At 42.5% G+C, this 72,089-nt stretch overlaps 1 protein-coding gene across 1 annotated transcript; it reads right to left on the bottom strand.

The window, feature by feature from the left end:
* Positions 1-43,883: 43,883 nt before the first annotated feature.
* DIRAS2 (DIRAS family GTPase 2) lies at positions 43,884-68,195 on the bottom strand. Its single transcript, XM_063100874.1, has 2 exons — positions 68,123-68,195; positions 43,884-45,456 (listed from the first exon to the last, which is right to left on the bottom strand). Exon 2 carries the CDS (start codon positions 45,420-45,422, stop codon positions 44,823-44,825), a length of 600 nt encoding a protein of 199 aa, XP_062956944.1. The 5' UTR covers positions 45,423-45,456; positions 68,123-68,195; the 3' UTR covers positions 43,884-44,822.
* Between the last annotated feature and the right edge of the window lie 3,894 nt (positions 68,196-72,089).

Raw genomic sequence — 72,089 nt, 5'->3', positions numbered from 1 at the left:
CCAGGGCTAGGGTCTTGCTTGTCAGATGTGGAAATTCTCTGAAGTCAGGCCTCACACACAGTTTTTCCTTTTATCTCCCACACTTTTCACCACTCCTGGGATTCCCCCAACCACTTGTTTTGCCTCTGAAAACATGTCCAACCTCTAGGTCCTGGAAATCTCCAGACTGGCTACCTGCCCTGCCTGGGCCCCACTTTGTTCTGTTCACACAGCAGGTTCCCAACCAAGCCTTTTTCCCCTTCAACATTGGGTTCTCAATATTTGTTGAATGACTGAAATACAAGCTCTGTGTTGGGCACTGAGGCATTCTGCCCTCCAGGGGGAAGAGACAGAGTCTAGAGAGAACTCTGTGTGGGGTCAGGCCTAGGGAAGTCTGGGCTGAAGGAAGCAAGGGTGGGGTCTGCCGGGGTGAGTCCGGGCTCACCAGCCTTTGTGTCTGTTCCCCTGTGGTAGTGAGCACTTGGTAGATGCTAATGCAGGCGGCCCTCTCTTCTTTCTGATCAGTGAGGCTGCCTACGGTCTATGAGGGATGTGTTAATTATGAGCTATCGTGTAAAAAATATATCTTCCATACTTTCATCATTTTCCCACAAGTGTTGAAAACTGGACCTAGTGTGAGAGAGCTTGTCATGAGGCCAGAGCAGACTTGGGTCCGTCTGTCTCCTAGTTCCCTGCAGGTGCACTCCAGGACGGCCCCTGTGTCACAGATTTACACTTAATGTCTGTGAAGGTCTCAGCACTGTTGTTTCTTATGCAGAATCATATGTGTTTCTTTTTTGAGCAAAATAGGCTTTTTATCATTCTTGTCTATGAAACTGGCTGAGAAGAGATTTAATAACTTTTAAAAAATCACTAAAGTTGAAAAGGGAATAATGTAGGAACAGGAAAAGGTGAGGCTACGGAAAGATAAGCTGGTGTTAGAAAGGGAAAGGAGTCGTTCAACTTAGTACTGAAACTGTCCTGACGAACTCAGTTGTACACATGTAACTTATAACCAGTGAGCCAACGAAAAAGCCAGTGTGAGAGAGTTGGCTAGAATTTTGTGCAAAAGAAAATAGATTCCTGACTTTTATCATATCAAAACTGTATCTTAAAGATTTAAATAGGAAAATGAAACTATATAAAAGGACCAAATATTTTAAAGTCTTAGGATACTGTAGCCTTCCCGAGCATGAAGCCATGCAGGCAACCCTGACGAACAGACCTGGAGAAACGGATGCACACGCGCAGACACACAAGAAAAGGCAGACTCAGGCCAAGGGCAAACGATGTGGAGCATGCAAATTGACAAGTGTTACTATTCTTAGAATGCAAAAAACCCCACCATAGAGCACGAAGAAAAAGCCAGCAAATAACTGAAGAAATGGGCAAAGATAATAAACAAGAAATTCAAAGAAGAACCCTGCTAGTGGCTAATGAACATCATGGAACATTGCTTGGTGTCACTCGTAATCACAGAAAACTTAAAGTCGTACCCTATTTTGTCCATCGGGTTGGTAAAACTTCAAAAGCTGGGTGATAGCCAGTGTTGGCAAGATGTTGGGGATGGAAGGACATTCTTATACCCTGTGTGTGTCAAAGAATGAAGTGCAACCTCACTGGACAGTAATTTGTCAACATCCATCACAGTTCTGTATCCACACACATGTTGACTAAATGATTCAACTCCTGGGAATTTATCCTACAGAAATATTTGCTCAGCAGTGCAAGAACAAGTGTACAAAGATGTTTGTTTTGTTACACTGAAAACTTTTAAATATATTACTATAAATAACTAAATAAGCATAATACATTGTAGTCTCATTATCTGCAATAGTTCTGTTCTATAAATAGTTATGTTCTATAAAGTTGCCATGGGCACTGAATTAGTGAATACTAAGCCAATTCAGAAACATCCAGAATAATGTTTGACCAAATGTCTGGACACTGTGGCCCAGCCAAGTTGACACATAAGATTAACCATCACACCAGGGAACTAGGATTGGATGAAAGGAGAACCTTCATTTTTTAACGTACATACCTCCATACACTCTAATTAAAACAAGATCAAGGAAACAACCACAGACCCCCTGTGCTGGGGCAGGGCTGCAGAGCAGCGTGCTTACCAGACTCCACTGCAAGCACTGTGTGATCGCTTGTCCAAAGCTGAGCTCGGAATGTGCCATCTACCCAGTCTCCAGCTCCTTTCTCACCCCGTCCCCAGCAGTCAATCCCGTGGATTGCTCTTCTGAGGGCTTCTTGCTGCTGTCCCCTCCTTTCCACCCACTGTGCTACTCCAGATCCTTGCCTAGTTCGAGTCCAGCCTAGAATCCTCTCCTCTTTGCCTAAGGAGTAACCAGTGTAAAATGCAACTCTTAACCTCGCTTAAAACCCATTTAGAGATGAAGCCCACACTCTGTCTGTTGGTTGTGGCCTCTGACAACGTATTTGCCCCATAGTCACACTGGCTCACACTGACACATCTCTAATAATAGACACTTGTGGTTCCATGAATTATCATTGTGTTTTCACATCTCTGAATGATGTATCAGGTAGATCCTTCTTTCTGGAACACCTCACCTGAATCTCATGTTACGTCTGGCTGCATTTCAGCTAGCCTTTAAGACTCAGGTATCAGCCTTCAGAACAGCAACCCCCCATCCCACCTCCACGCGTTCTTCCCTCTGTACTTGTGCTTGACCTGACAAAGTCCATCAACCCGGCAAAGCAGCCGTGTCTTCCCCACCTCCTCACTGTATCTCCAGAGGGACAGACAGAGTACAGGAATCTTGGACGCAGGCCTTTAGCACATGCTGAATAGCCAGCAAATACTGAACTAACATTCCCTTCTACTACTACTTCTGGCGTGAAAAAAAAAGGAGTATTTTTTTACAATAAAAAAAAATTAACATTACTAACATAAAAATCAGTTTAAGAAACGTAATTGTAGTCATATTAATTAAAGGAGATGGGAGAGACAAGGAATCCTTTTATTGTTTTACTGTTGTAATGAAAGTGATTTATGTTCAACAGCATGCGTTCTGCTGCGTATGTAGGGGTCCAGGTCTTCAAGGACACTTCATCAGTGGTACAGGAAGGAAATGTACTGTTAAATCTACATAGATGAAAAACACAGCTGGAGCTAACCAGGCTCTTGAACAAACATGGACAGCAGATGAAAAGGATGTTCCTGGCGAGTCCTCTTGCCACATTGGTTCATTGCGTGGTGAAGCTGACTTGTGACATAAAGATGGTTCGTCATCCTTGAGCTGGAGGCGTTCTCACTCATCCTCTTTCTAAAAGGATGGAAAACTCCCATGAATTCGTGAGGAGAATGAGAAAAAACAGCTATATTTACTAAAAGCCTGCTATGTGCCAGGGACAGTTCTGGATTCAGAGAGATTAATTAATTTTTCCAAGGTGACGAGAGCATTATTTGGCAAAGATGGGACCATTTGCTTAATGATGGTGGTAGCCAGACTACGTTAGGCACAGTTCAATAAAGGCTGCTTTTAGAATCTCTAAATACCTTTCTTTCCCACTGTTGATTTACACTAAAGTGTAAACCATGTTTTCCAAATAAGCAGTGACAGATGGAAGCAAGTATTTTTTCACAGTAGGGATCATTGTCAGTTTAATCTTCCTAAATCTTTACAATAATTATGTCACATTCTTTTCTCAGCTACCTCCAAGGTCTTCCCATTTTCAAATGGAAAAAAGCCTACATTCTGTAAAACTTCTCTAATCAAATTTTCCAGCTTTCACTGTATAGCACAAATTCTCTGCTTCAGTCTGCCTAATCTTTGTGTCATCTGAACCTTAATGAAGTCAATTGATTTTACTTCTTTTTCCTGACAGGGATTTAGAGCAAAGTTCCAACACAAATTCTACTACGATTTCCAAACATATGGTTTCTATAGAGATCTCATTTTTATTTTTCAAACTTCCAGTGACACAAATAAATTTATGACCTGGAATAATAATTACTGAGAAATCATCTAGGTGTATGGCTAGGCTAATTGATGGAAGCTAATTTTATGGTTAGGGCTAGGGCCCACAGACCCTTCAAACCTGTTGCACAGACTGGGTCACAGACCCCTCACATGCCAGGCTGGGTCACCAGACCCCTCACATGCCTGGCTGGGTCACCAGACCCCTCATATACAGGCCCATGAGCTAGGTAATTGGGAAAGATCCCAGGAGCTGTTGACAGAGGACAACTCAGAGCTCAGTTCTCAGCTTCCTCAGCTTCCTCAGCTTCCTCAGCAGCAGCAGCAGCAGCTTACAGCAGCCTCCAGCAGCAGCGGTAGCCTCTCGGAGCATCCAGGGGCCCTGGCAGCAACAGCCTCCAGCAACAACCTCCAGCAGCAGTTGCAGCCTCCCCATGGCCCCCCTGGGAGCATCCCTGGAGTGGGGAGCACTGTGGATCAGAGCCACTCGTCCTTTATACTTAACACGATAACCCAGGACACCTGGGTGCAAGTCAGACAACCCAAGAACACCTGGGTGCACATGTGCAATTACATTAGACAATAATCAAGGAACACCTGGGCACACGTGCGTATTTACATCAAATGCTCGGCAAGACTCCGAACCCCCAAGGGACCCTGACCGTTTATCTTCACTTCTCCTACACTAGGCATTTAAAGTACCTGTTGGAAGTCACACGTCCTTTTTGATGATATTGAGCATCTTTTTCTTTTTTTTGTTGAGACCACAACTTTATTTATACACACACACACACACACACACACACACATACATATACTCACATATACATACATATATACCGTAGGGTAGACACTGGACGTAGCCTGATTCCCCCTCCCTTGCACACCAGAGTTCCCCTCCCTCCACCCTGAGGGGGCTGCCCCTGGCCAAGGCAGTTACCCAAGGGAAGGATGTCCCCTTTGGATAAATGGGATGCTGGAAGAAGCAGACACGAAGCACGTGAAGGTGACTTACACTGATCTGTTGACTGCGTAACTGCTGTGTGTGCCCCATGATGGGGTGGACTTCTTACTGAGCAGCTGCCATCGGTGTCTCTCGTAAGTCTAATAAACCAGTGTCTCTGCCTGCTGGATCTTCGGGTGGTTTGTTTGGAACAGGTGAACACCACGTGAGTGCCCTGTCGGATCTGGGGATCCTGTGTTACATATACACACACACAGACCTACATACGTACGTATATTAAACACATACACATGCATGTATCTATAAATAAAAAAGGTACTTGCAAAAAGTTCATGGAAAAACAGAATTAAAAGATCATGAGAGTCTTTCCATGAAGCTTTTGAAGACCCCTTGTATTTGAAACTACTGTACACCCATCTGGCAATAAAACTATATGAAACAGAAATAAACTCTAAAAATTGTCACATAATTCACTTTCCTGGGTAGAATGCAGTCCTGGATAGATTCATGACATCTTTTTGGCTCTGGCAAAGGGTTATCAAATATTGTAGAGAATATTTGATCTTTTAAAGTAATATAGAGTCATTTTATCACTTAACATGAATAATACCACCATGAGTATAATTTTGTTATAGTTTTCTCGAGAGACTTTCAGTTTTATTTCATTTTACCCGGGCACTGACTGATATTTCACAGAGGAGTCATAAAGAACTGGCAGTCTCCTCCCTGATGCACTCAGTGCTGCAAGTCTCCCACTTTAAGATTTTAGCTGTTTACTGTCAGTGAAAAACCTGTCTGTCCCCAGCTAACTTTGGATTCAGGAATAGCCTGGATCAAAATCAGAAGACAGAGATCAGGGCAGCAAGGTTGAAACAGCAGGCTCTTAACCACTTGGACTGCTCTGGGGATGTTAGAGGAGATGACGTGAGTTTGAACATGCGACACTGCATTCCAGTTATAGAAATGCCGGCTGCGGGGAGGTGGGGGGTGGGGGACCCTGCACGGGGAGCGTGAGTGCGGGGGCAGCTGTCGGAGTGGCTCAGAGAACTGCACCTGCCCAGGGGAGACAGGCAGGAGCTGGGAGTGTGGGCTCAGGGCACGGAGGACAGCACTGTGGAGATCATTCAGCCCGGCCTTAGGCAGTTGGCCCTCTCCACCTCGTGCTGGGCTGGGCCACAGACCCTTCAAACCTGTTCTGTGCAGACTGGGTCACAGACCCCTCATATGCAGGTCATGAGCTATGTAATTAGAAAGATCCTGAAAGCTGTTAGCAAGGTTGATGTGCTTTATTCAGACACAAGCTCAGCCCCCAGCCTCCATAGCAGCAGCCCCAGCAGCCCCCTGGTGATGACCTGGGGGCATTTCAGGGGCACTGTGGATCAGAGCCATATGTCCTTAAGTCAGACAACCAGGCAACACCTAGGTGTGAGTCAGATAGCCAAGGAACACCTGAGCGCATGTGTGCAGTTAACATATTTACAACACACTAAGTCATGCTCAGCAAGATTCTGAACAGCTGAGGGAGACTGACCATTTGTTTTCATTTTCCTTACTCCTAGTCAGGGCAGGATGCAGCTGTGGGTGTCGCCAGGGCAGGGTTCTCCAACAGACCTGTGTAGGGAAAGTGAAAGAAAATGGTCAGGCACCCTCAGATGTTCAGAATCTTGCCAAGCATTTGATGTAAATATGCATGTGCACCCAGGTGTTCCTTGGTTATTGTCAAATGTAATGGTGCATGTGCGCCCAGGTGTCCTGGGTTATGGACTTAAATATAAAGGACGAGTGGCTCTGCTCCACAGTGTCACGGGGAGGTCACTGCTGCTGGAGGCTGCTACTGTTACTGAGGAAGCTGAGGACTGAGCTCGTGCCATCTGCCAATGGTTCCCAGGATCTTTCACAATTACCTAGTGTGGACCTGCGTGTGAGGGGTCTGTGACCCAGCCTGGCACGTGAGGGATCTGGTGACCCAGTCTGTACAATGGGTTTGAAGGGTCTGAACCCTAGCCCTGACAATACAAATGGAAACTTGGTATAACTAAAATAATGAAATGTTTTGGCTTTTGTTATGAATTGCTTTAACAATACAATTGGCATAGCTATACAGTTAGCGTAGTCACTTAGCAATACAACTGGCTATGTCAGCATGATTCTGACAATGGCCCTAACCCTACACCCTGTCCTCCACTTCACTGCAGGATGGTGCTGCATGCCCATGGCCCCTCACTGGTGTTGGGCTGGGGATCTATATGGCCCTGTGATGTCCAGCACGTCTTGTCACCAGGTCATCCTCAGTGCAGAGGAGACAAACTCTGGGTGATGAATGAAGGGTTGAAAATATACTTAGCATAGAGAGTATTTTAGTGAAACTAAAAGAAATCACTGAATGGAGAATCGGGATGGGCAGCTATTAAGGTGAGATGTGAGGCCTCACCAAGAGTCCTGAATGTTGAAAATAGCACTGATAAATGCTGAGTGTGAGGCTGAGCTGCTGGAGCTCAGGAACAAGAGTGAGGGGAGGCAGGCAGAATCCCTCCTGGAGGATGTGTGATCTTAGTTGTCCACCAAGCCCAGAGGATCCTTCCTGCCTATTTCCTGCTGATGCTGTAACAAATTACCATAAACTTAGTGGTTAAAACCACACACGTTTATCATTGTACAGTTTTGTGGGGTACACATTTGTAGGGAAAGTGAAGATAAATGGTCAGGATCCCTCAAGGGGTTCAGAATCTGGCCAAGCATTTGATATAAATATGCACGTGTGCCCTTGTGTTTCTTGGCTATTGTCTGTGTATGCGCGTGTGCGCCTAGGTGTCCTGGGTTATCAGACTTAAGTATAAAGGACGAGTGGCTCTGATCCACAGGGCCCGATGCCCCCAGGGGGGGTCACAGGGAGGCCACTACTGCTGCTGGAGGCTGTTGCTTCCAGGGCCCCAGGGATGCCCCGAGAGGCTGCCACCACCGCTGCTGCAGGCTACTGGTGCTGTAATCTGCTGCTGCTACTGCCGAGGACTGAGCTTGTGTCATCTGCCAATGGATCCCAGGATCTTTCCCAATTACCTAGTGTGGACCTGCATGTGAGGGGTCTGGTGACCCAGCCTGACATGCGAGGGGTCTGTGGCCCAGTCTGTACAACGGATTTGAAGGGTCTGTGAGCCCTAGCCCGGGCACTACAATTGGCTGTGTCAGCAGGATTCTGACAATAACCCCAGCCAGACAATTAGCGTAGCTATTGCTGTAACTGGACAACATCGGACCAAGGTCTCACGGGGCTAGAGTCAAGGTGTCAGCAGGTGTGTACGCCTTCTGAGGGCTCCCAGGAGGGCCTGTTTGCTGCTGCTCGAGGCTCTGGCATGCCTGGTCATCTCCCTGGCCATTCGGGCACAGTCACATCTCCCTCTGACCACAGCCGGGAGATGCTCTTCTTTTCTAAGGATCCTAGTGGTTAGGTTGGGCCCACCTGGATACTGCAGGATCATCTCCCAGTCTCCAGCTCCTTAGTTTAATCACACCTGAGAAGTCCTCTCCCATGTCAGCCACATATTCACAGGTGCCGAGATCAGGATGTGGATATCTTCGGGGGCCATCTGCCTGCCACACTTCCCTTGTGAGTAAGAATTCAAACTGTTAGGACTGTGGTTTCAGTAAGAATCTAAAAGAATCTGCATCCAAAATCTCTTCCTGAAATGGCTTTGCTTTCTTACAGGGTCAAAAGGGACTGGGAGAGAGAACCTCTGCGTGTGCCCGGAAAGGAAAGCAGGGCTGCGTCTGTGCTGACCTCCTCCCTGCGCAGGGCGTGTCAGTGCTTCCCAACTTCCAAGTTAGCTCAGGCTCAGCTCATGGTGCGGCCTTCACAGTGTCTACCTGTCTCTTGCTTGAGGACAAGATGACATGTGCACTTGACAATGGTGATGTGACCTGCAGGGTGTCAGTTGTCACAGAGGGCCCCGCCTTCACAAGGGACACGTGGACCCCCCTTCCTCTGGCTGCCTCAGCTCCGAGGTGTGGCTGGCAGAAAATCACCAGCAAACAGGACTGTAGCCTGAGAGGCTGTGCGCCATCGCAGCGTGTTCCTCCATACGCAGCGGAGCGCAGGCTTCAGGAAAGCACTCTGTGTCATGTGATCTGTCTCAGCCGAATGCCTGAATGTCAGCTTCGCTCTGGACAGCTGGCACCATGGCAACGGCTGTTGATTGATCTTCCCGTTCATTCCAGCCAGAGTGCTGGGAGGTTTTATGTATGTATCTACATTTTTGTGTGGCATGCTTTACACAGGTTTTGCAGACATTTCCTTGGTCCTCTCAACCTGCCGAGAGAGGCATAACAAGTGTAAGTGTCTTCTCTGTTTTACAGGTAAGAGGCAGGCTGGTGGAGGTGAAGTGTCACTCCAGGTTGCAACGCAAGCCATGACGAAGCCGGGCATCACACTCACATCCTGAGGTGTCGGGCCCCAGGCAGCCCCTGCGGCAGGCAAAACAGTGATCCCCAGGGACACCCATGTCCTAATCCCATCTTTTCTCTCAGCAGAGAAATGTTAGCAATTAGTGATTTCCTGATTAAAATTCCCCTTCTCCCATTTACAGCAACATTTACCAAAAAAATTTTCTGCATTCACTGTATTCACTCTTTATTGTTTCATTTTAAGAAAGAAAATATATGCACACATTATCAGTGGGTGTGTTAACTGGTACAACTACTTTGGAAATTACTATATTAAGCAAACCCCATAGCCCAGCAATTCCATTTTTAAACATTTAAGAAAAATGTGGTCATGTGTGTAGGGAAAGTGAAGGAAAATGGTCAGGGCCCTTCAGATGTTCAGAATCTTGCCAAGCATTTGATGTGAATGTGCACGTGTGCCCAGTTGTGTTCCTTGGTTATCGTCTGATGTAATTGTGCGTGTGCACCCAGGTGTCCTGGGTTATGGATTTAAGTATAAAGGACTAGTGGCTCTGATCCACCGTGCCCCCAGCTCCCAGGATGCCCCCGGGGGGCCCACGAGGAGGCCAGTGCTGCTGCTGGAGGCTGTTGCTGCTAGGGCCCCCGGGACCCTCCGGGAGGCTACCCCTGCTGCTGGAGGCTGCTATAAGGTGCTGCTGCTGAGGACTGAGCTCACGTCACCTGCCAATGGCTCCAGGAATCTTTCCCAATTACCTAGCATGGACCTTCGTGTGAGGGGTCTGGTGACCCAGTCTGTACAATGGGTTTGAAGGGTCTGAGCCCTAGCCCTGACAATACAAATGGAAACTTGGTATAACTAAAACAATGAAACATTTTGGCTTTAGTTATGAATTGGGGTAACCCTACCATTGGCATAGTCGCGTAGCTTTACAATGTGTATACCAAAAGACATATACAACGACCTTCACCGTACCCAAAATCTGGAAGCAGCACAAATGTCTATCAGTAACAAAATGAATAAATAGGTTGTGACTAGCTGGAATGCTATTCGGCACTGGAAACTATTAAAATACTGCGTTGAGGAACAGCATGGATATATCTTACCAAGACAGTGATAGAAACCTGATGCAAAAGAACATGTATCCTGTGATTCTGTTTCCACTTACAAGTTGTTCAAAATCAGGCAAATCAAATAGCTGGCATTAGAGAGCACGTGGAAGGGGAAGTTATAATCAGGAGGGCTGTGATGAGATCTTCTGGACTCTCAGAATGTTCTATCTCTTGATCTGGCTGTAAACCAATTGTGTTAACTTTGTGGTAATTCATTGAGCAATAAACTTAATGAATTGTACCTGTTTTATATAGGCGTGTTCTACTTCCATGTTTCTTAAATTTAAAAAAGTAAACAAATAAAATGCAGTAAAGATGCTGTTGTATCCTTGTCAGTTCCTCCCAGACCGATTTCCCTCTACACAGGTGAGCACTGACATGGGGTTGTTACGTGTCCTCTCAATCTATTGTGATGATTATGTGTCCGTATACATATGCTCTTATTATAAAATAACACGAGTGATACTGTTCTGTAACTTGCTTTTTTATGTTATGGTTTTTAAGCTTGATTTGCATAATTTATGCATTTGTATAATTTATTCCTTTTAACTGTTTTATACGATCCCATCAGAGAATACAGCACATTTTACATATTCCTTCCAGTATTGATCGGCATCAGTACTGTTCCGCACTTGGCCCTGTTATCAAAGCTGTCTTACAGTGAACAGACGCTCCCGTCCCTCCCCCAGTGTTCACAGGAAAGAGGTCAGCTGCAGCAGCCATGTGGGACAAGGCAAGAGGGCCAGGCTTGCAGATGTGATGACAACTGAAGAGCTGGAAGTGGTCAGTGCTGTGCCCCATGAACACGTATAATCAATAAAAATAAAAGAGGGGCAATGGAGAGAGTAGCCTGGATTACCCAGGTGGGCCCGATGTACTCACAGGGTCCTTAACAAGAGGGACGCAAGAGGGATCTGAGTGATCAGTGGAAAATGTCATCACAGAAGTAAAAAACTGAAGTGATGACAGGGAAGGGGCCCCAAGCCAAAGCTCATGTGGCCTCTGGAATCCGAAAAAGTCGGGGGAACATGCCCTCCCCTCAGAGCTGCAGAAGGAATCAGACCTGCCAACTCCAGCCTAGTGACAGTAAGTTTGGACTTCTGATTTTCAGAACAGTGCAAGAATAAATCTGTGTTGTTTTAAGGTACTAAATTTGTGGCAATTTCTTAGCAGCAATAGAAATTAACACACACGGGGAGAGAAGAATCCAGGTGATCCACACACCAGTAACTAGAATTTTGCTTCAGAATCGTGAGGTCAGGGGCCGAGCCCGTGGCGCACTTGGTAGAGTGCTGCACTGGCAGCGCAGCGACGCTCCCGCTGCGGGTTCGGATCCTATATAGGACTGACCGGTGCACTCACTGGCTGAGCGCCGGTCACGAAAAAAACGACAAAAAAAAAAAAAAAAAAAAAAAGAATCGTGAGGTCATATCACATTTAATTTTGTGAGTTTCTACCATAACTTAAAAGTAAATCGTCTCCCTGGCTAAAATTTAGAAAGCCTTTAAAACTTTGCCCTGGCTCCTCACACACACACTCTCTCTCTCTCACACACACACACACACACACACAATCATGCACACTCACATTCACAGACACTCACACACACACACACACTCACACACACTCACACAGACACACTCACACATACTCTCACACACACTCACACACACACACTCACACACACTCTCACACACACACACACTCACACAGTCACACACTCACACTCGCTCACACACACACACTCACACTCACACACACTCACACAGACACACACACACACACACTCACACACATGACACTAATGATCACGCCAGCCTCTGGGCTTCAGGGCACGTCTCCCGTTTTTCACGCTCTTCTGCAAGGTGCTGTGACTGCAGGGAGGGCCGTGTCGCCACTTCTCCGGGGCGTCCACTCTTCTGTTGTTGTGTTAGGGTAACTGGTATCCGTGTGCTGCCCATGCTATCTAAGTACGCGATTCCTTGATCCTCGGGGGAGGAGGAGGAGCTGTTATGAACCAGAGGAGGCCTTCCCCGGACAGAGCTGCCTGGGAGGGTAATTGGTGGCCAGTTTTCTCAGTTTGTTATCTGAGGTGACCTTGCTCTATTGTTTACATTACTACTTTAAAAGTAGTTCTCTAAACAGAATATCAACTTGCACTGAACCAGTGCTTTTTAAATTTCATTTATTTTTAGGAAAACAATTTGAAAATGTTTCTTACAATAACCTGTTACTAACCTTTTTGAAAATTTAGCCATTGGCAGCTTTGTAGGTAGAAACTGGAACAAGATGTATACATGGAGAACACTCCACCTCCTAGGAAACAGACTCTCCAAAAAATACCAGTCCTGAATCGGATCTGGCCTCCGTGCTCAAGTACCTCCTCACAGGAAGAACACAAGACAGAGGAACACGTTAAAGGGCACCCAGGACCATCAGCAAAGAATCCGGCTTCTTCCACAAATAAATTTCAGACAATAAAAGAAGAAAAATCTGGAGGAGGAACCCACAATAGGCATTATTTGGATCCCACTTCAAAGAAACACACTGTAAAAGAATAACATTTATGAGACAATCCACACTTTGAACACTGGATATAGATGGATGGAGGGACGGACGGATGCAGACAGAAGGTAGACAGACAGACGATAGAGAAACAGACAATTAGGGTGCCACCCCCCCAACCCTCACCCCTGTTAGACCATAAGTAAAATAGAAAGCAGAGCTTGTCGAGCATTGATGTGCCTATGAACCAGCTGGAGATCCTGTTAAAAATCAGATTCTGAGGCAGTAGGTCTAAGTCCGGTGCCCCAGAGGCACCCACTGTCAACATTTCCTGTTTTCAATTATTTGTTTGATGCTGACTCCTACAGTTCAATCAAATAAATGTACATTTTCCAGTATCTCTTGTTTAAACTTTGAAAAGTACTTAAAGACTATTATGAAGGACAAGACATTTGGCATACACATGGATCCAGACATTACTTTGAGAACCGGTAACTAAAGGAAAGAGCCATTTATCCTGCATTTCCTCTACAGGTAGAAACTCTCTCTCTGGCTAGCCAAAGAGCAGACGAGGCAGTTTCTCCTTCTATGTATATTCCAGGTAATGAGTGACGAAAGGAGACAGAATTAGAACGGTGCCATTTGGGAGCCCGTGATAATTAATGGACTTGACATTGAACATCAGGGCAGTCAACATGGCAAAAGGAGACAATCCGAGCGTACGTGCCACCCAGGGGAAAAATTCTTCGTCGACCGTAAAGTCATCTGCCAAGAACAATCTGAATCTGATCAAGGCTCCAGATCCAACCACAGTTTAGCAGGAGCAGATGGGACAAGGGACATGTTAAATCTAACACCACCTGAAAACAATGGCTGGACCCAGAACGTGGGAAACTGCTGAACAGAGAAGGAGATTCGTTCAACAAGCAAATGGGAAAGGGCAGAAGATGCCGACAGGAGGAAGGTTAAGAGACATTGAAGGAGCACATCAGCGAGAATGACAGGCGCACTTTATGTGGACCCTGACTCAAACACAATGAGAAAATGTAGATGACGATGACGTTTATGAGAGAATAGGAAATGTGAACACTAACTGGGTTTTAGTTATGTTAATGAAATATTGTTCCCTATTAAGTGTGATCGTATTGTTGTTACTATGTCTTTCTACGATTCTCTCTGTTTAGAGGCCTGTTCTAAAACATTTACAGCTGAAATGACATAATATCTGGAATTTGCCCTGAAATAATACAGGGTGGGGGAAATGGGTGTCAATACAGATGAATAAGATTGGCCGTGAATTGATAACGGTTGAAGTGGGAGGTGGGTATACACAAGCTTTCTTTTTTATATGCTTAAAATTTTCTAAAATAAGATTTTTAAACATTTTGAAGAAAGTATGTCTAAATGTTAACAATTTTTTAATCTGGGTGGTAAGTAATAGCATATATCAAAATACTTTATTTTTCTGATTGGAGTATACACAATTACAAGCAATAAAATAATAAAACATCTAAGAAATAATAAAATCTAACAAACGAAATTTAGCTTTCTTACTACTTCCTCCTTTCTCTTCTTCCCAGATACTTCCTAATTTTTGTATATTAATATTCTTATTTTTAGTTTTTCTTGTGAATGGATGTATGAATTTAGAATTTTAATTAATCTAATCCTGGAGTGGAATGCACAATATGACCAAAAAACTAAGTAAATCACAAATGCATGAAGAAACCTCACTGACAGAGATGAAGGACAAAGTGTCTATGGCCAGACAACCCTGAACCCACCCAATGTCATCTGATCTCAGAAGCTGAGCAGGGTTGGGCCTGGTTAGTACTTGGATGGGAGATGAAGGAAAAAGGTGTTGACCTAATTAACACTGGAAATAAACAGAGTCTGTAAGACTGAAGACAAAAGAAACTGTATGCAACACTGTAATCTGGTTGATAAGGTTGGTTCCCACCATATAAACAATGTTGATACTGCTGCACTTGTGCACTTCAATTGGACATTTATGTAAATAGATGGAAGAAGGTGGGATCCAGGTTGCTCACTGTTTAGAGTTGGGAGTTACAGATAAGAGAAGAAGGCTGAAATGATGTTCCACTGATAATGGTTTAGATTTGTGGACATCCGTGGGAACTCATGTTCTGCCTAATATAGATATAGATGGTGACCAATAGAAGTATTTACAGTGTATGTGCATAGGCTGGTTAGTCCACACACATATGTGTTTCCTTGCTCTGTCAGGCCTAGAAGCAATAAACCCCAGTATCAATGAACACCCTCCTGCCAAGGTCTTGGTTTCTAATACCATTCCCAATAAAAGGAACCAGGGATCCTTGGAGAAATGGCCGATTCTAGGATGTGGGTAGGAAATATAAAATACGAGCCTGGAGCATCTTATAGTGTCGAAAAGTGAGGAAGTGCTCAAAAGCAAACAAAATGAGGGGAGCGTGTCATAGAGACACCAGAGTCAACTGAAAGAGCTCAGGGACCCAAGCTGGAGCAATCTGAGCAAAAAGAATGTGATGTTGGCCTGTAACCCAAAGTATAAAATAAATGTTTATGAGTCCATCCTAATATAATTAAATGATGGAATAATAAATAAATGGAGAATAGACAAATCTCCCTTGCAGAAGAATTTCAAGTAATTTCCACAGATAAGCCACCCTCAAGGAGATGAAGCATTACTCTGCTCCTAAGTACGGGCTGCACACAGTAACTTCCTTCCAAAGAGCACGGTACTGAAAGTGGGAAAAGGACTCACTTTGCAGTGGAGAAACCTGACAGTCCTCAGCCACGTGATCAAGGTCAACGTCAGTAGTGGTGAGTCACGATGATTATATGTACCCTTGATATGATGTTTATTACAACTTTTATGTAAAATTAAATATACGTGTATATAGATGTGTGTTTATGTATCACATATAGCAATGTGAGAGGACTTCAAAAAGTTCATGGAAAATGGAATTAACAGATAAAAATAAAAATATAAACTTTATTTCTCAACAAAAGCTCCATCCAGTTTAAAACATGTTTGTAAGTGATGACACCAGCCATTTAATTCATCCCTAAAGAACTGACTATCCTGGGAATTTAACCATGTTGATGCAGTCTTTTCTACGTTATTAACTGAAGAGAAATGGGTGCCTTTAAAGATTTTTTAAGATTAGAAAACAAAAAGTCAGAAGGGGCCGAATAAGGACTATAAGATGGATACCTAATGATTTCCCATCAAAACTCTCACAACATTGCTCTTGTTAGATGAGAGAAATGAGCAGGTGCACTGTCATGGTGGAGAAGGACTCTCTGGTGAAGCTTTCTCAGCTTAAGGCTTTGGCTACCTCTCTCCAAACACTCTCTCAATAAGCAGATGTTATCGTTCTTTGGCCCTTTAGAAACTCAATAGGCAAAACGCTTGATCTCAGAAACTGTTGCCATGATCTTTGCTCTCGACTGCTCTGCTTTTACTCTGACTGGACCACTTTTACCTCTTGGTGGCCATGGCTTTGATGGAGCTTTGTCTTCAGGGCTGTTCTGGCAAAGCCATGTTTCACCTCCTATTACAATTATTTGAAAAAATGCTTCAGGATCTTGACGCCACTTGCTTGAAATTTCCATTGAAAGCTCTGCTCCTGTCTGCGGGTAAACTGGGCGCAACAGTTTTGGCACCCATCAGTCAGATGGAAAGTTTGTTCAACTTTAATTTTTCAGTCAGAATTGTGTAAGCTGAACCATCTGAAATGTCTGTGGTGTTGGCTACTGTTGCTGTTAATCATTGGTCCTCTTCAATTAGGGCATGAAAAAGATTAATTGTTTTCCTTGCAAATCGACATGGATGGTCTCCTGCTGCAGACTTAATCCTCAACATTGTCTCATCCCTTCTTAGAATTACTCATTTATAAATTGCTGGTTTCTTTGGGGCATTGTCCCCATAAACGTTTTGTAAAGCATCAGTCATTTCATCATTCTTTCACCCGAACTTCACCATAAATTTAATGTTTGTTCTTGCTTCAATTTTAGCAAAATTCATGTTGCTCTCATAAGGGCTCTTTTCAAATTGATGTCATGTCCTTCTTGGTGCTTCAAACTAGATCCTGTTCAAACATGTTATAATAAGTCAGCACGAGTTTATTGTCACACACAAAAAATTTTAAATCCATGAACAGTCATTTTTATAATATGCATTTTCCATGAACTTTTTGAAGACCTCTTATATTTACTGATTCACTAGTTTTATAACACATTAAATCATTTCCTTCTGGCATATTTGGCTTTTTTCCCTCTCTCTTTCCTGCCATCCTAATTTTTGGTGGCTTTATTATTTACTGTTTTTAAGTTTTCCAACATATACATTCCATTTTTAAACTATACTTATTTCTTTAAAGATTTGTCTATAGATTGGTCATAAAAATGAAAAACCAAAACATCACAATATTATAACCTTGGAAATATTTATGTATAACCACATAATATGGTTGAGGGATATGGAAGAAAACACAATCTTTTGTCTTTTTTAAAATTTAAATCAATCCTTCTTAAAAATTCTTCCTAGCTTTTTTTAATTTCTTTCTGCACTAACCTTCTATCTTATACTGTCAAATTGTTTCTATTCTCTTTCTCTTTTTAACTTTAATGCTGTCTCAACAACTTTTAATTCACATAAGATTCATGAGTAAACAGTTACTTTTTACGTATCAGAAAGTGTCTTTGTTTTGACTTAGCTTTGTGAATGGTTTGGCAAAGAACACTCCAGTGAAAATACTCTAAACTTTGAAAAATCATTGTGTTATGTCTTATTATTTAGAATCTACTTTTACTGAAATAGAAATCTTTGGTAATCCAAGTGACTCTTTGTCTGCCATTTTTTATGGCTACCCATGCGACCTTTATACTTTGAGTTATAAAATTGTACTAGGAATGTCAAGGTGAGGATTTTATATTTTTATTAATTTATCTTTTCCAGTACCCAATGAGTCATTTCAATGTAAGCATGTGAATCTTTTACTTTATTATATTTAACATTATTATTCTCACTTTTTCTTTGATGTTTTTCTAACTTTTATGTTTTTGGTTTTCTCCTTCCAGAAACTTTGTTATATGAACACTGGGATTCCTGGATGAGAGTATCTGTGTTGCTAAGCTTTTCTCTCTTGCTATTTCATTTATCCTTTTTCCTTAAGTACCTTTAGAGAGTTTCTCAACATCTTCCTAATCACTGATTCTATCTCTGGCTGTTTCCTTTTAATCATTCAGCCCTTTTACAAAGATTTTCAGTTTGGCAATATTTTAACTTCCAAAAATGCTTTGCTATTATCCTGTTGTATTTTTTTCATGGCAGAGTATTCTTATTTTAGTTTTTATACTTCATCTCTACCATTCTTGATTTCTCTATTGGCATTATTTGTTGACCAGCAGAATAGTAACTGGAATAGATGACTGAGTGATATAATTCATGGAACTTACATGATTTAGGTATCTTCTTAACTCATTTTTTTCTCATCCTACTTCTGCATGCTCTGTTCCATTTTTTAACCATGTTTTCATACAATAAAAGTTTGAGACAAATCCAATTTCAGTTTCTTCATAAAAAACATTTTATTTCCTTGTTTATTTGTTTATTTTTTTTCCAATCCATTAGAGATGTTCTAAGTACCTAGAATTTAGTAGATGTTCAGTTCTGGCTCTTTCTTTAAATTAGGGCTGTCCTTCAGTTAGTATTATTTTGGTTACAAGTGTTCAGTTCATTCCCTCTGAGGTTCATGTCATTTTGCAGACTGGCACCACTGGGGCACTGTCTCTTTCTCTCCTCCTGCTGTTTTATGTTGCTAAGAGGATGCACTCAGAAGCCCGATGGAAGCAGGGAGGCTTTTCTTTCTGTTTTTGGATTCACCTCTCTTTTCCTTGTTTAACGCCACTGTTTGTGCTCTCACCGGAGCCAATAAGAGTCAATAAATCCCTGACTAAGAGTTAAATTTGTGCACCACCGATATTTGTAAAATATGCAAACCTGCTCTTTCCCCTAATTTGGCCCCTGGAGAATATCTCAAGGGGCTGTGTTCTGTTGTGTTCTGAAACTCCTGAACAAGAGAGAGGAACAGGCATGTAGTCTATTTCTGGGAATGTCAAGTAAGATGAAAAGCGAGTAAAATGGCAGGAATATTTGTGAATGCTCCACTCTCACTAATGCATTTGAGGGCACGGCAGTGGTTGTCCACAGTTTCATGTTTCCCTAAGTAGACACGGGTCCTGCAAGGAACCTGTCCATTCTATATAGGCATTCTCTCTTTCACACAGTCGTGTCTGTTTTTCTCACACATTGATGTCCATGCACTTGGTGGTGATTTTCACTTCAGTTACAGATGAGTTATAAAGAAAGTGTCAATCCAGCACATCAATGTCACCAATGAAAACACAACCCCACAGGGAAGTCAGTGCTGCCTCAGGCTCACTTCCTGAATAAACAATGGCACCTTGTCACATTCTGGACACCAAAGAGCCTCTGTATATGGATCTCAATCCACCTGCTCATTAGATACTAAACACCAAGTTAAAACATAGAACCAAAAAAGAGAGTAAACCAGAGACAACACTCAATTAGAGAAAATTAAGAATACACCAATGAATATTAGGACTGTGTAGGAAAAGGGAGAGTGGAACAAGACGTAGGGATGCAGAAGGCCTGAGAGGAGCGCACAGCAGTGCAGGCAGTGAAGACACTAGGACACCTAAAGGTGCAAACCAGACCTGTGTGTGTGTGGGTAATAAACCCTGGATCTCAATGATGCACTACACTGACTTTAGAATTATACCAAACAATCAAACAAACATACTTTTTAAACTTAAAAAGTGTACATTTCAATGAAAAATGTAAAAAGTTGAAGTCACTATAGACCTTACCTTATTTCAGTTACTCCACTTTTTTTTTTTTTTTTTTTTTTTGGATTTTATTTTTCTTAACTTGAAATAGAAAACTTTGGTAAGTCTTCTGTCTCCATCACAATGCCACATGTGATGTGAGACAACCGGGCCTGGACGTGCATGTAAAGCACCCTCCTGTCTGTTCAGATGTGATGAGGATGTGGAAGTGACATGAGCCCTGCCCTTCCGTGCTTGATGGATAATTATGCTTTAATTAGAGCATAATTATTTGTATTCCCAGAAGGAACACAGACTCTGTAGGAACCAAATTGAATATTAAGTAATAAAGTTGTAATTAAATTGGTAGTGGGTGGCACTCCACTGTGAGCATTGGACATGATGCTTAGGTTTTTTACAATATTTGCTCTAGATCCCTCATGGGGTCCAGAGGATATTATGCAGTATACAGCTAATACCATGAACAGCGACTCATTTGAGCTTTTAAGAACATTCTCAAATTATGTAGCCTTTTGTGTGTACTTGGATTTTTTTGCAGGTAGGAGTTAGATGTTTCAAGGGAAAGGCTCATTTAGCAAGGCTAAACTGATTCAAGGAGTCAGTCAGGGATTCTTGAGTTCAAGACTCTGGGACAGAATGAAGTGTCCTTTTGTCCAGAACACAGCTGAGCCAAGTGCCCTGAACGATAGCAGTGCCAGACCCAGCAGGCCAAGCCTGCGACAGTTTTGAAGAGGAGTCAGTTTTCTTTAGGGCTTTTTTCTTTCCTCAGCTCTCCCTCTCTTTTTTTCTGCCTCTTTTTCGAGAGTCTTCCTCTTCAAAATTTAGAATCACAAATTGTCCACTGTAAGTCACTTAAAGCTTGGAGTAATTTAAATTACTTGTTCTGGGGATGTTTGTTGAAGGCCCCATTTGGAAAGCCAGTGGGTAGAGGGCCTTCCCTGCTGCCCCTGTAAGTGTACCGTGTGGATTTAACTGCATTGGCCTGGAACTGGACAACCGCACTGAAAGTTATCAGAATGACAGAGATAGATCACACATAGAGGTAGATTATTTTAAGGCTAATAATTGTATATTGCCACAATAAGGCTGTTAAGCACCAAGAGATACAGCCAGCCTTCCATACCCACTGGCTCTGCATGAGCGGATTCAACCAACAACGAATTGAAAATATTTGAGATGAAAACAAGAAAAAAAATACAACAAAAAAAATACAAATAAAAAACTACAGTATAACAACTATTTACATAGCATTTACATTGTCTTAGGTATTATAAGTAATCTAGAGATGATTTAAAGTATACAGCAGGACGTGCATATAGTATGCCATTTTATGTAAGGGACTTGAGAATCTGTGGATATTGGTATCTGCTGGGGTCCTAGAACCAATTCCCCACAGATACCAAGGACAACTGGACTTTTGTATTCGTGTTATTTTCCATACATTAAAAATATTTTCATACCCAAATAAGACTTTCCTTTTTAGACAGGAAAAAGAACTGTATTATTTGCAGAAAATACACAAGATAGATAAACACACAAGATAGACCGTCACTTTGTAGACTATGTGATCAGTGAAGAATTAGTCGCATTTAGTTACCTGTTACTGCGTAACCAAGTTTTCCAAAATTGAGTAAATTAAAACAACAACATGCATCATCTCACAATTTCTATGGGTCAGAAACCCAACCGTGACTCAGCTCTGGCCCAGGGTTCCTCACAAAGCTACAGTCAAGATATTGCGGAGCTGTGGGCATCTCAGGTTTTATTTCTAAACTCACTTACACAGTTATTGGCAGGATTCATTCCTTGAGGGCTTCTCACCTGCTGTTGGCTGGAAGCATCCCTCGGTTCCTTGCTCTGTGGGTTTCTCTTGAGGACAGTCATGCTCAGCAGCCGGGGTTCACCAGTGTGAGCGAGACAGGGGCTAGAGTCTTCTGTAGACTCTCAGAAGAGACATCCTATCACTTCTGCCACATCCTATTTATAAGAAGCAAATCACCAGGTCCAGTCCTCTCTCAAGGGGTGGGGACTACACAGGGTGTGGATACCGGGATGTGGGGGTCATTGGGAGCCACTTTCAGAACTGCCAACTATTGCTTAGCATAAAGAAAGACAGGCACATTATAAAGAAATAAAATTCCTAAACTGAGTAAACACTTCTTTGAGCTCACTTATGTCAATGTCCTCCTTACAGACCATCATTATCCTCAGATTTTTTTCAAATGCAGAAAAATTAACTTTTTCTTTCTTTTGTCTCCCTAAGGGATGGTAATGTTAAAGTGCTGTTTGAAAGAAGTCACACAGTAACAAAAAGCAATCATTGAGATAGATAGGACATCTTAGTATCATGGCACAAAATAAAACATGATTGATAAAAACACAACTTTTCCGAAATACAACTTACATCACGAAATGAAATACACCAGCTAACCAAAGACCTCCACGAAGTTAAAGAAAGGCAAATTAAGATTTTAATGGTTACTGTGTTTATCCTATCAGATTAGAGAAAAATAAAGATTGGGGATACTTATGCATTTTTTAATTTTAAAAGAATATATACCAAATTGTAGAGGACTGCAGAGTGGAAATGGAGGAAATTGGAGGTGATGTCACCTGTACTTTTATAATTCATAATGGTGAGCATATTATCACTTTTGTAACTTAAATGCATTTTTAATAAAAGTGCAATCAATGTGAGGAAATTCTACAAATGTAACCTATATACTTCCTTATTCATATATAGTTGTTTATGAATTCAACAAGCCTTTGCTGAGTACCAGTTACGTGCGATGGTACTAAGTATTGCCCAGGCAGCATTTGTACGGTGGCTATCCACCTTGGGTTTTTGCAAAGCCATGGAAACAGCCCCATGAAACAGCAAAGCAAGAGCATAGATGGGAAGGGACTGTGGAAGCCCTTGAGATCAACACCCATTTGGCCCAGCACCCACATATGCATGAGAGATGTACATGTGTACACCTCAGCAGGACAGTGGAACATCAGTAGTGTCCTGTCAGTCTCAGGTCTCAGATGTATATGAGGGCCCTGGACTGCCCCATACTGACCCATGATGCAAGGAGCTGCTTGCTAGTTCTGAAACCAACAACTTTTCTTCTGTTCTCCCTATGCAATTTGAGGTCAAAGATATTTTCTTGTCCTTGTGCTATACATTTCTAGGACAAAAACACTTTCCCATTTTTGTGCAAAACAATTCCGGGATCAGGCAAAAATAACATAGCTACTTGCTCCAGGAAATATTTGCTTGAAAGATAGAATGATGAACCAAATAGCTTACTATCAAGTCCAACATACCATCAATACTTTCTTCAGGACCCTTACCTCAGTATGCATGCCAACTCAAGTTATCAGTCATAACCTCTGCCCAAACCCAACTAGTTCTCCTTTTGAAATACTGCCTTTAAATCACCCGGCCAAGTCCCTAAAACCCTATAAACCTCATATCCTAACTTCCCCTTCAGAGACACTATGACTATCAAGGTGCTCTTCTCCCATACTGCGAAAAATCTAGTAAAATTAGCTTTGCTTGATGAACAAGAATTTTATCAGTGATCTTTTTCGAGGGACTGTGACATTTAGGCACTGTGAACCTATAATAGATTCCTACTATTAACATGACATTGAACTAACATGCGAGTACTCGCTTTGGTTTAATAGATTGATACGTGAAAAATTATCTTGAAATTGGTCATTAACATGATATTACAGCGACTACATGTTCTATATGCCCTAGGTTTTTCAAGGCCTTCTCAAGATAGGAAGGTCTTAGCCTCTAACTGAAGAAGACTTAGAAAAGATTGAGTCTTTCAAGTACACTGGCTCTAGACGGGCACTCAAAGACTAAGCCTGTCTCACTGTCCTCTACAGGCCATTCTGTACTGTGTTCTTTGTATCAGCTACAGAAGGAGTGATGGCAGGTAGGGGACTCAACACACTCCACCCAGCCTCCTCAGTTTTAACAGAATGCTCTTCTTGTAGAAGGCTCAACTGGGGAATTAATTTTTGTAGCAGCATCTTCAATAAGGGAAAACACAAAGCTATTTCTAGTAATCTTAGTCACGGTGTGAATGTTCATGCATGTGGCTCGGTTTATGTGTCTGCGTGCACAAATCCATGCACATGGGAAACAAGTGTGAATAATTTTAACTCACGGAAGTTTCTTCATGTTACCAAAGTGGAGAGGTGACAGTTTAATGACCACTGCAGTGATACAGCAAGAGTGACTGCAGCAAGACCATCTTGCTTTGACTAGTGTATGATTTTCTTTATTGAAACTAAATTTGTTGATCTTTCTCACATAATGCAACATGAGTGTATGAAGTTGGAAACCTTCTAGTAATGAAAAAGAATAATGTAAAACAGCCATGTTTCATTGATGCTACCTGCCAAGAAATTTGCAAATATTATCTTAGGTCTAAACCAATGCTTCTCAGAAGTTAATGTGCTTGAGAATCCCTGGGGATCTAGTTACAATACAAATTCTGATTTGGCATTTCTGGAGTGGGGACCCAGAGTTGTTTGTGGGGATAGAACTATTCTGTATCCTGATTGTTGTGGGAATTACAGGAATCTACATGTGTTCAAATTCATGGAACTGTGCTCCCCCCAAATAAGTCACTGTATGATAACTTTTTAAAAATACAGTGTAAAGTCACACACATATATTAAAAAAAAAAATCAGTGTCTCCTGATGTGAAGCCTTGAAAAGTTCATAGTATCACAATGTAATAAACATTCCAGAAATGTTTATCATGAATCTAGTGATGAGGAAGCAATCCAATTACTCTGAATCAAGAGACATTTCTGCAAAACAACTGGCCTAGATTCTGTAAAATTATCAATACCATGAAAGGGAAAAACCCAAAAAGACTGGGAACTGCTCAGATTTAGAAGACTGAATATGGAAACATGACAACAACATGCGATGTTGAATCTTTGATTGGGTCTTACGTTAGGAGAAAATTGATACTATTGGCACAAGTGGAGAAGTTTGAATATGAATTCTATGTTAGGTAAAAATATGGCATCGATGTTAATTACCTGAGTGTGAACAGTTTATTGTTTACACAGGAGAACAAGATTGTCCTTCATTTCATGCTGAAATATTTAGGGGCCATGTGATGATGTCTACAGCTCATATTCACGTGGGGCCGCAAAGGTGTGCTTATATAGCAGGATTTAAACACAGCAAAATGTTAATCCAGGGGAAGGCACGTTAGGGGGCCTCATGTTATTCTTGTAACTAATCCAAAAACTAAAAAGTTAGCGTATCAATTTCCTATGACTGTTGTAACAAATTATCACGATCTTAGTGGCTTAAAACAACACATCATCTTGCAGTTCTGGAGGTCAGAAGTTCAGAATGGGCTTTATAGGCTAAAATTAAGGTGTTGGTAGGGCTGTGTTTCTTCTGGAAGCTCTGGGGGAGAATCCTTCTCCTTGCCTTTTCCTGCTTCTAGAGGCTGCTTGCATTCTGTGGCTTGTGACCCCTTCCTCATCATGTCTCCTCTCTGTTTGTGGCTATCCCGTCTCCTTCTTCTAGGACCCTTGTGATTACACTGGGCCCACCTGCACAATCCAGGATAACCTCCTCATCTAAGATCCTTAACATAACCACATCAACAGAGTCCCTTTTACCATGTAAACCAACATAGTCACAGGTTCCAGAGATTAGGAAGTCTTGGGCGGGCTCTATTATTCAGCCAGTCATAGTTGGCAAATGAGTTTTCCAATTCTTGTGAAAATATTTAAAGGGAGACCTAAGAAAATATTTTGAACAGAATGAACATAAAAATAAGACCTATCAAAGTGTGTGCGACTAGTGAAAGCAGCACTTACAGGGAAACTTACAAAAATAATGCTTACATTAGAAAAGAAGAAAGGCATCAAATCAGTAATAAGCTTCCACCTTAAGAAGTAGAATAGGAAGAGCAAAATAAACCCAAAAAGCAGAAGGAAGTAGTCAATAAAGAAGAGCAGAAATCAATAAATTGAAAACCAAAAATAGGCAAAATTAATTAAACCTAAAGCTAACACTTTTGCAAATATAAAATTGGTAAATCTCTGGAAGTGCTAATGAGAGAAAGACAGTGAGAGACAGAAAAAGAGAGAAGATGAGCAAGACACAAATTACCCATATAAGAATGAAAGAGTGGCTATCACTACAGACACTACAGACACTAAAAGAATAATAAGGAAACACCATCGACAGCTCCACAGATATAAATTCAACTTAGTTGAAATGGAACAATTCCTTGAAAACCACCTACACTCACTAAAGAAAACAAAAAGTTTTGTATAGTGGTGATGTGCAAAGTAGACTGAGGAAGAAAAATGCTAGGTACAAAGAGGCTCCAGCAGTAAGAGCATAACCATGGCAGAAGGCCGAGCTACAATGAGCAGAGGATTACAGTGAAGACACAAATGTGCCTGGTGTACACACCAAGATGTCAGCCAACAAACACTCATGAACATGGATTCAAGGCATGGTCCTGAGACAGGAGAAAATTCTTATTCAGAATAGGATTGCTTTTTGTACCTTTTCCTGCTTTGTCGCAGCTTTTTTAATTGCCTATATCATGCACGAGGCATGGTAGAAGTCAAACACCAGCACCATTAAAAAGAATGGCTCTTATTTTAGTGAATTTTAAGATTCTGGAAAGTAACTTTTTTTAAAATGCTAAAATAGAGTAGGTCATTTGAGACCCAGTTCAGTATACAGAACAAATTTTAATTTCTTTCTGAGACAGGCAGTGCATATTGGTGAAATTTTGTTGTAAGACATGGGGAAAGCCTTGTTAAATTAAGTTCGGCCTAAAGGTTTCTTCAGACATACTGAACCGTAACCTAACCTGATGTGCAAACAAACTAACTTATTGTTATAACTTAACTTGTTGTATGCAAACAGGTTGTAACCTACTCTTATAACAAGTAGCTGCGTCTCAGGCAGTCACAGGCAGCCAACTGTTCTGTACCTCCTTCCGTTACACGTCAACGCCCTTTTTCTGTCTATAAATCTTAACTGACCATGTGACAAAGGCACAGACCCTCTGAATCTGTTCTGATTCGAGGGGCTACCTGATTTGCAAGTTGTTTTTATTTTTTTCTTTTCTTGCTCAAATTAACCTTTGTTAAATTTAATTTGCCTAAAGTTTTTCTTTTAACAGCATATAATTTGAAATTGTAAAATATATTAACTTCTTAAGATGACAAATCTATATTCATATATTCAAAATAATTTACATTTGAATTTGGAAAATGGCAAATTAATTTCTTTATATTCTTGCAGAAATATATTCATCTTTGTAGAAATAATACTTATATTTTCATTTTGCTTTCATATCTGGGATACATGGTGGTTCTTAGCTTATTTTGCTTGTATCTTAACATTCTTTAAAAGTTATTGAATTCATTCTATTTGTCTTTAGCCAGATTAACACCAAGAATAGTTCATGGAGGTACATTCTCTTCTGGTATCGAATGTGATGGCACCAGCATCCTCGGAAAATCCTTAATCTCTGAAACCTCCCTCCCTCCACACAGGCTGGAACTTGGGACTGAGCTGTGCTGTAGCTCTACCGGAGTGTCCTGGCTGCCCTCTTAGAGAACTAAGGTTTGAAACATCACATCATGTCCTAAACGATTTGTCATTATTTGAATCACAGTGTTCTTATTTTAACCTACACGGGGCACTATCAGGAACTGCTTTTATTCCATTCTGAACCTGCGTCTGTTGGAGGAGTCAGTGGGTCACCAATAGTTTTACTAATAGTGATTGATGGACATTTGAATACCCGTTCGATTTTCTATCGTAATTGTTTCTTTAATGTTATTCACAGATGATAACTGCATTCAAACAGTGTTCTAAAATATTATTCCTTTTATATTTTATATAGGATCCGAACCCGAGGCAGGAGTGCTGCTGCGCTCTCCCAAGCGCTGCACTCTCCCGAGTGCGCCACTGGGGCTGGCCCTTCCTTTTATATTTTAAAAGGACACTAGTTTGAAGCTTCCCAGACATTATAATGGAAAAATAGCACCAAATAAGCAGCAGCAATTGAATTATTTAGCTACATATTGCTTTTGCTTTTCCTTTTTTAAATTTTAAAATAATTATAGACTCATGGGAAGTTGCAAAACACCCTTCACCCAGCCTCTCTATCTTTCACAACTATAGAACAATATCATAGCCCAGAAGTTGACACTGGTCTAGTTCTTAGAGTTTATTCAGATTTTATGAGTTATACATGCAAACACACGCACCTGATAGTGTTCGTGTGCATGTGTATGAGTGTGGGGGGACTCTATGAAAAATTATCACGTGTAAATTCATGCAACCTCCACCACAATCAAGACACCCAATTCAACTGTACAATCAGCCTGAGGCTTCCTCATGCTGCCCCTTTATAGCCACAAATCCCCTCCTACCCATCCCTAACATTTGGTGACCACTGATCTGCGCTCCATCTCCACAACTATGTTATGAATGTTATATAAGGAATCACCCAGTATATATTCTTCTAAGATTGACTTTTGTCACTCATCACAATTTCCTTGAGGTCCATCCAAGCTGTTGTATGTATCACTCATCTGTTCCTTTTTATTCCATGGTAATGTTGTAGTAAAGTTTATTTACCCATTCACCCACTTAATGACATTTGGGTAATTTCCAATGTGGGGCTGCTACAAATAGAGCTGCTTTGTATATTTGTGTACATCTTTCTGCATAGAAATACGTTTTTTCCCCCCCTCTGGAATAAATGCCCCGTGGTGCAAATGCTAGGTCTTAGGGCAAGTCGATTTCATAATTTTTGCATGTAAAAAAAAGTTCCTTATATATTGCTGGTGCCAGATCTTCACATAGAAAGTCCTGAACAGCCATGTAAACTCAAAGAGATGTTAACAAAGAGACCTCTTTGTTTAGCATGCAATGTGGCACCCATGCTTGAAGTATGGGGTTTTTATCAATGTCCACGGTCTCTCCTGAGAGGGTATTTCCCTCCCATCTAATGAGGTCTGTGGTGTTGGAGGGAGATATAAAAGAATACAAAGAGAAAAGACTCTGCTCCTTTTGAAGTAGGGATTGTTGAGAATGCCTTTTCAGCAATGAGGCTGAGAAGCCCACCAGCCCCAGACAGCATGGCACAAATAAGATCTCCTATTTTGTGAGCCCAGCTAGCCTTCCCTCATGCAGGTGGCCTCACATCTGAGGAGGGCCCCATTGCTCAGTGGATCCTGGCTCAACAACAGGTCCAATCTGCTGGGCTTCCTTTTGGAAAATGAAAGAGAATCACCATTTGCTCCTATTTTTAAAAATGGCTGGAAACAAAGCTTGGATGGTAGCTATCTTTTTAAGCTGGGCCTCATCAGCACTCACACAGGGAACTATGTCTGTAGGTATGTTGTCCAGGAACTATGGGAATGCTTAGTCTTTTGTCCCTGGAAAAGCCTCAGGGTCACAGTCACTCCCGGAACCCTTCTCTGTTCTCTCTGATCACAGGAACCATCTCAGTCCTCTTGCATTTCCTTCTTAACACGTTCATCACCTGCTCTCACCCCTGGGCTCCATCACCCAAGCTGAGTGCAGAAAGGGACAGAAGCCCATAGATTCCCATTGTCACCTAGACCCACAGAATGTGGTGCAGAGAAGACTCAGAGTTCACAACCAACCCTCCCTACTCTCCTGAAGTTCCTGTTCTGCCTACATGTTGCTGTTCCTTTGTTATCATTTATTCACTAGTAACTTCTCAGAAACAGAAAGCACGGATATTAACTCTGAATGAAGGAAAAGGAAAGCTCCACTCCTATGAAAGTGAGAGGCATTTTTCACTTGCCATGAAAACTCCCTGCCTACGACAGCTCAAGCTTGCTTCTTACCCTTGCAGTCGTGTCTTCTTTCTTAAGGAACTAATCCATTCCTATTGCACACATTGACTACATTCCATAAGAAAGTACAATGACAGAGAATTTCTGGTCAGACTCTTCTGGTGATATCAGTTCATCCCGTTATCTTCCAAATTGGGCAAATTATTTTGGTGCATCCATTCACTTGTGTTTTCCATGTAGGTAGGACTTATGTATATGAAGAAGCACAGGCACTATTTTCATGTTTATTGTGCTTTGGGGGCTTTCAGAGAAAGACTATATACAAATATAATGCATCACTAGTATAATTCTTTTTTTAAAAGTTTCCATTTCTCTGTACTTTATATCTGACCAGTTTCCATTTTTTATATTTTTGTTGTGAAGGGGGAAAGAGGCACAAATACAAGTATTCTCAGGGTTTCCACGGCTGCTAACTGCATTCATGTTTTTCTCTTGATACTGCTTGATAAAGCAGATATTATGTACATAATTTGAAATACCACTGCGGTTCCCTGCAGAAGTAGATGGCATGGAGGCTGTGTGTCTCTTTTCCTTCAGATGATCTAGAATCCCTCTTCTTAAAAATGTCCCCCTCCCCCCAACTAACTGCCATAGCAACAAGCTGCAATATCTAGAATCCACCTCTCTCCAGGACCTCATTAAAACCACCTACTTCACCTTTCCCACCTTAGCTGGTGCTTTTATTAACAGGGAACTAAAATAGCTTTCCTCTTTCTACCTCATAGAGATGTTCCTGCCTCCAAAGTCCTGCACAACAGGACCTCCTTCGGCGAGCTTCTCCCATGAGACTGACCCTATGACCTTGTCTAAACCCACAACCAGACAGATGTTGCCCGAAATGAGCATAACTTGAACAAAATGACTGGTTCATGTAGAACAAAATGGTAGGGGTGACTGGCTGTGTCGACACCACCCTCTCCACGTGCTACGTACATGGTCTCATTTTCTACTCTCAGTATAAAAGTTTTTGAATCCTCTTTTGTAAGTACATATTCTCAGTCAAGACTTTGGATACCATGAGGATAGAATCCACCAAGAGAAGGGGCAATTCCAGCTTTCCAGTGTAGTTTCACTGCCTTTTAGTGGAGACCTCAGCCCAGCTAGCATGGTGCACTGGTGGGCAATCATCAGTGCTATGCTCTGCTGTTCCCTTCCTCACTGGCTTTCTTCCTCTAGAAACAGAGTAGAACCCTATTTCCTGCTCCCTTGAGGTTGGGTGAAGACATATGACTAATTCTGGCCAACAAACTGTGGGCAGAAATATGTACATCACTTTCATTCCAGAGTATTCTGGCTGCCTTGACATCCTAGATCCTGGGGCAAGGAGCACCCCAGCTGTGGCACAGAGAAGCAGCAGGACAAGAAGTCAATCTTTGTTGTTTTAAGGCCCTGCGAGTCCAGGGCTGTTTGTTTCCACTGTATAACAAAGCCTATCCTGACTGATACAGTTGGGAAGTTCAAGTCTTCAGAACTATTTTCAGACTTATTTCTGGAATTATTTTGTAGCATTAGGCAAAGAGTTGGTTTCATTCATTGGGCAGACAAGAGGCCAGAAGAGGAAACACACCCAATTCACATTCAAGGGTGAGAGCGACTCTCCCTTGCAGGTAAATGAGGTGCCGTGTGGCCTGTGCACGTGTAGTCCGGTCACCCTCAGCTAGGGTCCCATTTCTTCTTGGAGGATGAGAGGGAATGTCTTATCAGAATCAGAGCAGGGACTATGCAATTTGACAAAGAAAAAGAAAAAAAAAAAAAAAACCGAAGTGATTCTGAAACACCTGCAACTGTCCCCTGCCTTCTTCCCCTTCTTTTTAGTGCAGAGCCTCAGTCCAGACAGCAGGCCTGGACGGTGTGTGGTCATCAGTTTCTCAAGGAAGTTCAGTCAAGAAATTCCGGTGTTAAATTTTTTAGTAAAACAATGAAAATGTACTTCCACAAAGACACTGGTAAACTCATGACTGCCTTACATGGGGTCAGGTTCTCCAGGTGCCAAACTCTTCTGAACTCTCCCTACTTTGTTCTAGATTGAGAATTGGCTTTTTCCTTTTTCATTTCATTACTGCAATGCTCTGCACAGACTTTATACTCAAAAATGATAATAAACTAACGCCCAAGGCCAAAGGCACTGAGACACCCTTATTGAGCTGCTTTATTTTCTTAAAAATATGAGAGACATTTATATGCTATTGACAGAACCCCCCCCCCCCCCCGTCACCTACGTCATCCTCATTCTTGGTAGGTGATAGGGCTCACCTGAGACTCTAATTAAACCAATAGGCAATTTTTTCAGTTTTTCTAGGTTTTCACATCCTTAGGACGTCTCTTATTTCTGGTAGTGCCTAGGGTCGAAATTTGGTGGGAAGGTGAAGGGAAATAGAAGGAGTTGAGTGCAGTCTGCAGGAACTGGAGCGTCACCTGATATGACATCCTACGTCCGGGTTTCACTTGGTAGCTACAATACCCTTGGTGCCAAAGAAAACTAAGGTTATTTATCATTAGAAAGAAAAGAAAGGAGGCCCACTGGCATGTGTCGCCCTGTGGAACAGTGGCTTCCACAATGACAGAGCGACCGCTGGGGTGGCTGAGGGCACCCAGCACGCCCGCCTCAGGCGCTGCACAGCCACATTCCACAGAGAGCGGCCGCAGGGGGACATGGTTATCATTAAATTAATTATCCTCACTTGACGTTAATTGATTACATAGTTTTATTTCAAATTGCTGTGGAATTTTGTTTTTGTTTTAAAGTTGCAGGAGGCCACAGGCTTGAGAAGTTCACCCAAGTTCTGTGCTGGCATATGTTAAATACCATTAAGTGCACGTAGCGCAGATCTACTCAGAGGTTCACAGTCTCTTTCCTCTCAAAGTCATCCATCCGTCAGTCAAGGTCGAGAAGTGCCGCTTTGGAGGGAATAACTGAGATGCTGGGTAACTGCTGAGGGTAAGAGACGGGGGTGAGGTTCAGAGGCAAACCCTTGCGTGAGCAGGGCTGGGGCTCCTGGAAGAGCGATGGGGACATTCAACAAGGACAGCAGCAGAGCCGGGCTAGGGAACAGGGACCTTTCTATGCTCCAACTGTCTCCTTTAGCTGCCCCACTGTCCAGCAACGTCTGAGAGCTGATTCAAATTCACAGTGTGTGGGGTGACCATGCAGAGAGTGAAGCACAAGGCAGCAGTGTCCCCTCTCCTTTCCTACCAGAATCCAGCTCGTGGAGGATGGGGATGCACCCGGCACTCCCCTGTGGGGTGGCCGTGCAGGACAGCACTCAGCAGGGATGTGGGTGTGCAGGTTGTTAGGGACAGCTTCCAGAACTCCCCTGAGGAGGGGGCTCACTGGGCTAGCCTGTTCCCTTTTTCCCGTCTTTTTCCTCCTGCTTGCTACCTAGAAGGTGGCTCAGGTATAGGCATTACAGCAGCAATGTGCAAGTAACCAAGATGGAAAAGCCTAGAGAAATCCCAAGAATTCCAGGATGCTTCCCTCAGACTTCCCTTTTACCCAAGAGGAAAAACTGGCTCAAGCCATCATCATTGCGAGTTTCTTTTATATGCAATGGAACACAGGTCTGCAGGAGAAGGCTAGCCCCTGCCTACCACAACCCTCTGCTCAAGCTTCACAGGGAGTGCAGGACCATCACGGTGGCCATGGCCACGGCCAGCCTGTCAGCTGGAGCAGGAGGCCTCCTGACATGAGCAGGGGCCACGCGAGTGTGCATCACGAAGAGGGAGCAGGAGCCCACCACAAACTCTCTTCTCAAAGAACTCAAAAGGAAAGGGATCTTTAAAGGGAAGGATAAAAACTGGCTATTGCAAATTATCTATATTTAGCACTTCCCAAAAGCAGCTATTTTGAGTTATGTGTGAATGAAAGCAACTGGCAGATTTTAAGTGTGGAAGGAAGCAGTGAAAATGTAGCCTAAAAAAGAAAAACCACAGCAAAGTAATTCTAAACCACATATCTGAGCTTAGTGCTCATTGATTAGTACAATGCACGTCCTCACAGTTAGAAAAATAAATAAAGGCATAATGAAGTAGTGCTCAGGCTTAAAATCAAATAAGGTGTTAGATACTACCTCACGCACCCTGCCTGGGAACAGCTCCCACCAAATGAACGCAGTCACTGCTGTGACATATGGAGTGTTTACTCTGTGACAACACTGCGCCAGTCTTCTATTTGTGGTCACATTTAATTCTAAGAGATATTACCATAATTCCCAGCTACAGAAGAACAAGATGGGGTATTGATCCGCCTTCAATCTCAATTCTTGATGACTTTGACACTTATTTTCTATCTACCTAAAAAAGCCACCTAGCAGAAACAAACAACCCTATCGAAAGACACTAAAAGCTTTTTGTTCTAAAAGTGATTGGGAAAATCTCAATTAAGAGGAGTCTTCAATTAATCAAGTGTTCCAGGTAATTTAATTTCCTGATGTAATTGAGCACTAACCAGAAAAACTTTTCCATTAAAACACACTGTTCCAAAGTACACAAAACACACTTTCTTGACTTAGTGAACCCGATTTAAAATTTCTTTGATAATTAAGTCAGTGCTAGTGCCTCAGGGTGACTGTTCTGAAAATCACGTCTCACCATCCGATAGCACACACACTGCTCGACTTCTTCCAATCTTCTTCTAATTAAAGCTGCAAAGGATATCTCTGGGCATAAGATTATTCCTTCTGTATTTCACATTAGTTTCAGATATGCCTAAAGTGGAATGTTGGCTAACTGGCTTATAAAATATTTTGTATTTTTTTAAAGCTTCCAAAAATGTTTCCAAAATGCTGCACAAGTTTTCACCACACCGTTGCCAGTGCTCAAGATTCTAATTTTTAAAAAGCTCTTAGAGTGTAATTCCTAATGATGAATTTAACCACAAACTGGTGGGAACTAACAATCTGGGAGACGGTGAAGAAGGTTCTGGATGAAAGGAGAAGAAAGATGGATAAGAGAAGAGGAAGGACACAGGGAAGGACAGAGGGGAAGAGAAATAAAACACTGTGCTTCCATTGCAAGCAACAGTGTGCTGGTAAATCCTTAATGACCGGCCCCCCCATAAAAGGAAAGAAAAATCTTGACTTGCAGTGTTTGCCAAGGTGTAAATATTCCCACCACAGCCCATTTCAAGTTACTGAACGCGGAGCTGGAAAAAACAGGCACAGATGGCTCTGCTGACCCAGCAGGAACTGGCCCCGGCACACCACTGACTGCCAGGGACCGGGGGGACAGCTGGAAGGGGCAGTGAGGATGAGCACCCCCCACACTTGGCACTCGACAGAGGATTGGGGACCTGGATGCCCTGGTGGTCAGAGAAGAGCACACCCTTTGCCCGTGGTAGAACTGAACAGGCTCCTCACGGAAATTCCCTGTGCGTGGAGGAAGCGGTGTCCACCGGGAACCACTGCGGTGGTCCCTAATCTTTTCACAAGGGTACCAGATTTCATTGCATACTTGGTAGCTTTTATTGGTCGTCTATTTCTACCAAATTAGAAAGCCCTAACTCAAAGCAATAATAGCTCATTATGAGCAACAGTAACTGGCTGATTATTCTGGCAGACAATTCTGGCACTAAGATTAAAAATGGATCCAGAAAGGGGGAGAGACTTCCTAGAGCACCCTATCTTCAGTGCTTAATCCGATGTTGGCCAAGGAGCACAGGATACTCAAAAAACAGTGGAGAGGGCCGGCCCGTGGCTCACTCAGGAGAGTGCGGTGCTGATAACACCAAGGCCACGGGTTCGGATCCCATATACAGATGGCTGGTTCGCTCACTGGCTGAGCGTGGTGCTCACAACACCAAGTCAAGGGTTGAGATCCCCTTACCGGTCATCTTTAAAAAAAAAAAAAAAAAAAAAAAAGATAAAATTTCAACGGAGCGATCATAGCAAATGAATTCTTAATCTAGTCTCTTATTTCACTGGGCTTTAGAAAGTGTTTCCTGTTTCCTCATGCTTTTTTTCATCATTTGGATATGATTTTAAATTATTCATACTATGACATTGTTAGATAACTAACCAATTTAGAAAATCATAAAACATTGGGGAAATGATTGAGCCATTTTACCTTCTCAAGAAATCTTGACATCCACTTCATGCCAGAGGTTGCCAGTGTACGCATCACGCATCTTATTTTCTGCATTCTGATGCACTGACATCTGGACCTTGCTGACCCTGGAGGGACTGCCCCTCCCAGGATTTCGCAATTCCTAGAGACTGTAACTAATGCCCCTATTAGCAGTCCTTTCATATGCAAACCAACCAGTCCAGTGCCCACCTCCTCCCGTGTTCTCTATTGGACTCTCACACTCAGGGGTCGCTGCTCCCCTGCCCTAAGCACCCCGGGGCCAGGTACCGGACAACTAGAGATAGCCCTTATGTCCCAGGGTCCACTGAAATTATTCAAGCTAGCCAACCCTAACCCTGCCTTCCCTGCCTCCCCTCCCCTTTCCCCCAGAAACCACAATAAAGGCCCTTGCTCATGTGTCTGTCTCCCTTCTCTCTGCGTCCTGATCAACCCTGGTGTTTACCCATGGGGCCCCGCATGGCATTGGATGCTCCCTCCTCTCAGGAACTGTGAGAAACTAACTTTTCAAAGGCAGTTTTCTCCCAATCTGTTGGTCTCACCATGCCTGAATAATAATAAAGTCTGCATTTTAAAACAAGCAGCTGCCTCTCAGCACCCATTTTCCACTTCTTAATAACAAATCCCCAACTTCTAGGTAAGCGCATTTGGCTCCCAGATAAAAAGACAGAGCCTTTTCTGCATCTCCCTGGACTGGCCGTGGCCATGTGAGCAAGGTCTGCTCAGTGCTTACAGTGCCCGCAGAAGTGCTGGGCGGCACGCAGGCCTGCAGTCTCAGCAGCCACCATGGGCCCTTAGGACGTGGTGCACATCCGAGATGGTTCAGTCATGTAGGATGGGGGAGCTGAACTCTCTAATTAACTTGGCTAGCTCATGATGTCATGAAGCCATGAATCCCTTTCACATGACAAAGAATACAAACTTATTTTGTTCAAGTAACTATTATTTGAGATTTTTCTGTTGTACTCAGCCAAACAATCACAGATAACGCACAGTCCTTAATATCAAAAACTATCCTATCTTGGCCAGCAGTGAGGGTTCAAGTCTGCACGGTACTCAATGTGTCCCAAAAATATGTCACTTGATCATGCTACTGACATTATCAATATCAAAAGGAAACCAGTTTAACTCATCTTGAATGTCAAAAACTTCCCCTCAATGGTCGACATGCTTAGTGCTGAAAAGCAGAGTGCTAAATCCCCTGTCCCTCTCCCTTTTTTCTAAACATAGCAGACTGACAAGATGCCGGTGGCCATGATTTGATTATACTCATAATTTTCACTATTTCCTTGAACCACAATTCAAGAGCAGGAGGCATGTTGTTAACTACCAACTGCTGTGGAGAATAAAGCAGTGCATGATTTGGCACGGAAGTAAAACCTTTTCCTGTTCATGCCAGTCACTGCTCGTCCTCACGGGTACTGACCCCAGCATGCCTTCTACAGTCCCTACCATTGATTAAAAAATAATCACTAACTCCACAAATCACAAGCGAATAGCGTGATCCTCTGTTGCCCTCTCGTACGTTACGCTGGCACACTGCGTGCCATCAGCATTATGTCATCTCCAACAACACGTAAGGGAATTTTCACCAAAAACCAGTTGTTCTTTTTCTCTGAAAATGATTGTAATAAACTTTGAGTCTGGTTTTACAGGCCTCTCCATGATAGTGTGACTTCTGTCCCTGCTACAAAAAATATAAGTTTTGGCTTTTTCTCTCCTTTCGACAACTCAGTAATCTTGCACTTGTAAGCACTACTTTGCATTTGTTCTGTTAAAACATAAGATCTTGATTGGTTTAGAAGTGATGGTGCATGTTTGAAGAATTGATAAGCTTTCATAAAGGAAAATGTCATGAGGATTCAGACCCATAATGTCAAATATTCAGATATTCTTATCTCCTACACACATTTTTTTTGGGGGGGGGCGCATTCTTGATTTAGAAAATTATCATACTCAGACTGACAGATTGACTGTATGCAGTTTCACAGTGCTCTATGACACTGTAAATTTAATATTTTGTTACTATTTTAACTGTACCTTTATGCATCCCTGAACCATGAGTTAGACATAAAAAGGAAAAAGTACTTGCAAAAACATGACAACACACTAGCCAAGATGAACGTGCAATGTTAATGGAACAGTAGCCTAGATGACAAGACCAAAGTCCCTTGGGTCTGTAGCAGCAGTTGAGAACACAACTGTTAGGAACTCAATGGGATTTCTGTAAAAGTCTATTCACTTTGTATTTCACATTTGTCAAATTTATAGGAAAAAAACTGTTTTCCGGCCTTTTCCTTGGAAACTACACAACAGCTTACAGACCACAGTGACTGAACGACTGAACGGGGCAAAGACATAAAACTCCATAATGCCTGGGTACTTTTCATCCAATTCACTAACTCTGTCACATAATTTCTGTAGCCTAATTCATTTTTGGTTAACACTAGTCAGCATGAATTTGAGAATGATTATTTTTTATATATTATCTGTCAAAGAGGATTAAAAAAAACCAAAACGCTTTACAAGTTTCTGGCATGTTGTTAAAGGACTTCAACCTCCATACTGTTCTACTTGTACTATATAGATTTTATTTATTTGCTTGTTATTTAAATTTCAAAAAGGTTGACTGAAAGGAATTGTTAATCTTTGAGAATACATACCAGGGGTAATGTGTTAGGTTACACCCCAGTAACAAACCATCCGCGAATCTCAACAGATTAACACAAGAAAGGTTTCTGTCTCCCCCGGGGTATACATCCATCGCAGGTAGGCAGGGAGCTCTGCAACCATCGCAGCCCCGTCTTCACTCTGCCATCGCTTTCTGGAACATCACCTGCTCCTGTGGGAGAGCAGACAGACAGCTTTGGAAGGCCTCTTATAAGCAATGAAGTGCTCCAGCCAGAAGACAGCAGGGGTCTTTTTGACTCACAACTCCTTGGCCCCACAAAGGGCCAGACCCACCCAGTGAGGGACAGGGACGTGCAGTCTCACTGTGTGCCCGGAAGGAGGAAGACCAGGAACACCGGGGCTCAGGCACAGACTCCCGCCGTCAGCAGTCTGTGGATTTTGCTGTTTAATCTGACAAATGTTCATCGGCACTTACTGGTCCAAACCATAGTTCAGGTTGTTGAGAGGGTTCAATAATGACTTCAGGTTAAAAAGTATAAAACAAGTCAGGACTATGCAAAAGTAATTTCTGCATAACGAAACATGTCCTAAGAGCAAGGAAAACACCAGTCAAAAGCAATGCTGAAGAGGGAGAGAATTCTTCTGACTTAAACGACAGGGAAGGATTCACAGAGGAGGTCACGGCGGGCAGCCGTAAGACAGGAAACGATTTTAACATGCAAGTATGGGACAGGGAGACAGAAAGAAGGGATTTCCAAGCAAAGGAAACCACATAAGCAAAGCAGCACATGTAGACACTCCCATTTTATAACCGTGTTGCCAGTTTTACTGCAACAACGATGTCTTGAAGTCCATTTCCCAGCCCTCTGAGTTTCTGAAACTAATCCTAAGGTTGTAACGGGGGTACTGGGGTATTTTGTAGTGACTAACTTCTGGGGCTGTTATATTACGATGGGTTGAGTGTGTGAGCATGCACACTGAGTCATCATAGACACTTGGAGAGAAGTACTTCTCGATGCTAACAGGTACTTGTTATCAGACTGAAAAACACTAATCCGGACTTTTGGCAAAAGTGAAGACGACGCTTCACGTCTGCCTTATTTCTCTCTGTTGCCTTAATGAACTGCGTGAGTTTTGCTTCCATTCACGACGAGTGGCTCTCTCTCCACGTACTCCTTTTCTGACCCTCCTTTTCTCCTTACGGAAGTTCAGCTGGAATACGGTGGCTTGTTTTCCATCACTCAAACTGATCCCATCCATGTTCCTTGAGGCAAAGAGACTGCGAGAAGTTGTAAGAACGAACCAATAATCACAGCAATAGTCATAACAACTACTGTCGTCGTGACAACAGAAGTTGTGTTAGAAGTTGTGTTACAATGTCTGGGGCAGATGCCTGCTGCTTTGGGCCTATCGATGACTTGTGATAGACAAGGACAGGCAAAGACCTCTCTTAGTTAGGAAGAGGTCGATGGAGATGGAAAAGTGAATGAAAACAATCCTGAAATGTGAAAAGATGAAGGCACGAGGGTTCCTGTCCAAGCCTGAAGCAGCAGCCTTGGCAGGGCAGAGCCAGAGCCTCGGGTGCAAGGAATCCTGTGAACACAGACAGGGCAGTAGCCACTGACTGCTGAGTGAAGAAGCTCCAGCCTCAGGCTGCGCATTCACAGCAGCAGGCCCACAGCAAGTCAGCAGAGCCCAGGCAGGTGACGGGCTCCTGGGTCTTCAGTGTTCGCAGGTGCTGAAGGAATTTGAGGAATCGTCAAGAATGGAACGTGCTCTGTGCTGAAATTGGAGGGCAAGGGTGGGACAGTCCAGCCAGCTGCTGGGCTTCAGAGCCAAGCCCAGTGACATGGCCCCACACCTAGTGCTGACCACACTCCCCGGGGGCGCAGGTGGGCTGAAGCTCTGTACCTGGATGACAATTTTTTCTCAGTGCCAACCTTGGGAAGTGCTATACATAAGAGGAGGCCAGGACCCTCACGCCACTACTACTAGTTTGCTGCCTGGAAAACATCCACTAAAGGAGAACTTGATTTCACCAACAACTCCCCAGCCCCCCACCCCCAGGAGATTTAGGGAGTTGGCAGGAATTTCCCATTAAATTTTTTCTCTAATTTGATTCTGTATTACAATTACCTGGGGCCTTTTAAATACCCTGAAGCCAAAGCCACATTTCAGAGATACTGAATCATAATTTCTGGGGAGGAATCTGGATATCAAGTTTTCATAACTCTTCCAGATGATTCCAGTGTGCACCAAAATGGGAGAACAAGTAGATTGTAACCTTGCTCCTCCAAGAGTGGTCCTTCAACCAGTATCACCGACGTCACCTGGGATCCTGCTAGAAATACAGGATCCCAAGTCGCCCCCAGGCCTGCTGCCTCAGACTGTACTGAATCTCAAGTGCTTCTTTGCATGATTAAGTTTTGATAAGTACCAGAGTGCCCTTTAATGGGGCCTGCTGGTTGTAATTATCTCCATAAATGGGAAACCCTGAATAATGCAGCAATAATGACCCCGGGTGGGGGGTGGATAGGGTTGCAGCAGGAGTGGCATGCAGAAAGCAAGACCAGGACAGCTGTTGAAGAGGCTTAAAGAAACTGAAGGTTTCTGGTGGTTTCTATATTTGCATATATTAATTTCACACTCCAGCCTGCCTTCCAGATAGAATCCTAAATAGTCAGCAGGTTTTGTTCGTTTCTACTGAAAGCTCAATATGCAACAAGACCACTCTGTGTGCTCATGCTTGTCATGAAGTTGATCCTCAGGGCCACCCACCCTGCAGATGTTAATAATTCCCTTTTTGCAGAAACACAGAGAGCTTCAGAACCTCCCCACAGTCACTCAGCCATTCAGTAGCAGAGTGGGGATTTTTAGTTTTTCTGTCTTTCCTGTATTACCAAAATGAGGCAAGGGCTTTCTCCACCGGCCTCACTAAGCAGCCCAGGTGGGAGGGGCGGGACTGGAGGAGGAGTGTGTCTGCACTCCCACTGCAAGCCCAGTGTCCCTCCCTGCCACCCCACCTTGCCTAGAACGTCTACTTCGTTTCCACCTGTGACAGGGACCAGCGGGCACAGCGTGACGGCCGATGGCCCATCCAGGACCTGCACAGAGCCTGATGTCCTCTTACACTGGCAATAAGCAGATCACAGCCAGTTGAGAAAGAACCAGAATAAGAACCACCACCACATTCCAGCCAGGGTGTCGTAACTGAAACTTTATTGTAGTATGTTCCATTATTTTCAGAACATCACTGGCAACTGGAAACTCATATGCAAGGGTGATTTTTATAACCACAGAGTAAATAAAATATAATAGAGAAAGGAATTGTAACAATACACCTTAAATATAGATATACACATTGATTCCACACGTATAAAAGTCATGCTCTGCAAATGCTTTGTCTACATACTGTCTTCATGGGCTTCTGAATTCCAGAATGTCTTCAAGGATTTTCATGTGTCCCATTAGTGATGGATATTTCTAGAGAGCTTATGTAGGAGCAATACATTACAAATTAAAAAAAAAAAAAAAAAGTTATCACAGAGCAACATTTTAAAATAGTTAATGTATTCTACAAAGAATGAGCATTTCTTAAATATTACAGTGAAACAAATATACTAGCTTACAGATACGTATGATTTATGACTTTATACTTAAAAAATGCAGGAGATAAATATTTTACATATATATAATCTTAGATATAATGAACAATTCAATATTGCTCTTGTGTTGGCCTCGTGCACTGTATGCATGCCCATGGCTTGTCGCTGGGTGGAGAAGGGACAAGACGGGACACAGGGAACTCACAGAGCCCCGTGCCCGTGCCCAGTGTGCCACTTCACAGCAATATTTGAGTTTTAACTTACTGTGGCTGGGTCAAAGGTGGCTGTGCCCATATGTGATGTAGGACGTGTTCTCGAGAACTACGGCTACATACTTGGGGATGGGACCACACAAATGCTAGAAACAAGAACAAGTATCTGATTCAGTGGTACTGACTCCTCAAGCCCTCAGTCACCAAGATGATTGAGACAGCCATCAACATCCTCAGTTCGGTTCACAGAAAACGATCTCAGGCTGAAGACCCGCAACGTCTTCGATAGCCTCCTGTAAACCCACAGGCAAAGTGTGAACAAAGTGAGTCCTGAGTGACACCAGGTTTCAGCAGTTACAAGTTTCTTACCCTGATGAAGCCTCAAACACTTAAACATGTAGAAACTGACTCGAGAGGGATAAAAAAATTCTGACAGGATCAGTAGGAATGGGATGGTTTGCAGGGAGATCTCACATTAAAAGCTTTATTAACGCTACAGTCAGTGGCAAAGAACCAAACCAAAATCACATCCCATTTTGGCGATGAAGTTGTTTTTCCTTCCACATAACCCATAATCAAATTACAAATTAATGATTGCTGAGGACAGATATAGAAAAAAACATAAGGATAATTTGAAAAACAAATGTTCCAGAAAATCCACAAATTAGATCTCACTGCAAATGCTGTGGACAGCCTTCTGGAACAGACCGAGCCTGCTTGAGGGTGTGTGTCCATTAGGACTTGAGGAGGGCGTCGGAACTTGCCAAAACGCTGTGAGCTCCCCACTGGCTCCCAGCCCATGGCATGCCTCCCTCAGCACGCACAGCCCATCCCCACGCCCTACCCTGCCCCCAGCAAAGTCCAGGAGGTTTTGTTCTAGGAGATGAAGGAGGTGATAAGACCATGGAGCCAGGTGGTTCTTCAAGGTGCCTCCCCCACACTAGACACATCCCAAGGGTGGCAGAGCAGAGAAGATGGGACCAGGACAAGAGAACTGAACTGGAAAGGGCTGAAGAGGAGGACATGCTGACAGCACAGGTGGACGGAGATGCCCACATGCTGCTGCAGCAGGCCCAGCAGAGCAGGGGCAGGAGAAACAGCAGGTGCAGGAGGCAGTATGTGCAAACATCCCCACCTTGTGTCTCCCTGGGACTGGGCACACCCCATGGGGCTGCAGCTTCCTCTGCCTGCCAAGCGGGAGACAGGAAGCATTGCTGAGAGGACAATTGCACAGTCGGAATGCGCACTGGCACGTGTTCTGCCAACTGAAACAAACAGGAGAACTAAGAGGCTCTGTCAGTGGGAATTTTCAGGAAGCAGAGGGCAAGCTGACTCTTCACTGGCAGAGCAATGAAGCCAAGTGGGCTCTGTCCAGGTCGGGGCAGCCTGCCCATCTCCAGCCACCATCCCCAGCCCACGCGCAGGAACCAGCCGCACAGTCATTTGGTTTGAAGGATTAAGGATGCACACAAAATCATTAGGAGAAGATAATTGTTTCTAGAATGAATACTTCATTGAACAGCTCTTAGAACACATGTATAATGGAACATGCAAGAGAATTTATTATGTAAATGCATTTTTCAGGAATATATTTCCAATATAGACAGATTGTCAAAAACAGTGAACAACTTGTGTTTCAAAGTATTTCGTTAAGGTGCAAAGTGTGGCATATACGTGTTTGTGACAGTTAGAAAAATGATGTGCTTCTTGTAGCATGGCCTTTGTTGGCTGTTTCCCAGCTGGGTACAGATTAAGTTATTTAAGAGAAGAAAACCATCTTGGAGGGGAAATATCTACAAATAGCTACTTTCTTCACTTATATTTAAAATCCGAGAGCTAGAAGAAGTAATACCCCTCAAAGGTCAAAAGAAGGAAACTTCACACGTCTAAAAACCTCAAGGTATAACACACAGAAACGTTATTGCAATGTTTTAATAATGTCACGATATCCTTCCTCAAAAATTAAAAATTTCTGACAGAGCAGCACGCTGTTCATGAAGTCACTGTCTGTGAAACTAACTACGCTGAAGGTTACAAGGGGACTGACTGACTAGGGCTCCGGGACGGGAGGCACCGCGCAGGGTGGTGTGATTCCGAGCAGGTCCGGTGAGGATGGAGAATGAACATCCTTTGGAGGAGGCTGTGTTATTTTATTCTTTATCCAGTTAACAAACCATGAAATGGACCAAGGGGTCTTCTCGCCTCCTCCCCCAAAGACGCTGTTGGCTTCTGAGCAGGGAGATAAGCCTGGTTTGGGGTTGGTGCCAGTAGCTCTGGGTTAACACATGCAAGGAGATATTTAGTCCTCTCAGCACATGCCACTTCCATGGGTATGAGTCCTTCCATCTCCTAATGGCCAACGCCACCTTCAGAAATTGTTGGCACCTCTCTCAGTTCCTGGGCTGCTGAATGTGATGGTTCTCATTTTAACCACCTGGCAGATTCTGTGACTCTGGAGAAGGCTGGCTCTCAGCTGGTGGTGGGGATGCCATCTGAGGACAAGAGGGCACGTTGCATCAAGTGCAATGTTTAACACGTGGGCATCGTACATGCTACCCTGACGACAGTGGGCTTCACGCGGGGGTGGGGGCTCCCGTGGGAAGGGCACTCACATGACCACACACTTGCCCTTGAGCTTCTCCCTCCTTTTCTGCTGCTTGCTCTTTTTCCCGTCGATCTGTAGGCTCACGGTCCTGCGCTTCTCCAGGTTGAGCAGCTCCTGGAAGAGCTCCTTCACGTTGTGGTTGAGCTTGGCCGAGGTCTCCATGAAGGCGCACTTCCACGTGCGGGCCAGCGCCTCCGCCTCGCTGCCCTGCACCTCGCGGCTGGGGCTCTCGTCACACTTGTTCCCCACCAGCATGATGGGGATGCTTTCCACATTCCCTTTGATCTCGCAGATCTGTTGGTAGATGGGTTTGAGCTCCTCCAGGGACTGCCGGCTGGTGATGGAGTACACCAGGATGAAGGCGTGCCCCTTGGAGATGGACAGCCGTTGCATGGCGGGGAACTGGTGGCTCCCCGTTGTGTCGGTGATCTGCAGCGTGCATATGCTCTTGTCACAGCTGATCACCTGCCGGTAGGTGTCTTCCACAGTCGGGATGTAGCTCTCCCGGAACGTGCCTTTCACAAACCTCAAGACGAGGGAGCTCTTGCCAACACCACCTGCCCCAAACACAGCCACCCGGTAATCGTTGCTCTGTTCAGGCATGTTGCTTGAGGGCTCCAACTACCAACCAGGAAACCTAGCAAAGGAACCAGATGTTTGAGAGAATTAATAAAACTTCTTCAAAAGGATCGCTTTACCTTCTTTTGATAGCTTAAGAAAAAAAAGACATGGTAAAGTTTGCTTTCAGTCTCTCAACATAGGAACAATGCAAATTTCATTTCAAAATGTCCAATTCTAAATCCAATAAATTTGGTTAACCTCAATTTTCAAAAGGGCAGCCAATCTACTCAGTGGTAAACTGGAGCCTGTCTGTTTCTCCTTATTGGACCATGACCCTGAGATCTTTGCTCATGCACAGGCCCTGTGCCCAGGAGAAGATGCAAAGTCAGCCCAAGAGGCAGAATCAAGGAAAGGCGATGGGGGATGAGATGCTCACAGCCCCTAACACATGAATACAAATAATTACAGAATATCTTCATTGTTTTATCTGAAGTACAGAATTCCCAATATACTGGTCATAATAATGTTTTTTGTTTTTGTTCTTTTTTTTTTTTTTTTTTTACAAATACCAGGAGGCAGAAACACTGGAGAAAGATGATAGTCTCAATATTTATTGTTTATATTAACTAACGAAATCTTCACCACCTTGCAGAATGAAAGCAGAAACACAGCAGGGACTGGGAATATAATGGTCCTGATGTTACACAGCCAGGAAGAGGCAAGGCTGGGATACAAACCAAAGTATCACAGAGGCCGGCGCACACCCATAGGCTGGCTGCAGAGACAGCTGGTCCCAGGCCATGGTACAGATTGTCCCCATTAAGCAGGAAGAGTTGACAGTTACCTAAGAAGCTTGTATTGTTATTTTGCTCATCAAAATTAAAAATCTTATATGCGCTTTATTTTTAAGAATCCTAAGAAATTGGGTTTTAGCAGGATGGTGGTATAAATTATTTATTAAAGGTCATTAAAATTGAGTGGAATGAGGTTTCCCCCAACACAAACATCACCCCTAATCCACGGGATTTGTAAATGTGCTTTCTTCATTTATACAGTATTAAATATCTTTCTTCCTGCCTCTTCTTTGGTAAGGAAAGACATACACCACACAAAAAAGTAGAGAATTAAACATCATCCAAATTTTTAACTAAAGTAGAAAGTAATATGATGATATGAAGCACGGAATCCATTCTTTCTGCAGGCAAGCACTATGCTGGTTTTTCACTTTTCTATTCTCAGAGTAACTGTAGAATGATAATAAAAAGCACCACTGAACAAAGTCATTTTCAGAGTCCAGTAAAAAGTGTCAAAAATAATGAACAATAAAAGGAAACAGGTTGTGCAATGAATATGTCCACTGGCAGACATAGCAAGAGGTCAAAGCCCAGGACTGTGGCATCCCATCTTCTGACTTCACCACACATATTTGCCAACAAGTCTGCTCAATCAAATACTCAGTTGTTCTTACGTGCACTTTGGAATCAAAAACCCAACCAAGAAACTAAAGAAGCATCAATGTTAAAAGAGAGGATGGAAAGATGTCAGGAAGTTCATTAACAGTAAAAGGCTGCAGACAAGCCTGCTTAGGAGTTTGTCTATTAAATGCTCATAAGATAATGATGATCAATTTAAGAGTGCAGCAATGTGACAAATTGTTCCACTTTAAGAAAAATCAATGGCATATGGATTCTGATTTGAAGCTTCTCTGCATCCTTGGAATAAAGCTCCCTTTTTGCTTGGAAGGCAGTGTCCTCACCCAGCTTTGCCTTGTATTGTGGTTATTTAGCGTCACGCTAAAGTGTCAGTATCCAGCTGGAAGAGAATGTCTTAACAAGCTTTGCATCCCAATATCTCTAAATGAGTGCTTGGCCCACAGAACATGCCCTGTATGTGTTTGCTGAACATGTGGGTCAGCTGTGGTTTCTCCATTACTGAAATGGCAACCAAAATATAGAAACCAAATACTAAACATGAAAAGGAAAGTATTCATGGCTACTATATTCATTTGTCCAAAGAAATACCTATTGAGCTGCTGCTAGAGTCCAGCTCTGGGTGAAGGACCAAGAAACAATGATGCAGAGGCCAGAACTGAGGTAGAGCCTCTATTCCCATGGAACTCGGAATCAAGTGAAGCAGATATGAACCAAAAAGATAACCACCCAAATATTTAATAAATTACATCACAGCAGGTGCTGAAACTGAGGTGTGTGAAGGAACCTAATCAAATCTGGGATGTCAGGAACAATTTCCCTAGGGAAGTGGCATGGGAGCAGGAACCTGAAAGATGAGCTTAAACAGGCAGGCGAAGGGTACAGAGTTCAACGTGCACTTATGAGATAGGCCTGGGGCAGTAACTCCATACTGATCGACTCCAACAGTTTTTACCCAAGCTGTAAACTATATTCTCCCATCACAAAACCATTCATTTGTTTCACAAGCTTTTATAAAACACCTTCTCGATACTATGCAAACTTAGTGCTTACCCAATGGAAGCCCACAGCATTAGCTGGCAGACAAGCACAGGAAAGGATGTGTCACACCCCATTCTCAAGACACTGTGACAAAGTAATAAGCAAAGGCAGAAGCATCTAGTGGGGTGTCAAATTCTGCCAGAATTCTCAGGAAATATTTCACAGAGGACTGGGATTTGCCAGATAGTGATGTGATGAGAAGTAGGTCAGTCAGAACAAAGGACTCATGGTGAGGAACAAGCACGGGGAACATCCCTCATACTCATGCTGGGGTGAAAAGCTGATGTAAACTGCATCTGGGGTAGGTCTGGGGGAGCAGGTGAGTAATCAAGATAAAAGGCAGAAGAAAGAAGCAGTTTTAGAGAAAAGACAGTGGACAGACAGTGAGGAGAAAGCAGCTATGACTAGGTCAGGTTTGTAGGACAGATAGGGGAGATATCTGGTAGGCGATTGAGTTTTGGTTTGAAAGCTCAGCAGAGAGGTCCAGTCTAGTGATAAATATCTGGGTATCATAAAAAAACAATGCCCAGGGAGAGAGCACGTGGAATGAAAGAACACCAAATGCCAAACCTGATATATACTATTAAGAGAATTTGGCAAGTTACTTAAACTCTCTGCATTTGAGTTGCCTCAGCTATAAAATAGAGATAATAAAAATCACCTTCATAGAACTACTGTGGGAAGTGAGTGAGATAAGACAGTCAAGCACTTAGCACAGCTCCCAGCACATAGTTCTCTGGTTACTTTCAGTAAAAACAAAGCAGAGAACGGTTTCCTAAGTGAGCAGTAAGATGGACAGGAGCAGAAGCTGCAAAGAGGCAACAGAATGCCCAGGGATCAGAAAACATCAAAAAGACATTGTGGGAGATGCAGCTAAAGCAGTTTTTAGAGGAAACGACAGCTATACACACCTTTATTTAAAAAAGAACAAAGATCTCAAATTAGTAATCTAATCTTCTACCTTAAAACAATGTGGGGAAGGGAAGCAAACTAAACCCAAATGAAGAAAAGTCAAGGTAAATTTAGATCACACTAGAAACTAATAAAAGAAATAGAAAAACAATTTTAAAAAATCAACAAAGCCAAAAATTGGTTCTTTGAAAATATCAACAAAATTAATAAATTTTTAGCTAGACTGACTAAGTAAAAAGGTGAGAAGACTCAAATTATTAAAATCAGAAATTAAAGGAGACATTACTTTAATTTTTAAATTACTTATAAAGTACTTTTTAAATTAAATTACTTTAATTTAAAGGAGACATTACTGACCTTACAGAAATAAAAGGATTGTAAGAAACTCCTATAACCACTGTATGCCAATTCACATAACTTAGATGAAATAGACACAAATTACCAAAGCTGACACCAGAAGAAATTAAAAATCTGAATAGACTTATAACTGGTTTAACTAGTTATAAATAGTTTAAACTAGGAATCAAAATACTACCCACAAAGATAACCCTGGGTCCAGGTGGCTTCAGTGGTGAATTCTAGCAAACATTTATAGAAAAATTAATACCAATTATTTACAAATTTCCAAAAAGTGGAAGAGGAAAGAAAATTTCTCACTATTTCTATGAATCCAGTTTTACCCTCATGCCAATACCAGCAAAGGCATCACAAAAAAACTACAGACCAATATCTGTCATGAATATAGATACAAAAATCCTCAATAGGATACAGCAAACTAAATCCATCAATATATAAAAAGAATTATACATCACAACCAAGTAGAATTTAACCCAGGAATACAAGATTGGCTTAACACTTAAAAATCAAGGTAATATACCATATCAATAAAATAATGTACAACATGACCAAAAAAAAAAAAAAAGACAAAAATTCAATGCCCATTTATGATGTTAAAAAAAAACATAAGCCAGGAACAACAGGAAACTTCCTCAAGAAGATCAAGGGCATATAGTGAAAAACACATAGCTTACACTGAAACGCCTAAGATCAGGAAAAAGACAAGGGTATCCACTCTTGAAGAGTCTATCCAATATTAGTAAAGGAATTGGTCAAGAAAATGAAATAAAAATCATCCATATTTCAAAAATAAGAAATAAAACTATCTCTATTTGCAGATGACATGCACTTGTATATAGAAATCCTAGGGAATCCACTAAAAAACTATTAGAACTAATAAACTAGTTCAGCAAGGTTTTAGAATAAAACATTATATGAAAAACCAATTGTAACAAGTAATTAGGAAAATGCAAATCAAAATCAAATTTAAAAATGGGCAAATGGCTTGAATGGACATTTCTCAAAAGTAAACCTAACAAATGGCCAGTAAGCATATGAAAAAATGCTCAACATCACTAATCATCAGGAAAATGGAGATCAAACCTGTAAGGAGATATTGTAGACAAAGAATAACAAATACTTGTGAGGATGCATAGAAAAGGGAAATCTTATACATTGTTGGTGGGAATATAAATTAGTATAGCCATTATGGAAAACAGTGTGGAGGTTCCTCAAAAAAACTAAAATTAGAACTACATATGATCCAGCAATCCCACTACTGGGTATTTATCCAAAGGAAAGGAAATTAGTATACCAAAGAGATATCTGCACCCCCATGTTAATTGTGGCACTATTCACAATAGCTGAAAAATGGAATCAACCTAAGTGTCCATCAGCATAGGAATAGATAAGGAAAATGTGGTATATATACACAATGAAATACTATTCAGCCATACAAAGAATGAAATCCTGGCATTCATGGCAACATGAACGAGCCTGGAAGACATTATGCTAAGTGAAATAAGTCAGGCATGGAAAGATACATACTGCATGTTGTCACTCATATGTGGGAGCTAAAAAAGTTGAGCCCATAAAAGTAGAAAGTAGAATTGTGGTTAGTAGAAGCTAGGAAGGGTGGGGAGAAAGGAGAGAAAGGAAGAAGCTGGTTAATGGATACAAACCTACAACTGGATAGAAAGAATAAGTTCTAGAGTTCTATACTACTGTTAGATGTCTATAATTAACAATAATTCATCATATATTTTCAAATACCTAGAAGAAAGGATTCCAATGCAAAGAAATGATAACTGTTTGAAATGATGAGTGTACTAATTATCTTGATTTGATAACTACACATTATGTATATGTATCAAAATATCACTTTGTACCCCACAAATAAGTATAATTATTATGTCAATTAAAATAATAACATTTTAAAATGAAATTTTAAAAAGAAACAACCCACAGAATGGGAGAAAAACTTTTATAGATCATATATCTGATATGAAATTAATGCCAGAATATATAAAGAACTTCTACAATTCAACAACAAAACAACCCAATTTTAAAATTGGCAAAAGACTTGAATAGACATTTCTCCAAAGATATACAAGTGGTCAATAAGCACATGCGAAGATACTCAACATGACTGGTCATTAGAGAAATACAAATCAAAGTCATTATACAATGCCACTTCACACCCATTTGGATGGCTATAATAAGAAACATCAACAAACCCAGAAAATAACAAATGCTGGCAAGGATGTGGAGCAACTGGAACCCTCATGCATCACCGGTTGAAATGTAAAATGGTAGTGGTGCTTTGGCAAACATCCTATCAGTTCCTCAAAAGGTTAAACACAGAATTACTGTGATAACCCAGCATCTCCCTCCTGGGTATATGAGAAATGAAAACATATAGCCACACAAAATCGTGCACAGAAATGTTCATAGCAATATTCATAATAGCCAAAAAGTGGAAACAACACAAATGTTTGTCAACTAACGGATGGATAAGTAAAATGTGGTATATCCATACAAGGGCATTTCAAAAAGTTCATGGGAAGATTCGTATGATCTTTCAATTCTATTTTCCCATGAACTTTTTGAAGTACTCAAGTTATTCAGCAATAAAAAAGAATGAAGGACTATTACATTCTACAATGGGGATGAACCTTGACAACGTTATGCTAAGTGGAAGAAGCCAGTAAGAAAAGACAACATACTGTAAGATTCCATTTAAATCAAACACACAGAATTGCAAGTCCACAGAGATAAATGAGGTGACTGACTATGGGCGCAGGGCTTCCTCTGGGGTAATGGAAATGTTCTAACTGCTGTGCAACTCTGTGAAGACACTAAAACACTGAGTCATACATTTTAACTGTGTGAATTTCTCAATAAAGCCGTGACTTAAAATAGGACATAGGAAAGGGCTTCATATGATCCAAAGTCGACTGATTCTGAAAATGATTCACAGATATAGAGGAAAAGGTCGTGGACCCACCCCAGTGGAAGAAATAACCTGTTAAAGGTTACAGGCTCGGCTTTATTCCTAACATCTAAATAAGGTAAACATCCCAAATATTCACAGTGGAAGGGATAAAGAAACTCTGAAACACTAAAACCATAAAAAACAAAACACTGAATGAATATATTCATACACAAGAAAAAGCAATGGCTGGAGTGAAACGCAACACCCTGGCTGCAGCTGACAGCGCCTGCTGGGGGCCAGAAAGGCTGCCTCTCCTGACACGGGTGCTGGGCACGCAGATAGTAACACTATGTGCACCATTATCGTTTTAAATCGTGTATTCACTGCTTGAGTAAGAGATCTTAATGCCTTGACTTCTCAACTTTGGACCACATCTACCTATGAAATTAACACAACTACATTCCTTCCTCCACTACAGGTTTTTTGTCAGTTCTATTTTAAAGTACATACCAGTATTTAAGTTTTCCAGATATAATATTTACACTTTGTTCAATTCTAATTAGTGTTCTGTGCTTTGTTTACAGGTTGTTTCTAAACCCTTTCGATAAACAGAATTAACAGGATTTTGAAAAGATTTTTCACTCCAGAAGTCGATAGGAGGACTGGATCCACTGAGAAGGAAAGGTTCTTTTCTCATCAAACTTTGCTAATTAAAAAATAATATTGTGTCAGCAACATTTAGAATCTTACTTTTTTTCTGGATTTCTTTGGGTTTGTTTCCAAGTAACTCTCAGTTTCCAATTTTTATATTTCAATTTGTCCACTTCCTTAAATCCATTTTATGTTTTGGTATAAACATTACTGATAAATTATTTTAGACAGTATTAAAGTTTCTGAGTTCATGTCCTCTCACTTGATTTGATAGAATTCTGAATGCAGCCAAACTAAGTTCAAATTCTTTCTTCTCTCGATTTTAAGGATTATTTCATTTTTAACTTTAGCATCCTGGTTGTTGATGTGAAATCGAAAGTCGGTATGACTCTCTTTCCTTTGAGGAAATTTGGTTTCTTTTTCTCTTTGGAAGGTTAAAGTTTTCTCTTTAACCTGGAAGTTATGACATTTCACCAGGATATATCTAAAATTGCTTTGTAATTTTGTTTTTGGGTAAGGAAGGATAAGGGGTAAAAACCTGATTGTTTGTGCAGCTTGGGGAAATTTTCTTCTATTTTTCTAATTACATCATCCAAACCCCCGTATCTTTTCTCTTTTTCTAGAGTGTCTGCTAGATAATGAATTGACTGTAGCTATTCCTGATTTCTCTAGAATCTTCTCCCTTATACTTTCAATAACCTTTCCTGTACTCTGATGTGTCCTTTTGCATAGAAGCACTTTCTTACCTTAGGAAATGTGACGTGAGCACGCTCACTGAAATGTGCTGCTGCTGTTCTCACTTATCTGAGATACCTCTGGCTCTGTTAACTCATTTTAGTCCTTCTCTTTCACGTTGTTGTTTCCTCACATGTCTGCTGGCCTCTGGTTTCCCATTGATGTACAAGTGACTCGTGTGGGCTGGGAGTGACAGCTGGAAGGGTTCTCTAAATGATGCACCAGTCTGCTCACCAGCGGCTAATCCCCTGAATAAGAAGCCTGCTGGGATGACTTGAAACACACCTTTTATTTAACTTTTCTTGAACTTGGTTAGACGACACTATCTCTACAGTTCCTTACACTTCTAAAAAGCTAATACAGAGACAGATGAGGGAAAGAATCAAGGAACAGGAATAAATTATCCACCCCAAAGTGTCATAAAATACAAAATCATGTGTTAATAAAGAATTCAAAATGAGACCTGTTAAGCACTGAAAATCAAGTAAGGGACTATCCTAGACCTATAGGTTCTAGATTCTGTGGAAAATGGGATTTTGATTTTCTGAGTGCAGAAGTTTCCCCTTCAAGTGGCCTTTGGAAGAAATTTAGATTCATGTGAACGAAACAGAAGAATCTTAGGTAAAACAAACCCACCCACAGTCTTTATCTGTATTATATTCTGAATTAATCCTGCTTCAAAAAACAAATAGGTAGAACTAGAAAAAAAATACAGGTTGGAAGAATTCAGTTCTTTAAGAGTGAACACTTGGAAAAGCCTGACAAGTGCTTGGTACTATCCTGCCTAAAACGTGCCATCTACAGTCTGAGATCAAGGGCTCATGTGTTTCCTGAAGTTCACAGAGACGGCCTCTGCTCAGTTACCACCTTGGTTCCCCAAGATGCTTTCTCCTCATTATAACACTGAAACATTATTAACTTCAAACAAACTCCATATTTAAATTTAGTACTTGAGGGCCCATTAAAATTATTAATAACACAAGGGGAATAGATTATTTAAGTAAAACTAAAGACTATTAACAATATTACAACGTAAATAAGGATATCTTAAAAGAAATTAAGAAAAATCTTTCAACGAAATGTAAATTCTCTAGGTAAGAAAGTATGCTTTTTAATATATTTTTATAATCTCAATTTAAATAAAGGTTTTTGCCATGCACCTTCTTAGCTGAACCTAAAAACTGAAAGATATTTTAGTGGAAAGTGTTTGTCTGATCATAAAAAAGAGTAAAACATCCACAGCTCCTCTTTCTCCTGAAAAACTGACCCCTTTCAGGAATCTTGCTTTATGGTGTTACAGAGACGTCGTCCCTGGCAGTGCTAGGAAGCGGAGGACGCATCTGGCAAGGTCTCAGGTGCTCTTCCAACTCATAACGTCTGCAAGAATGACATAAGTGGACAGAAATGGGCACTTTTTGGAGTGGAAGGGGTAGAACAAGTTATTTTTAACAGTTTCATTTTTAAGAAGTTAAAATGAAATTTTAAAGAGTTTAAAATTTTTAAGAGCTTCCAAGAGGCCAAAAAACCCACAGTTTAAACAAAGAAATAAAATTTGCTGATATGAGTCTGAAACAATTTCATTTGGGGAAAGTAGGATGGCCAGGAATCCCAAGACCAAAATAAAGTGCTCTTCGTGACACTTGTAAGACTGCCCAGAGCTGGACTACATTTCGGTCATTTTCTACTTTATTCCTTTTCTTTCCATGTGGGTAAGGAAAATCATGTGAATAGCAAAAAATACTGTCGTCCTGGTCCAAGGACTTGTGACCAATGCCCAACGCGGCATGCTAACCCCTGCAGGGAAGTACACGCCAGAGGGTAAAGGCAACTGGAGCACAAGATTCTGCACATGTGGAAAAATAATGTTCAACGCCAGTTCCGATGGCCTGATGTGCTACGTGTGCAGCCCAAGGTGCGTCATTCACTGTCGGCAGATTGGAACAGAGCGCTGTGCATGGGTGCTTGGTTAGGTGCATTTCTAGTGTTAGCCAAATAAAAGCCTACAAAACTGGCAAGTGGCTAAAACTGGTGAATTATTTTCAAACAATTGTGAATTATTTTGTTGCTCATACTTTTGTCGTCATATCTAAGAATCCATTACCAAATCCAAGGTCATGAAGATTTACCCGTTTCTTTTAAGAGATTTATGATTTTAGTTCCTGCATTTAAATTATTGATCTATTTTGGGTTAATTCTTTTATATGGTGTGAGGTAGATATCCAGCTTCATTTTTTTGCCTGTGAATATTCAGTTGTCCCCAAACTATTTGTTGAAGAGACAATTCTTTCCCCACTGAATGGAGTAGGTGCTAGGTGCCCTTCTCAAAAAATCAATTGGCTGTAAATATTTACTTGCAGTCAGTTGATTTGCTAATAGAAAGAGTTTGTTTCTGCACTCTCAGTTCTACCCCCTTGGTCTATGAGTCTGTGCACATGCCAGTGCCACACTGCTTTGTTTACTGTAGCTCTGTGACAGGTTTTGAAATTGGCAAGTGTGAGTCCTCCAACTGTGTCCTCCATTTCCAAGACTGTTTTAGCTATTCAAGGTTCCTTGCAATTCCGTATGAAAAGATAAGTTAGACTTTATCAAAATTAAAAATTTTTGTGCAACAAAGGACATTATCAAGAGAGTTAAAAGAAAATACCCAGAATGGGAAAACACACATCATGTATCCAAAAAAGATCCATGACCTAGATTAAAAAAGAATACTTCCAGCTGAACAACAAAAAGACAAACACACCAGCTAAAAAATGAACAATGAACTTAAACAGACATTTCTCTAAAGAAGACATACAAATGGCCAACAAACACATGAAAATACATTCAATATCAGTCATTATGAAAACGCAAATCAAAACCACAATGAATTACCACTTCACATCTACACAAGAATTAAGTACTGGCAAAGATGTGGAGGAACTGCAATCCTTGTGAATTGCTGGTGGAAACGTAAAATGCCCTCTGTGGAAGAAAATTAAAGATAGACTTAAGATATGACCCCACAATTCCACTTCTGGGTATATACTCAAAAGAACTAAAAGTAGGAACTCTAACAGACATCTGTGCACCAATGTTCACAGAAGCATTATCCACAATAGCTGAAACATAGAAGCAACCCAGATGTCCACTGACAGATGACTGGATAAACAAAATGTGGTACATACATAGAAAGGAATATTATTCAATATTAAAATGGAAATAAATTCCGACACATGCTACAGTATAGATGAACCTGGAGGACATTACGGCAAGTAAATTAGGCCAATCACAAAAAGACAAATATTGTATGGTTGCACTCACTGAGACGGAATCACAGAGACAGGGAGGGGAACAGTGGCTGCCGGTGGCTGGAGGGAGAGGTGGGAACTGCTGTTCAAGATAAAATTATTCTGGAGATGGGTGGTGCTGATGGCTGCACGACAATGTGAACAAGCTTAATGCCACTGAATTGTACTCTTAAACATGGTTAAAATGGTAAGTCTTATGTATTTTACCAGGATAAAATATATATAACTGTATAAGTAAACATTTTTAGTAATAACAAAACCACAAATGAAAGATAACACTCAATGCATACACCTTCAGCAGCATTAGCTAAGCAGACAGCTCCTCTTTTTGTTAACCACAGTAAAAAAAAAAAATGTCATTTTGGTTTTTTTTGTCATTACATAGTAAAAACAATAAGGATCTAATCTGTTCTGACAAGGCCAAAAAAATCTTATTTCTCATGAAGACCAATTAACATGCACACCTACATCCTGGCCCTAACTTTATACTAACGATTGTAGGAAGCCATCACTATTAGCCACGGCATTTAAAACTAAGCCACTAGACCTGTGCTGCCTGACACAGCACCAGTAGCCACTTGAAATGCAGCTGGACTGAACTGAAATGTGCTGCACTAGATTTTGAAAACTTAGTATAAAAAAGAATGCTAAACGTCTCACTCATAACTCTGATACTGATTACAAGTTGAAATTAAAATTACATATTTCATATATATTAGAGAAAGCAAAATATAGTATTTTAATTAATTTCACCTGTCTTTGTACTTCTTTAAATGTGGTCACTAGAAAATACAAAATTACACGTGTGGCTCACATTGGGTATCTATTGGTCTGCACTGCTGAAGAGCATGAAAACAAACCTCTACAGTTTTTTCAACAAAGTTTAATTAACACATAACAGTTAATTTCGTGTTGCAGAATTTAACTAAACTTGATTTTTTAAAAAATGTTTACAATCACCTTTTGAAGTTTCCTATTAACAGTGAAGGGCAGAAAGCTACAAACCATTGGGAAAAAAAACACTTATTGTCCTGCTGTGGTAAAACATATAAAATAATACGCCAGAATGTATGCTAACAAACTAAAAATTCATTCCTTTCTCAAAATCCTATAGTAAGATATATAGAAAAAAAATATATTGTAGGTGTGAAAAAAACAATTAGAAGTTCTCTCTGTCTCTCTCTCTCTCTGCCCCTGCGTCCCTTTCTCCCGCCTTCCATCCTTGAATATCAGTACCAGGAAGGTGGGGACTGTTAGTTTCATTCACTAGCACATCAGTGACTGGAACCCAATGCCAAACACATTGGAAACACTCAGTACCCACTGATTATCTGCTGTGGAAATGCGTTTTTGTGAGCCAATAGAGGGCAGTTGTACAGTTGTACCAGAGAACAACATAAATGGACTCTTTAAGGAAACAAGATCAAAATAAAGTCTTTAGGAAAATTCCACGAAGGAGTAGTCACTTATGGGTCTGGCAATGTCAACTGAAATTAAAAGTTACATAGAGATATAAAGATATGCTGGTAACATGAGAGAAACAGAACCAGAACTGAATTAACTTACTGGATCATGCATCAGTACATGTTGCAGCAAAGAAACTGAAGCCCGAAGAAGGCAGGAGCTACCAAACATCATACACTTAGATATTTTTAATATGTAAAAAAAAACACCTTTAAAATAGAGTCTTTCCAATACTTCATATGGAGATGGGGAGCAACCGTGAAAGTATTTTCTACCACATGATGGTTCACTAGTTATCTTGGAGCAAAGAAATAAGAGTTGCAGAACTAATATCAAGTTGTACGTTTTTATTTTATGCAAAAAGCACCAAGACGTATGCATTGTTCTAAATTCATTAACAGCTTCTGTTTGACAGGAGGCTTTTAGGAGTACACCATATGGTAGATATTTTCCAAAAATAAGCACACTTCCTCCATGCTGCAATATAAGGATGACATTTTAAACACGAGACACAGTACCTGCTTTGGAAAAGCCAGTCATTCTATGGAGAGAGCGTTTCAAAAAGAAATATATAAAAGCCCTTACATAATTTTGCTCCAAACGATGAAAATGTGTTCTTAAAAAACTCTCTAATCTGCTCAATTAGAACCTTCAAAATCAATTTTTTAATAATTATAAAGGGCTTTCAAATGGAGGATCTCCATGGGCATGAATCCATTTGATAAAAACACATAAATGTGATATCTTTCAAGTATTTTTCAAGAATATACCGTGGGCATCAAAGGTGATGAGAGGCCAGAGAAGGGCTCCCTAAAAAGTCGGCATTTGGGCAAAGGTTTGAACAGGGTGATGTGTCACTGCGTGCAAATGTGGGGGAGCTTCCCTGACTGAGGGCGGCAGGGCAGCTGCAGAAGCCTGTCCGACACACTCTCAGGATACAGGGAAGAGTTCTTGAGTAGAGGGAGATGGGATGGAGAAAAACAGATGAGATCAGCAAGGTGATGGGGGGGACAGCAGCCAAGAGGCAGTGTGACAGTGTGCGCACTCCCTCATAAGCGGAGCACTTTGAGGCAGGAGTGGCGGCAGGACCCCACTCAGGAGGCTCCAGCAATAACCCTGATGCCTCTGAGCATGGCTTGCTGGGATGGTGACAGGCGGGGGGGACCCAAACCATGGCCAGTAACCAACTAGCCTGCACGACAGCTCACACCCGGCTCCTTGCTGCTCTTCCCGCCTACACTATACTCTCTCTGCCAGTGCTGACATCTGGTTCACAACTTTAAACATTGCCCATGTGTCAGCAACTCGCACCTGCACACCTGTGGCCAGGACCTCACCCCTACACAACAGACTCATGTAGTCCTCTCCCTCATTGACACCTCCATGTGGGTGCTGTGGAGAGACCCCAATATAGCACATGCAAAACTGAACTCCCTGTATCATCCCCAAACTGCTCCCCTACAGTTTTCTTCCTCTCAGCCAATAGCAAGCAATGTTATCCTGCCAGTTACCCAAGCCCAGAATCCAGGAGTCCACCTCAACTCCTCTTGTTCTCATATACTTCGTGTCCATTCCACCAGTGACATTTCCTGGTGACATCTTCAAAACACATCCAGACTCATCATGAATCACCTCTCCATCGCTCCCACACTCTGCAAGCACTGCCATCTCTCACCTGGATTACTGCAGCAGCCCCCTAGGTGGGTTGCATGCTTCAGGCCCTGAGCTGCTCCAATCAATTCTCTTCCCAGGCTCCAGAACATGTTATTCCTCTGTTCAAAACCCTCCAGGGGCTGCCCTGTCTCCCTGAGAGCAGCAGCTAAAGGGTCTGCCCTCATCCCACCCTCATTTCCTACCATCTTGCTCCTAGCTCACTTCATCCCAACCACACCGGTCTCCTCCTGCAGCAGGACCTTTGAACTGGCTGCTTCCTCTACCACTATACACAGGATTCACGCCCTCACCTCCAACAGGGCTGCGTTCAAATATATGCAAATAATTAAAAGAATAAGTGACCAAAGGGTAGAAGCAATTCCACTGAAGGGCCAGGTCATGAAAGCCAAGAAAAGCAATGACTTCAAAAAGTGCCAGCTAGCTGCCAAAAAAAAAAGAAAGAAAGAAAGAAAGAAAGAAAAAGCAGAAGACAGGGCTGGACAGCGTGGCCTGGCACTAAGAAGGGAAGTGTAACGAGAGTGGGAGAGTGCCCGTTGGTTGGACACAATGAAAGTTCCTGGTGAACCCAGCAGGAAACATTCTGATGGCACCCCACGGGTGGAAGCTGGATTGGTAGACTGAAGAGTGAGCATTAAAATGCAGAAATTAAGACAGACAGCTCAGAAACACTTCCTGGGACTTTGGTTGTGAATTGGTGTCTAGGTGGTACAGTTCTGACATGTTTAAAAAAAGTTTTTTAAAATTAATTGCCCATGAGACATGGGCAACTGAATACAGCAGCAAGGTAGAGTGCCAGTTCCTGGTGAGGGTGGGAGGGAGCTGTGCAAGCCTGCCACAGAGGGGCTGCTGCCCACGCAGATGGAGCTCCCACGGGCGGCTCTGGGGGTGGCAACGGCTCCTGCCCAGAAGACAGCCCCGTGCCTCTGCCCACGGAATTTAAGAGCAGTAAAGGAAAAAGACTGGAGTTACCCTGGATGACATTAGAACACAGGGTCAGGAGGAAGACTATGAACCAGAGGCCAACACCCTGACAAGTGAAGAAGGCCAGAGGCCAGAAGCTGCAGGACAAGCCCATCCAGCAGCACCGTAGAGCTGTATGACCACAGGCCTCACTCCAGGTTGTACGGGAGAAAACGAAATCGGAGACACTCAGAAAAAGGAACCACTAAAACACTAAAATGCTCATCGTACAGCAACCACCCTGACAGCCCAGGAGTCCTTACCACCTCTCAAGCTTCAAGAGCGTCCAGACAAGCCTGGTCTCCAGAACGCCCTGTGACTAGTTATGAGCAGCCTCTTCTTACACATGAGGGGACTGAGACCCCAGAGGGTTAACACAGCTGTTGCGCAGCTAGTAAGTGGTAGAACCTACACCTGAGCTCAAGTTCGGCTGAGTCCAAACACAAAGAGAGAGAAGAAGAAGGAGATTACAGTAGCCTTGGGGACCAGGAACGTGGGTAGGAAAGTGGGTGGACCAGATCCAGAGCTATCTGTCGGACGCCTGACCCTCCCTGGCCCTGCCTGGGCCACTCTGCTCCCAGTCGTCACAGACCACTAGGGTTGGGCAGGGCCACCCCGGCCATGTTTACAGCCCCAGCCTGTGACAGCACTGAGGCCCCCAGCCCCAGCACTTGTCTGGGCAGCCCCCCGCCCCACCCGGCCTGCTCTAACTCATGAGACAGCCCCGAGAAGGGCTGGTAAACAGTCCAGCCCCGCCCAGCCCCATCAGTGTGCTGGCCCTGGCCAATAGGCCACAGATGAGCTGTTTCTAGAAACAGAGTCTATATAAAGAGAGAACTAACGATGAAGGGGAAAAAAGAAAGCAAGAAAGCAGCATAGCCAGGCCTTGATTGAAACAAGGAGGCTGTGGAGGAATGCCACGTGCCATGCAGGTTTCCACAGCAGCATCTTCGATCACATAGTGTCACACCTAGGCACAGTAATAAGAGCAAATCCTGTCAAGCATTCAAACCAATCCACATTAGTAATGGCTGAAGCAGCAGCTCTGGATTCTAAAATGCTGAAGGTTTTCTTGCTAACCTACAATATTGCAAGCAACTTTCAAACCTATATCATATTCATTTGAAAATACAATGATAATGTTAGGCAGCTTATAATGGACACTGTGTTTTCTGACTCATCAGAAAAGGTCCACACCAAAAGCAGTTACACCAAGTGGTGAAGGTAACACATGTCTGGAGGAAAATACACGTTATACTTACATCATGGGATATTTAAATCATTACTTTGATATAGCCCTAACTCCAGTGGCAAAAGTGTCCTGAAAAGCCTGACCAGTAAAGGCCGAGGCCTTGAGACACTGGAGTCAAGCACGAGCTCTGATTGAGCTGGTCTCTGCAGGTCTAAGGAAAAGGTAATGAGATGATAAGACGATGGTTAGTGTTCACATAGTTTTCAGTGCTGGGGCAAAAAAATCTAAAGACTCACAGTTAGTTCCTAATTAGTACAAGGTCTTAATTAGTACATGTCCTACAATTAAGAGGTTTGGGTCCCACTGGCTGCCTCAGAGTTTTAGGGCAATATCCCTCTGCCCCAAACTTGGCTCGTGTTTCCATAACAGAACTGAAATGGCTTCACTGGAATCTGGAATTGTCCTAAAGATAATGAAAAAACATACAAATGAAATATATATATATATATATATCCATATATATATACAAAGTCCAGTGCTTTTCCAGTGTTAACTTAATCAGACATCCTTTCACATTAACTCACAACCACAACTTAATACGATTTTAGTCCGGATTGCCATTGGGATAGTCAAGAGCATAAATAGGATGAGAAAAGAAGGGTTAGTAGTGAAACATTTAGCGTGTGAGGAACAACTTGAGGGATGAGCATTGTAATCAGGTGTGTAAAAGATGGCCTATGGTCAGAGAGAGCTAGATATCAATTGATAGCTACTTTAATCAGAGAGCCGGAAAGACAAATATGAAAGGAGAACAGCATCCAGTGTTCCATGTACATGTGTCCCTATCAGTACACATGGAGCCATACTGTGTTTTTAACAGCTGCATGGGAGTCCCGTGAGGGTGGCCCATCATTTATTAACCACTTTCTGACTATTTTCAGTCTTCTGCTCAATGAACAACCTCATACATAAATATCTCATCATGTTTTTGAGTCTATGTGTAGAAAAACTCCTACAGTGTAACTGCTGGATCAAAGGATACGTGCATTTCAAATTTGGTAGAAGTCTCCAGTTGCTCTACAAATAATTTCTCCACCACCTCTTTCCCAGCGGTGTAGGACTGCTACTTCCACACACCTTGCAGAATACACCACATTATCAAACTCTGATCCTTTCTCCAATGTCACAAGCGTCTGTCCGTTTCTCATTATTGATTTAATTGTATTTACTTAACTTGGGTGACCTTGAGCATCTTCTTATATGTTGAAAGTAATTGTTATGTATCTTTGAAACCTGTGTGTTCCTGTCACCTGCTCAGTTTTCTATGAGTTTGCAAAGATGCTGCTTATACTGAGGCAGAGGCTCTCCAGCTGTGCCTAGCAGAGCAGCACTGTTCCCAGCACCCGGGCGCTAGTGCAGATGCTCTGGCCCCACTGGGTCGGACCTGTGGAACCCAGCAACCTCAGGTTTCGCAAGCCTGTCACGTGATGTTGATGCTTACAAAATTTGAGAACTACAGTATTCAGGAAATTAGACCTCATCCAAAATATGTTGCAAATATCCATCCTTTGATGTTATTGTTTTCTGGACAGAAATTTAAATTCCTGTGTATCCAACTTAACAAATTTTTTTGTATCCCAGTTTGAGATCATCCTTAAAAAACAGTTCCCTACTCTGAGACCATTAAAAATTCTCACAGATTTACATTTTCATTCTTTAAGTTTCAATACTTACTCCAATAACCTGATTTATTTTTGCATCTTGCATTTGTTGTATATATGGAGGAATTTAAACTAACAAAGAAGAGATGCACAGAGTGTCATCTGTAAATCTATCTGGGAAAATAAAAAATAGGTAAACACTTGGTTGTCATGATATTCCAGGAAATTTAGGTCCTTTTCAAAATCGAGGCCACCCCGCCATTTCTGTCATCCAGTAGTTCCAGCCTCACGTTTGCTTGTAAATGTTACATAGACCTCACTAAAACAGTAACTTCAGTTTTACATTTTGTGGTCTCCTCCCTTTCGTTCTGAAATCAAGAACTCAATGAAGTCCAAAGAGGCCCCAAGAGAGAAGCACAAAGACAAAGAGAAGGGAACAAAAGGATCAGCCAACCCTCCCTTCAGTGTGAGGGGACTGCTGAACAGGCAAGCAGGCAACGAGCTCATCCGCTGATCTCATGCATGTGTGGAAATGGGGTGGTGGGTGGCTGGGTAGTAAGACTGGGGAGCCCAGTCCAAGTTTATACAAAGAGGAAAAAGGCATTGAGCTGGATTTTTAATAAGAGTAGACATAATTCAAAAGAGTTGAGTGAACTCTGCCCAGCTTTGCCCTCAATGCAGAGGCCTAGATTCGGATCATTTTTCCTCTCTGCTCAGTATCATCTGCCAATAAACCTCCAAGCTCAAGAGTCTCAAAGATGCTCCAATAAAACAATCAGAATGTAACAATGACAGAGAAACAAACAATTTCCCCTCCTTTGTTTGAGCTCTGATGAGTATTCTGGAGAAGGGAGGAAGAGGGTGTGTGTGTGTGTGTGTGTGTGTGTGTGTGTGTGTGTGTGTGTGTGTGTGTGTGTGTGTGTGTGTGTGTGTGTGTGTGTGTGTGTGTGTGTGTGTGTGTGTGTGTGTGTGTGTGTGTGTGTGTGTGTGTGTGTGTGTGTGTGTGTGTGTGTGTGTGTGTGTGTGTGTCTGGAGAAGGGAGGAAGAAGGTGTGGGTGTGTGTGTGTGTGTCTCCTTATTTTCTCTACCTTTAGAAAACTATTGCCTAAAATCCTTTCATACAAAATGCTGCTCCCCTTAAACTCCTGCCATGATTTCTGAGACAGAGAGCCACGTAATGGGAATGGTATGCACCCTTCCAGCACTCGTTGGTCACAAGGGCTATCCAGGGACTGGGTGAAAAAACTGACATCTTTTCATTAAGCTCATAAATTTCTGTGTTTCAAGAATTCAGTATTCATGGGTCTACACACAAACTTTATTTAATGGTGTCAAAATAAACAAATATTGATAATACTCATACCAGGAAAGGAAAATACTAAAAGACCTGTGAAGTATATTCAGTCACACAGTAAATAATAGCACACTAGCTGTTAATTAGTTTTACAATGGATTTGCTGCTACTTGCCCAGTAAAGGAATTTAAATATGAAAATTGAATGATCCCTAATGGGGATTCACTTGCTGACCTCTGGGATTAGGACTTGGGCTGAAGCAAAGCTCACAGTGGTACTTCTTGGGACAGAAGTCAGCATTGAAGCAAAACGGAGATGCTCATCAGGCATGCCTGTCTCCTTTGTTTCTGCAACAACACACCTCTAGGCTGAAGTGACTGGATCCACAAGTTTATGCACTGGTTATTTTTCACGGAATCACAGGAAGTATTTCACCCAATCCTCTTGTTTCACTGATAAAAATGTAAGTAATAAGCTTGAGGTTGCATGACTAGTGAAGGGCAGGGGAGGGAAGGACACATGTCTTACAGCAATTTGAGATCATCTGCATATTTGTTTTGATAGTGTTTAATTGGCAATGGTTCCTAACATTTTAGCTTTTAAATTGTGTTGTCAGTTGGTTAATGATCTACACCTATGCTGGCCAGTACAGCAGCCCCTAGTCACACGGGCTACTGAGGACTTACCACATCGGTGATCCAAATTGATATCCAGTAAGGGTAAGACTTACCATGTTAAAAACAAACAAACAAAAAAGGTAAAATATCTTATTAGTGTTTATTAGTATTTTATTTTGTATTGATTACATCTTTAAATGGTCATTTTTGATACATTGGGTTAAAGAAAATATATTATTAAAATTAATTTCACCTGTTTCTTTTTACTTTCTAATGTGACCACTTGGACATCTTAAATTATGCATGCAGCACACAATTTCACTTCTATTGGACAGTACTGATTTATAAGAAGACACTTCACTGCACCAAGGAGAGAGCTACAAGAATCTCCTGAATTTGCCAGTGGTGAGAGCAAAGGAGGAGAAAACAAGAGAACACCTGTTCCAAGCACTTTAAATAGTTCTTACCCAGTCAGTGAGAGGAGAATTGCGAGCCACATAATAAAATAAAAACAAAAGGATTATTTGAAATCAATTAAATAATTTTAAGTTCATGTTTGAATATGTATGCGTACGTCAGTAAATTCAACTTTTAAAAAATCAGCAATTTTGACAACATGACAACCATCATCCTCCCTTTTGATTAAGAGTAGCTGATTTCCTTGAAAAACTGTAACCAAAACCAAGTAATGTCCTAGAAATCAGTTGTGCCCTTAAAAAGACATCTGTTCACTCAATACTCATACCAGACAGATAGATCCAATCTGCCTTATGAGTGAGAATGGGTGACAGAGGTAATCTGAATGGAAAGTCACAGTTCAGTCCCCAGCACTTTTTAACTTAAAACAGCTGGCAGGCAATCTCCTCATCCCAGACAACCAAATTCTTCACTTTGTAATAAAGAAAATTTTGGGTGCAAAATTTACTGTATTCGTTTGGGGAAATGATTTTTTCCTAAATCAATAGGTTAATTTTCAGTATGTCAACGGTGACCCCAAAAGTAGATGAACAATATACTTTTATTATCACAGGTACACTCTGTTTGATAAAAGAACCCCTGTTATTTTTCAAAGGTTTAAATTTTTCAGTAAGCTATGCAGTATTTGCCACTGAAATCATACATTTCTAATAGAGTAAAAGTTACGTAGAGAGAAGTATGGGATAGGAGCAACACCAAGTTATAAACAGGTCTTCTCCGCGCTTCTCATAGTGAAATGGCTTTGCTGAGAATGCTGGGTTGCTAGACATGAGCTGAAAAGTGATTTCTACAACTTGGCATTTAATCTGTGTTTTCTGAATCTCTTCTTAGAAACAACTCTATTAAAGCTGTAACAAGAAAAGATTCTGGAGGTTTCTACAATAACCATGCACAAATAATTCCCATCTGCAGGGATAACTAAAATGTCAGCAGCAATTCTGTGCCTTGGTATAGACAGCAATCGCCCCTTGCTCTGTTCCCTGTGTTCTCCTGCTCCATTACCAAATTAAATGTCATCTGTTAAATGGGATGGAAATGTTTCCTTGGCACTGTATCTCCTTTTTCTGTAAGGTCTTTCTGTGGCCTCCTGCATTTCCAGAAATAGACAGAATTGTGGACAATTTGCAATTTCAGGAAACAACCTAAAAAACATAGTATGGTTCCCCCACAAATTTGTTAAATTCATGCTAATTTTACCCTCCCCTTTTATCTGCCTCCCACTCCACCTCCTGCAATCCAAAGCCACTGGAAAAGCAGCACATTTGGGCTGATGTGGAATGTAAGATGCTCCAGGCTTTTATTGTTACCTAGCACATCCTTTTTTAAAAATAATGTTGTTGTTTTTTTTTTAATTTTTAGTTCAAAACAAAAGTTCTGATATGCTAGACTAGCTTCTCACATGCAAGAGGGTCTGTCAGCAGCAAGTATGTGAAATAAATTCCTAAGGCAGGCAGGCTGTGTACAGGCACAGCAGGCAGGAGCCGAATTCCACCACGCTGCTGTATTTCACCTCCCCATGGATGTACAGAAGGGTTAAAAGTCTCCCCAAACCCACAGAGACTGTGAACTGGAGCTCTAATGTATCGGCCCGCGAGGCGTGCTGGTCAGCCCTGGAGCCGCCAGCAATCGCTGTCATCCTAGAGAAGCCCCATGCTTACGACCCAGCGGCGCCGCGCCTGTCTTCTGCTCTCACCACAAAGGAACGGAGGGGACACGTGCGGATCGTGACCACGTCCCCAGAGCGGAGCTGAAATACTGAGAAGGGGCCGGGCCACGCGCAGAAGCGGAGCGGCCGAGGACGCGCGTGCAGCCTTCCCACCTCGGACCCGTCCTCTCGTGACTCTTCCCAAGTCCACGAAATAAACTTGCACAGTAACGCAAACGCCCGCACTTTCAAATTTTCCAAAACGGCAACTCCCGTTTTGGAAGAAATCGCCAACGCTGTGGAAAGCGCAGGTTTTGTGGGGAGCACGTGCCGGGGCGGCTGATGCGCGCCCTCCCGCCGGGCTCCCGCTGCGGACCCCGCACGCCCACCGCCCGCCCAGCCCCGTGCGACCCGGGGAGGTGGCCGGTTACCTGCGGAAGGAGAGCGCCACTCCGCGCGGAGCTGCTGCGGGGCGCCCGGGCGGCACAGGCTGGGGCTGGAGCTGCGGCTGCGGCTCCGGCTGCGGCTCCGCCCGAGGCAGGCGCGGCGCCCTCCCGCCGCGTGACGCCGCCGCCGGGGCTCGCCCGGCCCACCCGCGCCCTGCACCTGCGCCCGCCCCAGCCGCGGCCGCCGCCTCTCCAGGCTCCGACTTCTGGGATGTGCCAACTGCGGCGCCCGCTTTAAATGGCGCCTGCTCGCCTCCAAAGAGCATTGAGGTGCCACCTACCGCAGGCTCCTGGAATGGCTGGCCAGGACTGGGATATTTGAGAATTCAAAGAATTAGAATAATGATTCTTTTGTTTTAAATCGTTCGTCTTACCAACTATCATCACTTTTAACCGCATAAGCCTTTCTTTCAATTTCCAGATATTGAACGAAAAACCTCCTCATTTAGAAAGCAGGCGAAATGCCGTGCCCGATAGCCAAGCACGCAGCACAGAGGAATGCATTCTCATTGAATGACATCCTATGACAAAATTGCCGCTGACGACCTTGGGTTAGAACTGCTTTTTCACTGGTTCCGCATTAGTGTTTCAAGGACATAACCACATTTATTTTCTGATGTTGATAAACAGTTGTGTCAAAGAAGCATTGATCAAAAACAGGTGAATCAGCAAGAAATAAGATTTATGGCTAACAATTCTGTGCCGACATGTTTTAAATGTTTGACCATAACATTGATCCGTGTTAAATTTAAGCTGCAGGTTTGAGGAAGATATCATCTCTCGTTTATACAGTATTGCTCACTGTTTTGTAATACCAAATGTGCTAAGAGAATTGAGCAAAATTAATTTTTCCTCTTCTTCGAATTTATTTACCTGTTCTAATACCGTTCTGACTTTCTGTATAATTTCAAACAGCATTATCCTTTGACGTTCATTTCCAAAGTAAATTTCTGCTCTGTTTTTAAAATCTGACTTAAGAACGATGTTTTTTACAACTTACAATCAAGAACATTTATTTTGTTCACTAGTTCATCCTAATTCTGGACTTGATGCTATGACCATTGGAATATGAAAATAAAAACACACCATTTTTAGCAGTCATTCAAGGCTGCCATGGGCAAACCTACCCCTATTAATGATGCCTGTAAACAGGGTGTCACTCTGTCCTCAGTCTGCTCTTCACAACAAAGGAATGTATGGCCGTCAGGAAAGCTGCCTCAGAGGAGCATCCAGATATGCTAACGGTGCGGTTTGGCCACTGCCTGCCACCGATTCTAGAATCTGAAACAATTATCCAAGCTAACAAATCAGGGTGTTGTTTTCCATGACAACCACAATGTAGGTTATCAGGTGAAATGATAAAATGGAATTTGAGGACTAAACAGAGGAGGGTGAAAAGATTAAAGAGGTAAAAATACTGAAGGCAAAAAGCCAGCTCCAGCATGACAGCAGGGAGCCGAAACCTGGAGCTGGAGAAGGAAGCCAGTCCTATTTTGCAAATCCCACACTGAAGAAGAATCTTGCATTTTGCCACGCAGCATCATCATTTGTTCTGAGAATGTGAAGCAGGGCCCCAGAGCCCCGTTTAAACAAGGAGCAACTCGCTTAAAATGATGTCCCTGGCCTCCTTGACACTCCTCATGAGCCCTAACGTTTCATCAGCCAGAAGGTGCAGATTGCTCCCAAACCCCTCCTTTAACGTGCCCTTAACTTGTGTCCTTCTGAGAGCCTGTCCCATTTGCTCCTAGACTAGGGGCTCCCACACCTGGCTGCACATTAGAATCAGCTGGGGAGCTGTAAAGAACTGTAAGACAAGGTTTGATTTCCAGTCCAGTGCACACAACTGGCTCAGAACCTCTTTAGGAGGTGATAGATGATGAGGGAAGAGCCTTCATAAATGAGATGAATGTCCTTGTAAAAGAGGGCCCAGAGAGCCGCCTCTCTCCTTCCATCATGTGAGGACACAGAGAGAAGCTGTCATCTATGAACCAGCAAATGGGCCCTCACCAGACACCAAATCTGCCAGTGCCTTGATCTTGGACTTCCCAGCATCCAAAACTGTGAGCAATAAATTTCTGTTGCTTATAGGCCACCCAGTCTATGAAATTTTGTTATAGCAGCCCGGAGTGAGACAAAAGTGAAGGTCAAGAACCATTGCTCTAATGTAGACCTGTTTTCCTCAAAGGGGATCCAGGGGTCTGCAGCATCCACTTTACCTAGAAACATTCATACAGACTCTCAAGCCCTACCCCAGAACTTCAGCCTCAAAATCTGACTTGAATAAGATCCCCAGATTTCCAGGACTTTTAGAGACAGAGAAGGTCCAAGCCAGAGTCTCAAGTGCTAACATGTATCAGAACCACCTGAGGGGAGGGGGACTTGTGAAGACACAGCCAGCAAGTCACACCCTCATGTTTTCTGACTCAGTCGGTCTGAGACGGGGTCCCTGGTAATGCTGGTGCATCTTAGAGTGGGGATCCAGGTAAGCTATGCCACCCAGGGACTGGTAACAAATGGTAATGAACTACTCAATGACCAGGTGGCAGAAACATGACAGTCCTCTATTTTTTGCTGGCCGGTACAGGGATCAAACCCCAGACCCTGGTATTACCAGCACCACGCTGTAAACAACTGAGCTAACTGACCAGCCCAGTCCTCTATTTTCTAAAGTAGATTAAAATTGGATCAGCCAATCAATCCAGTGTCATTCATTTTAAGGAAACCTTGTCCTTCTTCATAGACTCACACCTGCCCCGGGTCCTTTGGGTGGCTGTAAAAAGATCCTCTTCAGCCTGATTCCCACGTTGCTCTCGAGACTCATGGCAAGTTTACATTTGGCCTTTCTGCAAATTAGAAGAAGGTCCCTCTCTCGATCCCTCCCCTGAGCAGACAGTGCGTGGCTTGAGGGGCAGAGGATTCTTTGTGCAAAGAAACTTCCAGGGCAGGTGCAGCCCACTCCAGGCACCCTGCTAGGTGAGGGGTGCACATGCTGAGCCCCAGCCCCACCCTCGCCCTCTGCTGGTCAGCTCTGTACATCATACAAGCGGCGTGACCCACAAGTGTGCACATCAGCCCTGCTGCACTACCAGGTCAGCACGGTCCATGTGAGGGCTGGCAGCTCCACTTACGAGCTGGGTCCTCAGCTTGACCAGCACCACCAAGGGAGAAACAGAGCCAAATTCTAACATCAGCAGCACACGCTGAGGGAGAAGGCAGAAGACCTGGTAATCCGCTGGGAGCAAGCACACACAGAATGAAGGAAAAGACCTACCATTGGGCCACGTTCTTCATGGGTTTTGTCTTGCTTTCACTCTGTTTTCTCTAAGGCAGTGGTTCTGGGGACCAGCAGTATCAGCATCCCTGGGAAGTTGTTTGAAATGCACATTTCGACCCCATCTTGAACTCACTGACTAAGCAGCTCTGAAGGTAGTAGAGCCAGCAATCTGCATTTTAGCAAAACATCCAGGTGATTCTGATGCACAGGAGAGTTTGAAGCTCACTGCTTTTTGTAAATTGTATTTTAAAATTCGTTTTTGTAAGTTATATTTTAAGAAAACATATATCTCCTTAAAAATTCCTGCAAAGTTACCATCTTGGTAGAATATGCTCAGGGGCACAATGCACCCCACCCCCAGTGATGTTGCTGGTAATGAAGACTCGGCAGATTCTTTCATTATCACAACCATTGGTACCTGTCTCTGCAGCCATCCCTTCTCCAGTTCTACCACATAAGGATGGGGAGCCAGACTGTGCTCCCTGGAGGACACCACATTTCCCAGCGACCCTGTCAGGAGTCAGGATGTCCACCTCCAGGGACGGCCAGGTCTCTCTTTACCATGAGCCCCAACCTCCATGCACTCCCTCAGGGGCCATTTCAGCCTAATCCGCAGAGGAGCCAGCCCGGCTAGAATCTCAGTCCTGAAATGCAAAAGGCTCTGCAGATCTTGAAGAA

This window comes from Cynocephalus volans, chromosome 6, assembly GCF_027409185.1.
Source record: "Cynocephalus volans isolate mCynVol1 chromosome 6, mCynVol1.pri, whole genome shotgun sequence".
In the NCBI taxonomy this organism is placed as follows: Eukaryota; Metazoa; Chordata; class Mammalia; order Dermoptera; family Cynocephalidae; genus Cynocephalus; species Cynocephalus volans.
Note: the sequence above shows the minus strand (reverse complement) of the source record. Positions and strands in the feature narration are given on the sequence as shown.

What these genes read in the sequence shown, in the direction of transcription:
- DIRAS2 (XM_063100874.1), bottom strand. Translation starts at nt 45,422, where the DNA reads ATGCCTGAACAGAGCAACGATTACCGGGTGGCTGTGTTTGGGGCAGGT.